The 72,089-nt window shown below is 39.3% G+C and overlaps 2 protein-coding genes across 2 annotated transcripts; both read left to right on the forward strand.

Moving 5' to 3' along the window:
* The first annotated feature begins 3,960 nt into the window (after positions 1 to 3,960).
* LOC110788513 (CAAX prenyl protease 2) lies at positions 3,961 to 34,596 on the forward strand. The gene is made up of 8 exons (XM_021993154.2): positions 3,961 to 4,533; positions 10,907 to 10,966; positions 11,135 to 11,341; positions 22,983 to 23,094; positions 23,688 to 23,759; positions 32,912 to 32,974; positions 34,145 to 34,222; positions 34,366 to 34,596. The coding sequence occupies exons 1-8, from the start codon at positions 4,297 to 4,299 to the stop codon at positions 34,500 to 34,502; spliced, it is 966 nt and encodes a 321-aa protein (XP_021848846.1). The 5' UTR covers positions 3,961 to 4,296; the 3' UTR covers positions 34,503 to 34,596.
* Positions 34,597 to 55,522: 20,926 nt separating this feature from the next.
* On the forward strand, positions 55,523 to 57,392 carry LOC110788507 (uncharacterized). Its single transcript, XM_056842010.1, has 2 exons — positions 55,523 to 57,031; positions 57,225 to 57,392. The coding sequence occupies exons 1-2, from the start codon at positions 55,523 to 55,525 to the stop codon at positions 57,390 to 57,392; spliced, it is 1,677 nt and encodes a 558-aa protein (XP_056697988.1).
* The last annotated feature ends 14,697 nt before the right edge of the window (positions 57,393 to 72,089 follow it).

A 72,089-nucleotide genomic window follows, 5' to 3' on the forward strand; every position in this document is an offset into this window, starting at 1 on the left:
AACGTTCGGGCGTACGATGGGGGCTAGGGGTTCGATCATGCCTCCTGTCTCTTCTTCTTTCTCGGCTACTGACCTCGGGTCGTTCGCCAGATCTGCTCGACTCACCTACCCCGAGTCTCGTGTGGATCGAAGGTCTTAACCTTGAGTGGACCGAGGGCCTCAACCTGCTGAGCACCGAGCTTCGGATCCGAGTGTTACGAGTAGTTGATTCGCTTTGGAGAGCTGTTGGAGTAGGCGATGGTCTCGCAAACCAATCTGGTTGCTGTTGTGCCCTTTTTTGGGTGTCCCACGTGCTTTCCGTCCACCTCGACGTCAAGTGTGTTCCTGTCAAGGGAAGGAGTTCTCGTTCGGGTCTGGACACTTCCGCACTGGGTGGCTCGTTCAGCCTTCGCCTGGTCCTCCTCTCTTCTCTGCGGTCGTTTGCCAGTCCTTGCTGCTTCTCATTGAAGAGGAAGTTTTGCATGATGGTCATGGCCGCAGTGAGCTCTTCCCTAGTTGGAATCGGAGGTCCTGCATTTGTGGCGGTCGTAGCTCTGCTTGGCTGTGACCTCGCCATCGATTGAGGGTGCCCCTCTTGGTCAGATTCTGAATCTGACCGCACCATCATATCGTCGTCATTGTTGACAACATCATTCACCATTTTCGCGGAAAGAGGTGGTTGATGTCTTTCAAAGGCTTTGAAGTGTTCTTCCCCACAGACGGCGCCAAATTGTTCCGGTGTTGTAAAGATGGAAACAATGGGCTTCGAATGAAGGCCCTTTTGTATGTGTTGAAGATCTTGCTTGTTTGAATGAGTGGAGTCCGAATTCACCTGCACAAGAGCAAAGTCACTAGCCTCGGGGGTGTTTCCGAGGAAAGCCCCTCCGATGCCTAAGTAAGAATGATGCTCGGATTCTAGAGAGAAGTTCTCTAGAAGAGTAGTCTTAAGGCGATAAATTGGACGTACCTTGAGGTGTGAGCCTTGGCGGCCTATTTATAGTGTTTGCATAATAAATGCCCATAGGTCACTTATTGTTATTGGGCCTTGGGCCTTAATGGATGGCTGAATAGCCATTGGTAGGTTTGATGTTGTTGTTTAGAGCCATTGGGCTTTGGACTTAGTGGCCCAATTGAGAATCAATTGGGAGCCCAAACATATATTATGGGAATGATAGATTAAATATATATTTGAGTACTTTTGTTATTTCTCTCAAGAGATTGTGGTAATACATAGACTGATGCAACACTTAATTCGGGAACCTGTGCCACTAGTAAGAAGTAAGGAGTATGTTACTTAACCCTAGATGGGTATTAGATCATATTGACCAGATCATGAGAAAAACTTGAGAATTGTCATTATATTATTGGTTTGAGGCTCAACGTGATAGATCTTAGTCCTTGGCATGTTGGTAAGTAGATGATAACCATTAGTAGAGAAGCAAGATACAATCTTTATTTTTCTTAATCTCCCCCAAAGTGGGATTTGGTCCAAAAGTGGCCTTGACTCAGAGAGTCTTTCTAGTAGCTATCGAGAGTTTCAAGTTTTTATACTTGTTGGTTTATTTATTCGAATTACCCATATCCAAGGCTAGGTTTAGAACAAAGAGCAAACATGGCACCTATTAGTTTTTGAAATTTAGTAGAGGAAAAAAATTAATTATATCAATATTATTGATGTTCAGTTGAAAGGAAGATCTAGAGTATCTATAGACTATGGAGCTAAGTATGTTTTTGGGATTATACTTGAAATTTAGTTTCGTACTACATTGTTTACATGAGCATTTATTATTCTATATTGGTGTGTTTTTATTACAGGTGATTACTCAGCTTTTTGCTGACGTGTGTTTATTTGCTATGTGTGTTTGCGCCCATGTCTTTTCTTATGGTGGCCCTGCGACGATCCTTTTGGAATTTGTCCTCTATGGTGAGCAGTCAAGATTATTGGAGCAGATTGATCGTGAAGGACTATCTTTAGAAGTTAAAGGAGCTCAAGTGTTACCGTTTAGTCTTTTATGACAGTTGTACGGTTGTGAATAGATCACCTAGTAATTGAGTTGTAATAGTTTGAGTTTTGTAAGCCTTAGCACTTGACAATGTGGTCAAGTGTGGCGGTGATACCTCCGATTTAGTTATAAGCTATTATAAAGTCTTTTATATTCTTATTTATTTAAAGTGAGTAAATCGGGGGTGTTACAGTCATGATCCATGAAGTTAGCCGCAGTACTCCAACAACCCATTCTATAGTACATCTCCTGGTCATCTGTATGAAAGGCGACCCACCTCTTTCTCCATTTATGCCACTTGGAGAGCTTACCCACCACCGTCTGGTAAGTGCCTCGGCTGCTCAAGGTGAACCAACCCTCGGCGACATTGGGAGATCGGGAAATGGAGACCAGGTGAAGGAACGCATTGAAAGACGGTCGAACCTTCTTCAGTGCGCACTTGGCAATATAGCCAAAAACATCAGCATAGGAATTCGGGGTCAATTGGGCCACTCCAATGTTGAACCCGTCAAGGACCTCCACGACAAAGGGGGTGCGGAGGAAACCTCATATCCAGTTTAATAGCAGCGGCGTAGACATGAAATTCTCCGTCGGCTAAGAGACTCACAATGGAGTCCATATCCGCAGGCACTCTCATTTCATAGCCCTCGCCTACACAAAGCTCGTCTCTAAAGTTAACCCCATTTTTGTCCAACCACTTCATCCATCCCTGATCTGGATGAATCTCCGAAGGAAAAATATGAGCCTCTTCTCGGCCACCCGACGTAGCCGGCACCTGAGCCACAACCGGCGTTTCGTCGTGATTCGCCCGGCCAACCACAATTGCCTCGTCCACCCTCGTGCGTTCGGAAGAACTAGTCGTTCCCTCTTCCTCATGATCGGCATATTCGTCGATCTCTTGAAAGAGATCGACATAGTCATCATCAAGCGCCGGCTCCGTGGAGGAGTTTCTCTCGGGAGGAGGCATCGCGACCTCGTCTCGCAAACGTAAGCGGGGTAGGATATGCCGTTTGCTTAGTTCTCGCCATGCCATCTGGATAGTTTAACAGAATACGACTTATAGGGAGGATCGGGAATGACGAAAAAGGACGAACGAGTATGCGCCAACAAAAAATCGACGGCACAACGCTATATAAACCTAACCTATGCACGTCTATCACTAGACTGCTGCCCACTAATTATGCGCAAATCATAGATACAAAAATGTTAAGGCAAGGAAAACAAGTAAAAGGAACCAAAGCACTAACCTCAAAGATCTGGCAACCAAAAAGATTGAATGCGGTGAAGAGCAGGTTAAGTTTTAGTGAAGTACATGTTGAGTTTGCGCTGGCCGGAAATCGCCTGCTGGTGTTTCTCTCTCGCCGGAAATCGCCTACTCCCAGGGCTCAGTAAATTCAAGAAAGTGAAAGTAAAAAATGAGTGAGTTACCCCCATATTTATAGAGGGGCAGAAATGGGATGTGTGACACTTGTGACCATCTGTAGAAACTACTCAAACTACATCAGGAATACTAAGGGTCAAGAAGGGATATCTGAAAGATCGTTTCCATAAATACCCTCCTTGAGGGGCAAATGTAGTGGGTAAAATTTCCTTTCCACCTGTCCCAATTGGTGATTGGCACGTGGTCTGAGTTATGCTCATTAAGCTGTCGTACATATCAGCTAGGTGGCGTGGCACACCTTGCGTGCCAGAAATGATGACACGTGTCTCTAAATCTGATAAATAAGTCTAACTTGAGTGGAATCAATCATTGTCAACATTTGAAAAAAAGCCTGTACATCTTCCTATCATGAACAAAGGCCCAAAAACCCATTTATGTCACCTATCAGGATAGCTGCACAATGCAGGGGACGCATGTCCACCCCTCAAAGCTCAGCCAATGATATTGAACAGATTCTAGGTCATTCCTTCTTTAAACTAGTACTATAAAAGGATCTAAGTTCCATGAACAATGACATTCAATTACACAACAACCACAAAATATTTCATGCTCTACCTTCGCCCTTCTTTCTCTCTCTAAATAAATCTACTTACTTACTGCTAGAGAAATATTCTTATTCTGCATGTCGGAACCGAGATCGTGCCGTGTCAAATCGTTATGGCGGTTCGGAAAAAAAAAACCCACAACACCATAAAATAAACTCTGTTGCCATTGACTCAATTTTGCGGCACTCAAAATTTCTTCTGCTCTCCCCAAATCGAAGATTCCTGAGCTCAAGTGGAACCAAATGTTCATAATCTTCAACTAGTCGATCAATTAATTCAATTCAATTATTAAATCAATTCAATTCATCTTTTTGTTATCGTCTCAGCAATGGAGGCAGGAGAAGAATTATCATCAGCATCATCAATGGCCAGCATATCAAAATCAATGGCCGTGATAGCTTGCGTCGCCATGACTTTGCTTTACGTGGCAGTCCTCTACGCTCCGACGCTTATCTTCCGCCGTCCTCCACCTACTTCGTATAAGCAATTCATGATTCGACGCTTTGTTTGCGCCGCCTCTTCTTCCATTCTCTGTGTCTTCATTTCCTCTTTTCTTCTACTTCCTGTGAGCTCTCTTTTTCTCCCCCCCCCCCCGTTCTCTTTTATATTTATTTGTTTATTGTATTGAGATCTTACAATGATGTGCACCTTTCTCTATTTCAGTTGAAGATATTTTGTGTTTATTTTGTCATAATTCTGCTCAAAATCAAGTTATCATGTGTTGATTAAGGCCTTAATCTGTCAACTTATTTTTTACTAAACTGAAATTATTGATTTTTATTTTAAAAAAAAATGAAACTTTATATTGGCTAAAACTGATTTATTTTAGTTTGATTTTGAAATTGTCATTGGTTTGTTGTATTGTGATTTTGCAATGGTTGAACTCCTTTCTCTGTTTAAGTTGATATGATTTTGTTTATGTTGTGTTCATAAATGCTTAAATTCTGCGGAGTAGCTTTTATGTGTTGATTCAGTAATGGTTTCTGGTTTCGGGGTGATTTAAATATTAAAATATGCTGCTGGAAGTTTGATTTCGGAAATAATGGGAAAGCAGAAGGAAAGTACTGAGTTTAGTAGACAGTATACCATAGGAAATAATAATTTCAATTTTACACATAGTAATAGATAGGTAAGAAGTGCTAGGAAATTTCTGAGCATGGTTTTATTTGGGGTTCTTTGAGTTAAGCGTAGAAGGATTTTAGGATTGTTGGAGAATAGGGGTTAAGTCATTTGAGTGACCCACACTTTCATCTCATGTTGTAAGTATGCATGTTTTAGTCTTGATGTTGACAGACTACATGGTGTTCGCCTACTCAGATAGTATACATAGCATGCAAAGATGCTTTAAGTCAGGAAGAGTCATAGATGACGAAGGGACACTCTTGTGTTCCTGTCAGACAATAAGACTCCTAAGGGCAACTGTTTTTTTCTGTTTTTGGGGGGCTTTTGTTGTTTTGTGGTGCCTTTAGAGGATTGCTTTATGGGGTTAAAGAGAAAGCTGTGTGCCTAACCTGTTTTTGTTGTTCTGCATAGGGCAGAGTTTATATAGATATCTTCAATTGGGAAGTTTATTGTTAAGGATTTTTTCACTGCAAAAAATAATGATTTAAAAGAAATAAACAGTGGATGTTGAGTTTAGCTATCAGCCTATCATCAATTGATACTACAATAATCTATTTTATAGTGTATATTTGAATTTGGACTTTGGAGGAGCATAATCTCATGTCTTAGAACAATTTTAGCATCGACTCCTAAAAACATTTAGGTTCTATGTTGCATAAACTCTCTAATGGACATGGTGATCTGTTTCTTTTGCAAAGCATAATCTGTTCTTTGTCCTGATGGCATCTTTGAAAAAGGAGGAATCCAAGATCTAAAAATTGTAAAATATGAATTCTTGAAACATCAGAGATTAATTAGTCACACCATTTATGAAGTCATTGCTTTTGGTTGGACAGTAAGAATCGTATGTCACTAAAGTGTTTCTTGTGATCTGATTAGAAAGTTAGACGGTGGTGTTATGCCTGCGTTCTGTAATGAACCCAACTAATGAGGCCCAAGAAAAGCAGCCCAACAACAATAGCAACACAACAACAAACAAGGACAATAGAGCAGTCAGTAGAGAATGTTAGTATAAATAGAATTAGAGGAAGAGAGAAGTTTAGGAAATGGATAGTGAATTGTGAGACTTGTGACCTAAAGTCACTCTTTTGGAGATTTGTAGCCTCAAGCTACTGCCTATTTGTATCCGTACTGTTTGGTGCTAATCAAAATCTTCTTCTTTTCTATATTTTTGTGCGAGTGTGGGACTGAGTGAAGAAAGAATTTGTTGGTTCTTTACACTTGGTATCAGAGCGGACAGATCCAGGGAAGAAGAAGCAACCATGGTACTCTCAAATACACAGAGATTCGAAGCCTTGGAGAATGGACTTGCTGAAGTAAGCCAGAGAACGAATGGGTTTGAAGAAACGGTGCAGCAGCTGGTAGCAGAAGGCATGGCTGCCTTTCAGAAAATATTGGCCAAACATTTTGTGGCCAAAAGTGTAGAAGATGCACAGAAGACAACCACCACATGTTTGGAAGGCAAAATTGATAGGTTCAAGGAAGAGCAAGGCATACACATGGCGATAAGGAAACAGGATCAAGAGAGATTCCAGGAGAAGAGGAAAGCCACAACCCAGAAAAATCCCACTATACCACAGCAGCCTTTAAGCGAGGATGAACTCGACCACTTGAACAACAGAAGGTTCGATGAAGATGATGAAAGCAGAGTGTTTGAGAGGGGGCGAAGAAACGGTGATCGTTTTTTATCAGATGAATTTGGAGGAGGTGGTTCAAATGGTGGAAGGTCCAAAGATAATTTCGGAGTTCTAGAGGGCTATTACGCCGGCGAAGGTCGAGAAGATTTTTTTGACAGAAAATCTGGTTCGGGTGTCAATCTCAACATCTTCAAGTGTGGGGGGGGCAGAAGAAGAGCCACCACCAGGAGACGGATTTCATCGCGGTGGAGCTGGTTCTTGCGGTGGTGCTGGTTCTGGCGGTGGCCCACGCTTCACCGGAGGTAAGAATAGTTGTAGATCTGATTCTTTGTTAACAAAAGGATTTGGAGGTGGCGACTGACGCGGTGGTGCTTCCAAAATTGGGGGTTATGTTCATGAAAATGGTGGTGGCGGTTTCGGCGGAGGATGTCAACCAGGTGGTTACATCGACAACCACCGTGGTGGAGGAGATTTTGAGGAAGGTGGAGTCAGAGGAGGTGGTGGCCAAGGCTTTTTGGAGGTGGAATGTAGTTTGGTGGTGGTGCCGCCCTTATGGTGGCCGGAACCTGGACAAGGAAAGGAGCAAATTTGTGGAGTGGATCAGATGCTAGTGGTTCCGGTGGTGGGCCAGGCAGATTTTCCGGTGGGAATTGTGGTGGTGGAGCACATAACTTACGGGAGATGTTTCAAGAGTTGTATGGAAGAAGCTTCAATGAGTCACATGTTGGCTTGAAGAAGGAGGAATATTCTAGTAAGGGCAATAGGGTAAATGGTGAAATGGCTGAAGTTAGGTAGGAAACATGTGACCTTTCAAGTTTGAATATAATTATTGAAAGAGGAGTCAATGTGGACTATTCTTTAGTCACTGAGGTCCTGACTGATTTTGGGCCTACAAACTCAAAGTCCAATGCTGAAATTACTAGTTGTCATCCCATTTCTCAAGCCCATTCTTTTAAAGCCAGTAGCTCCATCAACTTTTTAGAACCTCGTTTGTCTAACTTTGATCCCACTTATACCTCCTGTTTATTTTCGTACAATACCAATCCAAACAACATTTGCTTCAACCTGTACACTTATCCACCCTATTCGAACAACATCAATTCTTCCCACCACTCCATAGTATCTTGTGAATGGTTGGTGAAGATCCCTTCCATGGCGCCGAAACGTATTAATCATTGTTGCCGAGGCCGAGAATTGATTGCCGACTACTATCCACCTTGAGGACAAGGTGAAAGTTTAGGGGGTCGGTATTGTAATGAACCCAACTAATGAGGCCCAAGAAAAGCAGCCCAACAACAATAGCAACACAACATCAAACAAGGACAATAGAGCAGTCAGTAGAGAATGTTAGTATAAATAGAATTAGAGGAAGAGAGAAGTTTAGGAAATGGGTAGTGAATTGTGAGACTTGTGACCTAAAGTCACTCTTTTGGAGATTTGTAGCCTCAAGCTACTGCCTATTTGTATCCGTACTGTTTGGTGCTAATCAAAATCTTCTTCTTTTCTATATTTTTGTGCGAGTGTGGGACTGAGTGAAGAAAGAATTTGTTGGTTCTTTACACGTTCTAGAGGCATGTGTAAACTCTATTTGATTTAGATGTCACCACCTGATGTAGATCAATAACTTCTAAACATGTAAAACAAAATGAAAAATGAAAAACTCTTCAGTTTTTTCTTAATTTCATCCCTCAGACCTTATAGGAGTCTAGCATATACTGAGGTTCGCGACCTTTACCATGGGAGAAACATTTTGTAATATGCGGTAATCGGAAGATCATCACTTTGGTGATGTGAAAGACAATCAAGCAAGGGGATCAATTTAGGATTCTGTTATGGACATCCTGCTTGGGGGCTAGGGTTATCGAACTAGACAATAGGCTAGAATATGTTGTGGTTTGGTAGAAAAAATTAGTTAATGATACTGGTTTAACTGTTGTAACTGAAAGGAAAATTGCTGATGCTCATGATTTTCTGAAATTTCCATTTGCACAATTTAGAGGAATTCCATTCATTATCGAGTAAGATTGATGTGCATTCCCCAATGAAGACTTTTTTCCCATTGTTATATTTCCTCTCTTCAAAGTTTTTTTTCCTTTACTCCCAAAGTTATTTTTTGATCAGTTCATTGTCTTGAAATCCTTTTTCTTTCACTTTACAGGTATTTCTAGCTTGAAACTTAACTACTGTAACTATCTAAGGCTGAAGCTGAGTTTCTAAATTATGTCGACCATACTAAAGTTGCTTATCCTCTAGACTGTGAAAAGGCATAAAAAAAACGATTGCGCAAAAAGTTGTGAAGAAGTATCTCTATCTTTGTTGCATTTTTTCTTAGCTAATTGGGTCCAACCAATGGAGAACTAGTATTTACTAACCAAAATTATCTACATTAATTATCTAGTCATGTCTTTGTGATTTCAAGAATTTATTTTATAGTTGTATCGGACGTTTAGTATTTTTATTTACAAGGTCAGGAGATATTAGCGTAGTTTACTATGTTTAATTAAGCTTGAAACTAAAATGTCTTTTGCATTCTTTTGGCTGTTTCACACTTCGACACTGGCAAATTATTCAAAATCATACAGCTATGAAGGTGAGCGGTAAGCCATATGGTTCTTTGTAGAAAAACCCTCAAGTGGTTCTTACATATATAACTCCAAGTAGGTTGGAGTTTCCAAAGAATCCTGCGTAAATGATTGGTCTTCTGCTAAAAATAAAACCAGAGAACCTACGGATCATAAAAGGTGGTTGTATCACCCAAACTTTTTGTTCAATTATAGGACTATCAAGTGATGATTAAAACATAATGCTTAAATAACTGCAATTTCACCACATTTTTTCCACTTGAAATATCAAATATCAATTCTGGTAGTTTTTTCAACTGAATGGCATAACATCTAACCAATGACAATTTCACCTAATTTCTTCAAGAGATAATATAGAAAGAGCACTTTGATGTTATTTTGATTAACTTGTACACACTTTGGTGCTTCATAAAAGCCAAACTCTAGTGTTTTTCAAATGTATACGATGCCCACATTGATGGATAAATCTACTTTAGTGGTTTAAGACATGAAAGGCTTTTGCATTAACTTTCTCTTTGAAACGTTCATCTTAGTATTTCAGATTTATTTTTTAATGTATTTCCTTGTGTTCTTTTAGCATAGTAATATAAAAGGTTTACTGTGATTAAAAAAGTGGTGAATTTTGTTATACTAGCCTAGTTTCTTTGGTTGCAAGCTGCTGTTTTGTTGCTCATAAAGTAATAACCCCATTTATGCTATTTTGGTTTAGAATCTTGGGATTGATTATGTTTTGATTGGAGAGGTTGTCCATCTTGATTTTCTAGAAAGCTGAGTTTCGTGGCTTGTGCAAACTTTTTATCCACCCCTTTTTGCTAGGATACTTTCTTCTTTTAGGTTTTCAAAGTAAACATGCTATTTGAAATTTGGTAGAGTTGGTTAATTGAATCAAATTCATTTAACCATATGTGGGTTATGAGAGATTTGAATATTTGTTTCACTTTTGATTTGGTTTCGGTTATGTAAGTTCCAGTCACATTCTAGTTTTCTGCCAGTTTGCTTATAAGAAAGTTAAATCAATGTTAGTTATATTAACTATCAGATTAGTTCGATTCGGATGAGGGCAAATGTGTCTTTGAGTCATAATTTCTCTCTTGTTTTTGGCCAATTGAGGCTGGTTTAGATAATTTGTAGTAGCAACGAGTAAGCTTTGCAATCTCTAAATTTTGGTGCTTTTTCAAGTGATGTGCAAATGGAATGGGTGGTCTTTGGCTCTCAGTTGTTTAAATTTTCGTTGCATCATGACGTAGAAGTATATAACATTTTTGCTGGCTAAAACCCGAAAGTAATTACTTTGCCCTCACAATCGCTAACCATGATTTTAGAAGGAATTGTAGGGTGGTAAAGTGTAATTAAGGCAATTTGTATGGCCCCTATGGCATTATATAATGGAGTGCACAAGGAATGCCTATTTAGATTTATTGGTGGACAAAAGTCACCTCCTTGGCTGAAGGGTCCTCTTTGTAAAAGTTTGCCTTATTTTGTTTTCCTTGTTTGCCACAGTTTTTATTTTTATTTTTTACTTGTGTTAAGTTGTATTTGCCCTTTTCCTATTATTGTATTGACAGTCTGATATTGATCTATTCTGTTTTTTTTGCAGGTTCAGAGCTGGAAAATAACGTATCTATTAAACCTTTATGGTATCCAAACTGACCATGTTGTAAGTATCTTTTGCTGGCTGGTAACTACCCTTATCTTTAGTTGGGATACATTTTTTGGACTGGGTTCTGGCATATGCAGTTATCATATTCAAATTTGACGCTCTGCAGATAAGGAAACGGTGACTGATAATTTTGCCTGCTCAATTGCAATTTTATGTATGAAACAGTGGCACGCTGTGGTCTTTCCATTTTCCTTGACTTCTATTGTATATGCGGGATCCATGGTCCTTAAGTGTCTTTTATTGTTGGATTCATGGATTGAAGATGGGAGTCAAGGCATTCCATTCAACTGTGTACATAATGTGTTTCGCAAGATATATTGCGGATCGATATCAGTTGCTTCCAACATTGGAGCTTGGCGTAATCTTGTTGTGGTCAGTTTCTCCGTGCTCTTTTCTATATGTTATACATGCTCGTCTCGATCTTCTTTCTCATGTCTCATTTTGGTTTAACGTTAGTAGCCTTCATTAGACTCTATTCTGTTAAACTTACTGGCTTATTTCAGACAAATAAGTTCGATAAGTTAAGGTAAGGGCACATATGTTCAAATAATTTCATACAAAATATGTTCACACACACTCACATTCTACTTGCAACAGTGAAAATGAATAATGATACTACATCCGTTCCACAATACATGCAACATGTCTTCTTCCATGTATTCTAACACGCTTTCTAGGATATTAATATCTCTAAATGCGTATAAGTAAAATCATAAAAGTTGATATTTGAAATCCTTGTATTGATACGAATTTTACAAGATCTCAATTGACTATGTTTTTTCTTACATAATGGTGAAATAAAGATTGTCAAAGTTGATTGATGAATAGTGCCCAAATGAGAAATGATGCATGTATTGTGAAATGGAGTTAGTATGAGTTTAGACAAAACAAGAATAGAACATGGCCTCACTCTATCTCTGTATTAATTGGTTTCAAATAAACAAGTTCAGACACACTCACATTTTGCAGATAAGTTTAATAAGTTCAAATGATGTGAGCTTAGACAAAATAAGAATAGAACATAGCCTCACTCTCTCTCTATATACATTGGTGATTTGATGGCCTAATAAAATGCAGTTTTCTATGTATTGGAAATAGTGTTGGTTGAAAGTGCTTCAATATAAAGCTGCAAATTTATAGGAGAAAAAAGATTACCTTGCGTAACATATTATAGATGAAGGAGATACTTAGGGGGTGTTTGGTTTTGGGTATTCATCTAAGGGAAAGGGAAACAACTGACTTGATTACTTTTGGTGTTGTTTGTTAGACCTAATTTCTCCTTCCCTTTACCCTCATTTCTTTTTCAATTCACCCTAAAGTCTTCTAGATTGATTCCCCACCCCCCTTTAGGTATTTCCATTCTCTTTCCCTTCACACCTTGACCACCATTGTAATCAAGTAACCAACCTTGACTAACCTTATAACACCAAACCTTCACCTAGCTCCATCACACAAGCCTCCAGAACCATCGCCCCACTTACCCCACCTCCTCAGAACCACCGCAATATTGTCCCCACCATCCCAAAACCACCGGCCCACTGAATCAACTGCCCCAGAACCACCATGCTGATGACCTCACCACCATGCCTCATCTGGTCTTACCCTTAAACCACCACCCACCACCCTAACCTACCCCGAAATCACTACCTGCCACCCCGAAACCACCCTGAAATCACCCTTCCCCAACCCAAAATAACCCTTTTCACCCTGAAATCACCCCTGCTCTACTCAAAACCACCCCCATATACTCAAAACCACCTTCCGCCTTGAAAACCCACCCCTACCACCCAAGAAACACCAACGACGGCAATGAGAATGTGATGGCGTAGCTGCGGGGGCAGGAGGGGGGGGGGGGGGCGGAGGGGCAAGGTCAGTGGCGGTGGTGGAAACCTGGAGGAGCGGCGACACACCATGTGAGCTAGGGAGAATGGAGTAATATATGGTGAGAGATTTAAAACAGTTTGAGCGACCAAATATGGCCCAAACAACCCCTCCGTCAAGTATCCATCCACCATTTGACCCATCCATCACTCGTTATTCTCTCAATCCACATCCGATCCATCCATCATTCGCGGGTGAATCGGGAATCGGGTGCTTAACGGGTGTAACTGTTATTAGCTTATTACCTAAATTTTCATGATAAAATAATGGGCTTCTTTCCTTTCCCTAATTCAGTACAAACATTAATTTATAAATAACATAAGAATACAATGTTCTCAAACTTTAAGAGAAATTATAATTACAAACTTGTGTAAATATTATACCATAACAATTTAAAATTAGAACTACATCAAAATTGAATATATGTATACAAATCATTTCGGTTTAGAGCATAGAAAAGGTAGTCTTCAACTTGGGTACCAGAAGTTATAAATTCAATAACAAATATTATTTCCAGCTCTGAAAATCTATTGTTTGACTTTATATTATAGATTTAATGTAGGAACCAATCAATTATAAAAGGCTGATGAAACAAGTATAAAATGGAAAGTAATCTACACTAAGATGAAGAAATTGGAGCTCCGCAAGAAACAACCTAATAGTTTTAAGAATAAGATAACTCGAAAGAAGATTCTCTAATTTTTTAGGAGGAGTAAGGTTTAAAGAGTGAGCAATTTAATAGAGAAGCGGAAGGGAAGGAAAGAAACCCAATTTTCTGAGTTGTGACGGCAAACATTAGAAAAATGGGTTGTTTAGGGTTTCATCATTGTTAGTATATTATACATAATATTTATCGGGTGGATGGATGAGTCGGATGATGGATTGGGTGGCGGGTTGGATGCATGTCCACCCGAATGCGACCTGATCCACCGGTTATCCATTTAACATCTGTGTTTTATCGGGTTTTCATCGATATATTTCGATTCAGGTGGATGGATAACCATCGGATTCAGATGAAATTGCCGGCCCTAGGGTATTGCTTTCCATTCCTCGTCTTTCCCTTTGTTGATTTCATTCCTTTGCCCGTGCGAACCAAACATCCCTTTAAAGAGATGTGAAATATTTTTTGTTTGATAATGGTGTATGGTTCATATAAGTCATTTAAAAGTTGCAAGTTACTCATATGTTCGAAGTTTTGTTACAAAACTGTTATGTGTATACTACTTCCGTTTCTAAACATTTTCATCATTTTGATTTTTGGTACTATTCACTTAACTTACTTTGACCATAAATTTTTACTCATAAATAAAAACAAATATTATTATGCAAAATGTTTTTGGGTTTGTTTCAATGTATATTTTAAATATATCAATTATTTTATAACTTTTACTAATACATACTCCCTCCGTATATAATGAATGGTGCACTTTGACCGGCATGGAGTTTAAGGAAGGTGAGTTGATTTAAGAAGTGGGGTAAGTGTGGATTGAACTATAGAAATAAATGATAGTGGAAGTATAAGATAGTGGAGTAAGTGTGGATTAAACAATTGACATAAAAGATAGCGGGGTCGTTGGGGTAAGAAGGAAATTATAAAATAAGGGGGAAATTTTTTATTTGGAAAGTGCAACAATTATTAAAATACGGCCAATTTTGGAAAGTGCACCAATTAATTATATATAGAGGGTGTAATTGTTGTCAAAGTTATGCGTTGGTAAACGTGAAAGTCAAAACGATGCAATTATTTTGAAACGGATGAAGTATATAATATGGAGTACCATGTTATCACTACCCTCTTTCTAAGATTGCAATTATTTTCTTTGTTGAATCACTTTCTCAGAATTACCCAACTTAATCATCTTGTCTAGAATTTTTTTCTTTTGGAATATGGTAGTGAAGGTCTAGCTCTTGAGTGGATCGGAAAAAGTTATATTCTTCTAAGACTTGATAGTTGATATATCTTAGGGTGATGATTGTTTTAGTAATTTAGTTATGTGTTTATAATTTGAACACGTTCATTTGCTTGAGCTTCAAAAACTCTGAAGCTACGGGAAATTTAGAATGTTCTGAATCTTTTGGCCATTATGAAACTCACTTTTCAAACGTTTTCCTGTGATTTTCATCAGTGTATCAGATTTTCTTTTCTTTTTATGACACAGAAGCAAGGGAATGCTGTGAATTTTACAATGTGCTAGATTACTCTGGATTTTTTTACCTTTGGGGCGAACTTAAGTCTTTCTAGAAACCAGTATTTCTCCTGTTGTTAACGAGCCTTCCGGTCACCATAACAAAGTTGACTATCTGTTGATATATGCCTCCATTCTTTGCCTTATCCTTCCCATTATGTTATGTTTAACTATTGGAAAAAAATTATGCAGTGACACAAATAAAAATATAATGTTGATTTCACCTAATGTTGTTGTATACATACTTTTTAGTAAGATGAAGTGATTATATTGAAGGCTGAAAAAAAACGTACAAAAATGATAAGTTATAGTCCAACAGAAATCTAAATTTCAAATTAATCCAATTTCTGTGAATTATTTAAGTTGAATAAACCTTGAAAGCCCTAGCTGCCGTGTCTCATTACGACGTTATATAATTACTATATCCCATAGCAAATTGCAAGCTAAGGAAGCTCATGAAACGACAAAAGAGTTATGTTCCAACCACACACCACACAATCTCCATAAAAATGTTGCGCACTTGTGCAACAGTAGCTTCTCTTTTTCCCTTCCCTGTCACAGAAAGAAAATATGCAGCCAAACCAATACATATTATGACAAATGCAAGACTCTGTATGTATATTAAAGTAGACACCCGCAAATGTATCTTGTCACCTCACAGTGAAGAAGAACATGTGAACAAGACCCACATTTAACTTGTTAAAACATACATATAGAAGGAGAAGTAGCCTATGATGCCTTCCCTTTGGGAGAATCTCATTAGAATCTATCCTAGGCAAAGCAAGATCCACAAAAAGCTCTCGCTTTTAGAGGAACCACTGCCATCAAAATGGAGTTTGCTGCCGTGAAATCTGGATGCAGAAGGGGGTGGGGGGTGGAAGGGGTCCTGCCAAGCAATAAAGAATTGGTTTACAGGGTAAAGATCCCGAAGTATTCACTGTGCCTACGCGGGTATCCTCCACTGCAGCTAATGATAAAGATAGGACCTCAATCAAAGAAGAAAGTACCACTAACTCCCTGATTAATATTGTATTGGTTCAGGGAGAGTATAGTGAGTATACTCACGATAGTGGGGTAAGTGCTATTGATAACTGATGGCTCCAATTGTGGTAATCAGTGTCATTGTCTAGGTTACACTAGAATTAGGATTGGAAATGTTTCTTAGATGTTGTACACAAGTTATAGGGTCATGATTTTCCTCTTTTATATAAATATGGATGACAAATTCACAATAATGGCATTCACTTATTTCAATGAACTGAAGAAGAAGAAGATGAGAAAAAAATTTGAGACTGTTTTATGAAAAGAATTGATATTTTGGGCAGAAAAATATTTGGCATGAATATGTTTAATTTGATTGAAAGATGAAGAACACAAAACTGAGATACAAAAGTAGTGACTTGAGGCCACCAATCTCCAAGGGTTAGTGACTTGAGGTCACCACTCTCCAAAGCCTAAGCTTTACTAATTTTTTTCCACCCCCTTCTAAACCTAGTGTTCCCTTATTTATAGCCTCTCTACTCTAACCACCTAATTTGTCTTCTAGCATTAATACTTCTTGCACTACCCATTATAACCTTTACTATTTAGTTCATTACAATACCGACCCCCTAAACTTCCACCTTGTCTTCAAGGTGGGTAGTAATTAGTAGAGAATTCACGGCCTCGATAGCAATGGTCAATGCCATTCAGTTTTCTGAAATTGACGCTCGGTTTCCATTGACGCTCAAGCTCTTCTTTGTTAAGTGTTGCAAGAAAAATGACCAGGTTGTCATGGGGGAGTAAAAAGTTGTCATGTGGTGAAGTCCAGGCGAGAGTGGAAGTGTTCATGTCTCTCATGTGCTGAAATGAGTTTTGATTGTTTTGGGTTGGGGTAACCTGAAAAGCAATTGGTTTTAAAAGTAAAGGGCTGGGTAAGTTTGATGAAAATTGGCTGGGTTGATTAGATAAATAAAGAGTAGAGAAAGTAGGTTTAGAGTTTTGGGCCTCAAAGCTGGGCTCTGTCTCATCAATCAAAAAGAGATTAATTTGAGAAGTAGGGGTTGCCAGCACGTGAAGACAAGAATTGTCTTCTGCTTGGTTGATTACAGAATTGCCCTTAGTAAAAGATTCTGTAATTTTCCCAACTCTTTCACCCATAACAGTGACAACACGTATCTTCACCAACCTTACATGATTCTTCCTTATGTCACCTTGATTGCAATTTACCCATTTGCCCTTACTAACCCTATCTTCTACAATTGACTTCCCCTCCCAGCCAACCATTAACCCAACAAAGATTCTTCCACACAGCTTTTCTGGAAACCTTCTTTTTGCAAGTTTGCAAGTCCCACCGCGACGGCAGCTGTGCTCCTCCACCGGAATTCTCACCAGTAAATAAACATCTATCACTGCCGGCACACTTACCACAAAAATATCCGGGTCCACCACCAGATCTGCTCGCCCAAGATCCACCACTTGCAAAACAAAATCTCTACCTTTCACAAATTCACCACCAGATTTTCCAGCGAAACCCTCGCGACCACCACCAGTAAACCCATTTGCAAAGTCACCGGCCCTCCTAGCAGATTTTCCATCACCAACACCTCCTCGGCCGTCCCTGCTGTAGCCACCAGTTGCAACCTCGACAAAAGCGCCCATGACTAGGCCGGGCCCACCATCGGACCCACTACCGCCAGCACCACCTCTCTCAAACAACCCTCTCTTGCATTCACCTATTAAAGCGCATCAGACCAACCACCTGTGAACCATCTTGGTCCTTGATCTCTGGTGGTGGTGGTGTCAGTCACCACATTTTTGCCAGATTCATTTCTCTTCATATCTGATTCTTCTGCATCGACCACCACTTGGTTGTATTCCTCTACAACCTCCTCTTGATGTTTGTTCAAGCTCTTCTCCAGCTTGGTTTCTTTCTCACATGAAGGTTGGGAGCCATGGGTGATTGTTTGGACCTCGATCATTTTCTCTTTGAATTTTTGTGGAGAAGGTGGTGGTGATGACCCAAAACGTCGCAATATATAGTCCTTCAATTCTTTCCAACCATGGAAAGGCAGGAACTTGTTTTCCGCTTCGAACCACAGCAACACTTCACCTTCGAGTCCGATAATGGCAGCCTTTAACTTGTCATTTTCATTCAACTGGAAAAAATCAAAAAAATCATCCAGTCGAAGAATGAACCTCTTCCACCGAACACATGAATTTGAAGCTCTTGTTGGATGCGCTCCTCCTCCTTGCAATCTGAAATTCCTTGGTTTCTTTTGCGTGTGATGTAGGCAAACTCATCTCGAATCCACCTTTGCATCAATTGTGCTGACTGTTTTCCAGCAACCTCCATCTCTGATTTTTTTTTTTTCTCTTTTTTTTTCCCTCCAAAAATCAGATCAGTTATCCCTCCCACAACTGTTCCGCTCTGATACCAAGTGAAAAGAACTGATATTTTAGGCAGAAAAATAATGGCATGAATATGTTTAATTTGATTGAAAGATGAAGAACACAAAACTGAGATACAAAAGTAGTGTCTTGAGGCCCCCAATCTCCAAGGGTTAGTGACTTTGAGGTCACCACTCTCCAAAGCCTAAGCTTTACTAATTTTTTTCCACCCTCTTCTAAACCTAGTGTTCCCTTATTTATAGCCTCTCTACTCTAACCACCTAATTTGTCTTCTAGCATTAATACTTCTTGCACTACCCATTATAACCTTTACTATTTAGTTAATTACATTTTATGCCACAGGTGCTTGAACATGTCTTTGTATTGTTTGTTCACCGTTTCTTATATTTCGTGTTGTTTTTATCTCGGGCCTTTGTTCAAATAATGGACTTGTCTCTACCTTGATTCAACATATAACTATTTTTAGGACCCAGGTTATTACATGCACAACAATTGTGATTTTATACGTAAAATTCATGATTGAATCGATTTACGTAATACGAAGTATATTAATTTTCCATTCTTATATTGTTATTTTTTATATTTTGTTTTGAAAGAAAAGCTTGTTATATAACATAGCTTAGTGGATGTCTTTAGTTATCAAACTTAAGGTTGCAGGTTCAAACCTCGTATCAACCATGATTGCATTTTGATTATGTGTGTGGGACGACCTAGAATGATACCATTTGAATGAAAGAGAGGGGGCCATACTGCCGTGTGGGGAATTGAACATTATTGTAATATTTAATAGTAAATGAAAGATCTCAGGGGGCGTTTGGTTAGGGGTCATTAGGAAAGGGAAAGAGAATCAATACCTATCATTCCCTTTGTTGTTGTTTGTTTGTCCATTTCAATCATTCTCTTTACCCCTATTATTCCCCCAATTCCCTTTACTGTGATTTCCCACACCCCCCGGAATCAAGCTTACCCTTAAGCTCCTCTACACTCATCTTCCTTGACCAATCCTTTGACCGACTTATTACACCATAGCACCACCTGACACCACCACTCCACCTACCAAGATCACCATACTTCCAGAATCCATCACTGGGAAAACCAACATACCACCCAAAAAGTTATCCAACCGCCACAAAACCCATCCACCACCACGGAAAACTACCAACACGAGGAGGTAGCCCTTAGTGTTCACGTATACGGCGTCTTTGAGCACAATATAGGAGTATGGTGAGGTGCGATCTACTTTATATGTTCCGTAGGGGTCGTTTTCGACCCAGGAGGAAGGAAGAGGAGAGAGGAATTGGAGGTCGAGCGAGGAGCGGTGGAGGCGGAAGGAGGCGAGAAAAGGTTTAGATTCGGAATTGACGGAGGCAAGGAGGCGTCGATTGCGGTGGTTGACGCCTTGACGGAGGTGGAGGAGGTGTGAGGATGGAATACGGTGGTTCTGGTTGTTGTATGAATGAGGAAGATGGATTGCTATTTTTGTTTGATTCTCTTTCTGCCTAATATAATGGGTAAAAAACAACATGTGAAATTTTGGTCTTTCTCATTCCTTTCCCCCTCTTTCCCTTTCTTGATTTCATTCCGTTTACCCTATGCGAACCAAACACCCCCTTAGAGTTCTTCATATAAGAAAAGAAACCTTTCATAAGAGTTAATTGCGTGCCATGAGAACTCTTAAGTCGTATAAGATATAAATGCTCCTTAACATCGCTATTTTTGGTTATTTTCAGTCGAGGGAAAATGTTAAGTGATTAAAATTCCTTGATTGTTTTTTGTTTCCAAAAGGTTAATAGTCTTTTTGCACGTAAAATAATGAACTATGCCTTTTCTTAGTATTTATGCAAGGGAAATCGAGCTTCGTATATATGTGAACAAAATCTGTAAATGACCCCCTGTCCGTCTTGAAGACATATGTTTTCCGAAGGATCTACCATTGTACCAGACTGCAGTAATTGTATTAAATATCATATACAGTATGATCTTGTAATAGCATTTCATTTTAAACATGAAGGGGAATTAGATTACATAATATACTTAAGGAATATACCGTTATCTAATAAGCAATTCTCATATTATGAGTGAGTCACAGTATACCTTAACAAACTAATACTACCTCCATTTTGCAATGTTCTACTTGTTTTTGCGGTAGACTTATTTCTAGGAAAGTTTTCGAAAAGTGAGTGGGTGTAGGAAAAAGCTGGAAAAAGTAAGATAGAGTGATAGTGTAAAAAGGTAGGTGAATGTAAAAAAATGTCTATAAAGTAAGAGATAATGAGTTGAATGGTGTAATATTGTGAGGAAATGGGGTAAGATGGTAAAAGGTGTTTGGTCCAAAAGTATGAGTGAGTAGAAGTTTATGGAACACCCCAAAACGGAAAATGAGTAGAACATTACGAAACAGAGGGAGTAGTTAATGTTACAAAATAGTAAGATTTAGCCTCCAAAAATTTGTTTCAGTGGGTGTGTTGGTCGTTTGAGGTGCTTAGAAGCAAGGGGATTCTGATTTTGTATTCGAGCTGTTGCCTATAAGTGACATCCATGAGGAAGTCCTTCTCTGTTTGCACTCTAGGTTTGATGCCCTCTTGTATATCCCTAAAAGAGAATAGATGAAATATATATACTATGAGAGTCCCCTTAACCCTAACCACCTCCAAAGTACATTCTTTGGTATTCAGTCATGGGACATTTCCAGGTCCTAAAGGCAAAATTATCTTTAATTGCATTGAAAGATTCTTTGAAATACCAGACAAAGTTCAGACAGCCTCTTTTTCTGATCTCCTTAAATTTATGTCGATGTTGCTAAAATTCATTTGTTGAGACCTATGTTACTCCGACACTTCGTCGGACGGTGGGTGTCGGTGTCGACACGACCAGACCCGCGACACGACGCTCGACACGTGTCCGGGAAGGTGTCGACACCGGTGTCGGAAAAGGGTCGGAAAAGAAGTGTCGAAATCGGGATTTCAAAACCCTAACTCTAACAATTGAAGGCCGAGGAAGGAGAGAGAAGAAAATTATTATTAGGGCTTTTATTGTAGAAGAAAAAACTAGTGGAATGGACTATTCAATTTTGATTTTCGTTGAAATTTACTCCGAATCAGCCATAGCCATGGCTTCCGGCGTTCCTTCTTCCTTCTCCCGTCATTTATGGAACTTACACCTTTTACTTTTCTTTTTTTTTACCTTTTTTTTTTTTATTAAATTAGGGGGTGGAAAGTGGGACAAACCCACGTGCTTTTCTAGGTATCTAGGAACTTTACACTTTTTTATTTATTGTTTTAACTTTTTATTATTAAATTAGTGGTGGGAAGTGGGACAAATCCACCTGCCTTTTTCTAGGATTCTAGGAAATTTACTGTTTGCACCTTTTCTTTTCTTTTTTACGTTTTTAATAAATGCCTGATACATTTCCCTCTAAACTCCAAAAGTCATTTAATTTTCTTTTCTGTTTTTTTATTTGTTACTTTTTCCAATACTGGATTCTTTGTATTTTTTTCTGTTTTTAATTTATTACCTTACTTTTATTAATATTTTAATCTTTATTTTTTTATTTACTAAATATGAAAAAAAATTTATTTTATAAAGTGTCTTTTTTTTTTCCGACACTTTATTTTGGAGCCGTGTCTAAAAAATAAGTCAAGACACTCCTTTGACCGTGTCGGAGTGTCTGTAAATATTTGGATCGAAGTGTCGGACACTCCGACACCGTGTCAGACACGACACCGACACTCGTGTCTGAGTAACATAGGTTGAGACCCTTCTTATACCTGCTACAACCAAAATAATTAGAAATGGCATTACTAGCTTATCCGAACCTGTCTAGTTTTTGCAGTATATTTATGTCAGCAGAGATTCTGTGGTACAAAATCTTGAATCCAGATTGATGCTTCACAGTTCATGCTTTTACTTGGCAATTTGGCATCACTACCGACGTATTTTATGATTTCCTCTAGCATTTCATGAAACAGAGTATTACTCAAAATACTGATTTTAGCTTGTCATGTTTATCATTAGTTCTGCTACATTTCTCATTTTTAAGTAAAAGTACTTTGGTATGTGTACTTCGTATATTGAAACTAGATTTAATCCCGTGCAATGCACGGGTTAATTTATATTGTGTTGTATTATTTAATTTTACTTTTTAGCTTCTTTTTGTTAAAACTATGTCAAATTTATAAAATTATTTTCTAGATTGGATTCAGATAATAAATAAATACAAATATATAAATCAGTATTTGAACATATTAAACTTATCACTATTTTGACTTTTGTATTTTTAAATTTTATCTTCTAATTTTATCTTTTGAATAAATGATAAAAATGTACATCTATTTGTCAAATCTTATTTTCTAAAAAACTCACTTTTCCTTATCTTACATGTATTTATTTTATTTTATAATTCCTAAATCATAATATTTATTTATAATTAGTGACTGGACAATCCTACGTGGACGCTCCCAATGCTCACCAAAAAACTATATATGAGATTGTTACTGATTATGAGATTGTTACTGATTATGAGTCTCACATATACAGTTTCTGATGTTACTTGATAGGCGCCAATTACTGAAGAATTGGTGTTCAGGGCTTGCATGATACCTTTGCTTCTGTGTGGAGGATTTAAGGTGCAAGCTGTGATTTTTCTCTGCTCTGCCTTCTTCAGCTTGGGTAAGTAGAGTCAGTTTAGTTATAATAAAAACTTGGCTTGTTTATGCTATGATTCTACTGGTAGTTGTCAGGCTTATCCTATGATAGTACTGATAGTAGGTATTACAGTGTTTGTCAACATGTCTTAGTCAAAACAATAGACAATTGACAGTTATATAGGCCACTATTTGATAATAAGTTGCATCAACATGGTCAATTTTTTTTAATGCTTTTGCATTTTTTGTCATTAAACTTATGGGTTTGCATAGCTATTCATTCTAGCAGATTTTTCATGAATCATATCTTCTAGGCTTCTAGCAATCATGCTTGAATATTATGAAGAGTTTGCTTGCTGAAGCTATGGCAGATTCTTGAATTCTCTCTGCCTTTATCTCCATCTCTTCCCACTCCTTCTCTTTCATTTTCGCATCTATGGTTAGTTCATTATCTGAAAGAGGCAGATATTTTTCTGAAGTACTCCATTTTGATGCGTGTACTTGTTTTTCTAGAGATTCTTATGTTGTGTCTTTTCTCATCTTGGTTGCTGTTACTACTGAACAAAAAGATATCTTCTCTATCTTTCTGGGTCTAATACTGTAATCTTGTTTTTTCAGCACACTTAAACCATCTCTTGGAGTTCTATTTCCGGAAGAATAATAGCCTTCTGAAAACCTCCATTGCTCTCGGTAAATACTTTATACTTCTGTTAATTTGATTGATGTTAAGGGAATTGATAGGCTGTCGTACACCCGTCAAAATAAAATCCTAACGGATCCTCCTAACAATATAGTAGGGTAAGCAGGGTCGAGAGTGACTATTTAAATATAGCTTTCAAAGTATGGCGAAACTAACAATGTCGCAAAATTTAGGATTAAAGGTTTAAACTAACATAAATAGGAAAACAAATGAAAAGATCTAGGGCAATGGTTCACCATGTTTATAGTTCAAAATCAATCAAAACATCATCAACAATTGAAGTAGTCAAAGTATATAGAGCACGAGTTATTCCTACGGTGAGGTCTCAACAATCTCAATTCAACATATGCAATACGATCGCTAACATAATCAGAATTGCTAGTTGTAGGTAAGCCTCTAAAAGTCGATCTTTCATGTTACCCGGAACAAGGAACAATGCCCTGCTTCGCGACCCGGAGTCGATCGTTCCTGGTCGCCGCTGTTCGACGATCCGGTTCGGTGATTGCTGTTCGCTGGAAGGATGAACAACATCTACGAAGATGGAAGGTCTTTTGGTTGCTGATGAAAAGTGCATTAATGGAGAGACTCGAGAGAGAAGGAGGAGGAGGAGAGAGAAAACATAGGAAAAAGAGATGTCTCATGGTTTCTTTACTTTTTTCAACTTTTCAAACCACTTTTTTCAACTTGTTTAGGGTGTTGGACGGACTGTTGGAGTGTTGGGCAGTTTAATAAAAAAAAAGTACGGTCTTTCTAGAAGCCATGTGATGTTTCTTTTAGTTTTTGTTTTTAAAATTAATATTAAACTAGTTCTTTCTCCTCCCTCTTCAATTATTGAACTATACTATACATTTTTATTAGATTTATTAAACTACCAAACCCTTCTGTATTTAGTAGTACAGTAGTACATCAACAAATAAAATCATCCAAAAAATAAAATAAAATCATCCCAAAAAATAAAAAAAGGAACTCATCGTTCCGGGAACTCTAAGCCAACGTTCCGTGTTCCTCGTTCCTCGTTCCCTCCGTCCCACGTTCCGTGTAACATTGTTCTAGACCCTATTAGCTTGATTTAATCAAACAATTGATCATATTGCAAAGGATTAACAATATAAACCTTATTAACTAGAAATAACAATCAACAATCAAACCATCAACCATAATAATAATAAAGATACATAATATAAACATGGATTCCCAAACCCTAGAAAACAAACTACTCAATCCTGAAATGAATTATGAAATTTAATTCTAAGAAAGAAAACATAATTAAAAGCAATAAATAAAATAAAGAGATAAATCAATAACGCCTCAAAGAATTACATTAATGGAGTATGATGGAAATTAGAGTTCATGAAAGGGAAAGAGAGAAAAGGAAAACTAAGCGTAATTTTAATTCTAGGAAATAAAAGCATGTCAGGGAAATTATTTTATATCTAACATTTATACTCCCTAATTCTAAAGTAAATAAAATAAAGGAAATAGAGAAAATAGAATAATAAATCCTAAGATAGAATTCTATTGGCTAAGAAGCGATGACGGAGCACGGAGACGATGACTACTGAGCAAACCCGAATATCACCTAATGTATACGTGGCTGCACATGCATAGGCAACATGCACACACACTTGCTAGGCTTCGAATCCCGCTGGTGCAGGTTGGGGTGCGAGAATTCCCGTTGGCAGACAGAAGCAACGACCAAACTGCAGAGAGAAAACCTGCATGTGCGGGCTGGGCGCGGGATGGGGCGCAGGTTGTGCTCGACTAATTCCGCGGGTGCGGGAAGCAGGTGCGACCTTGGGCGCGGGCAGCAAGCGCAACTTTGGGCACGAAGTGAGACGATGCTTGCTTGATGATGCAACACGATCACCCAACTTCGACTCGATCAGCACTATATATAATCAACGCAAATTCATTTTATTTCCGACCAAGGTCTTCGTTTTCGACACGAACAATCCGATAGTTGTTGTAACAACTCTAATACTCCGGAAGCATTCAAATGGCATTGAAATCACTTAAAATATTAAGAAAAACCCAAACGGAGCATAATAAAGCATAATAACTACAACCTATGCAATATGATCCTAAATGCAACTAAAATGAGACGAATGCTTTGAAATGCAACCTATATACGTCTAAAATACCCTATACAAATATGATTCATGAAATTTCTCCTAAGTTAGATTGTTGCTTGTCCCCAAGCAACACTAAAACTCTCGAGCAAACAATCAAACAGAGTTTTTCAGACAAAAATTTAGCTCGGATACAAATAGAACCACAAAGCATCATGATCCACGATTGAAACAGCAGAGCTTAGCCACAAACCGTTCTCAATCAAGCTAGTCGTCGCCGTATACCTTGTATAATTTAAATATATGATGCAACATGGGGTATGATGCCAATAGCAAGAAACAATTTTCACTGAATCACAAAACAAACATGCCGATCAAGAGGTCTTTATAATAAGCTTGTAATGGGTTAGCTAAAAAGAAAGGATAGGATATAATTTGGGAAAAAGTGAGAGTGTGGTCCAACTTGGGGAGCAAAGATTAACTATATGTGTCGGCATGATAATGCAAAAAATGCAACTCTATCAAATCATGAAACCCGAATAATCGACCAAGTTATAACCAAGGGGAAGAACATAATATATTGTCGATGATCTTTCTTCAATCTGTAACAAGTCCACCATCCCACCAGTGACTCGTACCATAACAGAAGGTGATGGACCCAACGGACAGAAGGAGCCACGTGGCATGCTCACATACAACAGGCGCAAAAAGACAAATTAGGCAGAATATCTTCTTGGGGATCAATGTATAAAGGGAGGGGGAATGTTGTGGGAAGGGTATGTCATTGTATCCTGAGTAGTTATTGCACCTTATGTGAGATTGTGAGCTCTCGAATTCTCAATTAGCTATTGTTACTATTTTCATGAAATAAATAAACCTTCCTTTGAGTGAGCAAACACCATTGTTACTCTGCTTTGCTTTGCTGTGACTGTGATTTTGTGCAGGTGTGTGTGTTGGTTTAACAGTTGAAGGGTTGAAGGATTACCAGATTGTTCCACGTGCCAACAACGCAACCTGGAGCCGTGGATGAGGAGAGAGATCGAGAGTTGTAGATCACCTTAGAGAGCATCGTCTCCAATGCAGTTAGGGAGGCGATGATCACCCTGCAACGATCTCTTTCCGACCACCTCAAGGCTGCCGCAGAAGAGGAGGCGAGAAAGGCTCAAGAAAGAGCTGAGCAACCTGAGGGCAGAGTCAATCGCTTTCCTGATGAGATTAGGACGTTGATAGCGGATAACGGGAGAGTGGGGGAGAACCGGAATAACAGACACCGTGAGAGGAAGGATGAGGGGGACCGAACTCCCAGAGGAGGTGGCAACTGTGGTAGAAATTGGCGGTTCCGTAAGCTTGACATGCCGGTTTATGAGGGCGACGACCCGGATGGTTGGATCTTAAGGGTGGAGAGGTATTTCAATTTTCACAAGCTAGATGCGGAGGAGCAGATGGATTCGGCCGTGGTGGCAATGGAGGGCAATGGTCTCCATTTATTTCAATGGGAGAACCGTCGTCGGCAGATAGAGGGGTGGCGAGGCTTGAAGGAGATAATGTTGAAAAGAGCTTAGGTCGGCGAAGGTTGGAACGCTACACCAACAATGGTTGGCCACCACCCAAGCCACCACGGTGGAAGAGTACCATCGTAAGTTTATAGAGAGGGCGACGCCGTTGGAGGATGTACCAGAAACTCTCCTGATGGGTCACTTCATGAATGGGCTGAAGGACGAAATGAGGAAGGAGATCCAAGTTTTGCAACCTTATAATCTCAAGCAGGCCATGGATCTTGCAGTACGAGTTGAAGATAAGGATTGGGTCGAAGAGAAAACTGGATTTGCAAGTTGGGCTAGCAAATTCGGGACTAACATGACCGCTTCTGGTGGACCGATTTCGACAACTGAGTCAAATATTCAACAAGCCAAATCCACTGTCTCTGGGGTAGGCTCGACACAATCGTCGGTGGCATCACTATACACCAACTCTTTCAGATCGGGAGTTGGGAGGTTAACATAGAGCAGTGTTTTAAAAAGCGCAAAGCGCACTAATGCGATATGAGTCCTAGAGCTTAAGCGTAAAGCGCAAGCGCAATGCGCGAGCTTCATCGAAGTAAAGCGCACTTTTTAAGAATTCAAGTTTTCTTTACCATTATGGATATATATCTTACTAAAGTAACCACAAAAACACATAAACAACATATTTTCTTCCCTATTTGCTCCTTGTTTTAGCAAAATAAAGTATATAACATAGTGTTTATCATGTAATATCCAATAGAAAACAAATATACTATGCTATTTTCAAAAGGATATGTCATCTTCTTTTTTGCTTCTTTTTTCTTTTCTTTTGGACTCTTGGCCCACTTTCTGTTGTTAATGATTAATAGGACGTGGTCCAATAGACAATAACAACATATAAAAAAAGCTTTTAACGTGAATTTTTTTTAAAGAAGAATTTCAATGAAGCTCAAAAAAGCGCGCTTCATACGCTTTTTGCGCTTCATGCGCTTAAGTGCGCTTCGGTGCGCTTTTTCACAAACGCTTCACTCAGACCTAATTAAGCCCTTTGCCCTAGAGCTTCGAGCTTCAGCGCTTAAGCGAGCTTTAAGCGCGCTTTTTTAAACACTGACATAGAGTGAGCTTCAAGAGAAAAGAGCGAAGGAACTATGTTTCCAGTGTGACGGGAAGTGGGAAGCTAACCATGTGCGTAAACGGAAGGAGCTGAGTGTTCTCTTAGTTGACAGCGGCGCCGGCGAGAGCGAAGAGAAAGATGAAACGCCAGAAGGTCGGGAAAATGGGTAAGGGTTGGCGGCGACACCCGAGGTGTCGCTTTACTCGGTCGTCGACCTTACCCACTTGAAAACGATGAGGCTGGCTGAAAAAAATTAACCAGAGCGAAGTCACCGTGATGATAGATTCGGGGGCGACTCATAATTTTATCTCGTTGAGGGTGGTGGAGCGTCTAGGAATTCCGGTGGCGGGTATATAGTAGGGTCGAGAGTGACTATTTAAATCTAGCTTTCAAAGTATGGTGAAACTAAAAATGTCACGAAATTAAGGATTAAAGATTTAAACTAAAATAAATAGGAAAACAAATGAAAAGATCTAGGGCAATGGTTTACCATGTTTATAGTTAATCAATCAAAACTTCATCAACAATTCAAGTAGTCAAAGTATATAGTGCACGAGTTATTCCTACGGTCGGATCTTAACACTCTCAATTCAACATATGCAGTACAATCGCTAACATAAACATAATTGCTAGTTGTAGGTAAGCCTCTAAAGGTCGATCTTTCGATTGTAGTCCCTATTAGCATGATTTAATCAAACAATTGATCAGAATGCAAAGATTAACAATATAGACCTTATTAACTAGAAATATAGATGAATAATCAAACCATCAACAATAATAATAATAATAATAATAATAATAATAATAATAATTAAAAGAAATAAATAAAGAGAGAAACCAATAATACCTCAAAAAATTACATTAATGGAGCATGAAGAAAATTAGGGTTCATGAAAGGGGAAGAGAGAAAAGGAAAACTAAGCGTAATTTTAATTCTAGGAAATAAAAGCACCACTAGGAAATTATTTTATATCTAATATTTAAGCTCCCTAATTCTAAAGTAAATAGAGAAAAATAGAATAATAAATCCCAACTTAGAATCCTATTGGTTAAGAAACGATGGCGGAGCATGGACACGATGACTACCAAGCAAACCTGAACATCACATAATGTATATGTGGGTGCACATGCATAGGAAACATACAAACACACTTGCTAGGCGGAAAATCCCGCGGGTGTGGGCCGCGGGTGCTTTGTGGGGCGCGGAAAATCCTACGGGAAGACAGAAGCAATGACCAAACAGAAGAGCAAAAACCCGCAGGCTTATAAATTGAAAACTCGGTCGCGGAAACGGTAACGGTAGTGATGCGTTGGTCGCGGGCAGGGTTGCGGTTGTCGCGGTAGGAATTTGATTTATGATTTTTGTAGGTAATAATTAGTTGTTACACTTTCTTTTTTCGTCTGTCCCAGATTAGTTGTTACACTTCTAAATTAGGAATGACCCCACAATTATTATCTCTTCCTAGCAATTTTTTTTTGTCCCCACACCCTCTCATTCAATTAAAAAAATACCTCCATTAAGTTCTATCACATCTACTTTTTCAATAAAATAACAATTGATAATCAAACAACCACTTATCACCTAAAACTTTGTGTAAAGGTAAGTGTAACAACTAATCTGGGACGGAGGGAGTATTAATAAAGAAATATTATATTAAATAATATTTGTACTTGAAATTCATAATCTTTTCTTCCACAACATAAAATTTAATTCTGGATAAGTGATTTTCTTCAACAAACATAAAATTTAAATGGTTAAAAGGTTATACGGCATGCTTGCAAGTTTTTTTTTTTCTTTTCTTTTCTGACAGCATAGAAAAATAATCAATTAAACAAAGCTATTCCCTTTTTCTAACTTTTTGGTTAGATTATGGGCTATAGCAATGATCATACAACATTGAAAAATAAATAACAAACAGTTACTAACTTGAGCAATACATGCTCTTACAAGCTGCTTGATTAGAAGGCAGCTAACAATTGCAATAAGGATCATTTTGGAGAGGCCTTGGTAAATGGACGAACTCATTGTTGCAACTTGAACTTGCAACCTATAAAACGAAACTTCACATGTCCTTTGCTTTTGCTTCTTCACGAGGTTGGTAATGGAACATCGGGACAAGATTATCACAGACAAACGGGACCAATCTGATGATGGAAAGTGTGGAAGGAGATAATTGGTAAACAAGTCACTTAACTTGCTTATGGAGCAATCCCAGTGACCTATAGTCACAAACACATGGGATTCTTGGCTCAAGATCAAACCAAGAGTCACTTTTCTTAGTGACTCGGTACCCTCAAGATTGGGTACACACGGAAGCTCCTCACATTGAGAGCAAGCGACCAAGATTGGAGAGCTATGAACCCCCAACCCTTTCGGTTGGGGAGCCTCCTTCGGATATGATGCTTGCAAGTTGCAGCCAAACAATTGAGTTTTGACTCACTGCCGGCTGTAAAGAGTTAAGATGCATGCAAGCTAATGTCATATGTTGTCCAGAGTTAAAAATTAAATATATACTCCTTGGCCCACCATTCCACCAATTCTTTTTAATTAAAAAAAATCTACTTTTGAATTTTGACTAGTCATTTACTCAATAAGATTATTTATATCACCACTAGGCAGTAGGTACGCCCATTACCAACGTTTTCTCTCTCCTCCCCCACCAATTCTTCTAGATCGAGTGTCCTTCTTCAGTTGTTCATCTTCAACCTTCGACATTGAAATGCTCTGTTTTCCAGCAACCTTTGATATTCCTCCGACCACTAAGTCACTAACAAGTAACAACCATCGAAAATGGAAGAAAAATATCATCATCGCAACCTTTGCTATTCCTCCGACCATTAACTCGGGCGATTTTAGAACGAGAACGGTTGACTCGGGCGATTTTTGTATGGAAGGCGAATCGGGCGAAATCTCGCCTTATTTGAACAAGGCGAGATAACTCGCTAAGTATCGGATCGCCAAACTCAAAAACCGAGTTAACTTGGGCTCGGCCGAGTTTTTATTCCATGGTCGTGCTCCACTAATTCCACGGGTGCGGAATGCAGGCGCGGCCTTGGGCGCAGAGTGAGACGATGCTTGCTTGATGATGCAACACACGATCACCAAACTTGGACTTGATCACCGCTATATATAATCAACGCAAATTCATTTTGTTTCGAACCTAGGTCTCCGTTTTCGACACGAACAGTCCGATAGTTGTTGGAACAACTCTAATACCCGGAAGCATTCAAATGACTATGAAATCACCTAAAATATTAAGAAAAACAAACGAAGCGTAATAGAGCATAATAACTACAACCTATGCAAATCTGATCCTAAATGCAATTAAAATGAGACGAATGCTTAGAAATGCAACCTAAATACGCCTAAAATACCCTATGCAAATATGATTCTCATGAATCTACCCTGAGCTTTTTAAATAAGCTTCCAAAAGTTGACAGAAGGGTGAAGGCTGACAACATCCTTAACAAAATTAAGTTATTATACGTTTGAGTCACTTCTTGATGATACCAAAATAAGCCTTTTACTGAACAGGGTCATCACTATTTCAAATCGTATGTGCTTTTATCATACAAAATCCTACTGTCTCAACATGATATACTTATTGCGAGAAGAACACTCCTCCAAATGTCTTATCTTTTCACATGTTTCTAGGGATTTTATTTTTTTAAGACTAGATAGAGATACTTTTGGCTGTATTGACATTTCATTATGAATCTGTGATCAGGCATGTAACTTTTTCTTTTATCATTCTACTTTTTATTTGGTTTTACTTTGTGATTTTTTACGGGTCTGTCTACGATGACGTGTCGTGTGATTAGAACAGTGTTTTCTATCCATTGATGTTCTCTGGAAGACCTAGGAGGGTTAGGACCCCTTGTCCTCTACTGTACTGATATACTGTATAATTTGTTTGTTGTTTTAAATGATTTTTTTCTATTTTATTTAATTAGATTCCGTTGACCTGTGTTGTATATGGCTCTGTGAATTACACTATGTTAGTCAGGAATTGTTCTTTAGTGAAGTAGTTAATGCCATAATCTTCTACTTCCTACGTTCTTTTTTGGATGACACAATTTTTTAGGCACGTTTGCCAATGCACGATTTCAAACTTTAATATTTTTAATTATGGATAAGAAAAAATAATAAAAGTTTGATATTGAAAAGAAACTCATTAATACGAATCTGATAAGACCCCACATGACTCTGTTTTTTCTTAAATATAAATCACAAAAAGAAGTCAGATGAGCTTGTATGAATAGTATCAAAAATCTCATTGTGTCATCTTATAAGAAACGGAGGAAGTATTTATACTAAGAATCTTAGTATGTAATCACTATTGACTGGCTTGGAACCATACAACAGTGTTGTCTTAGTCTTTGTCTATTTTGCATTTGGTAACTTGCTACCTATGTGTACTTGAATTAACTTTTGTCTGTTTGTTACTGGATTTCAGGTACCCAGCTTGCATATACAATGATTTTTGGCTCTTATGCTTCATTTCTCTTCATTAGAACAGGTATGTCATGGCTGGTTCGTGTTTTCATGAAGAAATCTAGTGTGCCTTTCAGTTGCCTTACTTTTTGTTAAGTCACTGTTTTTAACCAAAAGTTATGAGAAATCTTTCTTATGACAGAGGTAGAGAGATATGATAGTTACATGTATACTTCTTGCTTCTCTTTTAATTGCAACATTTGGACTTTCACGCTTGCCAATGCACATCTTTAAGGACTTTAATATAAAAAGTTGATATTGTGAAAATACAAATCGAGATGAATCTAACAAGATCCTACATAACCATGTTTTAGTTTATGTATAAATCACATATGCCGGTCATAGGAGAGTGTATGAATAGTGATAAAGTCAAAACGTTGCAATTAAAAGAGAATGGAGGAAATATGGGTGTATACATATATAGCTAATCTAGGGGAGGGAACCGGTGAAAACACCTCTCTATGTGAGGACATTACTTATATAATACTCCGTAATGAATTAGGCCATTGAATTAGGAGGGATCTGCTCACTAGATTAGTTGCGTTCATTGATGCAAAGTTGTATATAAACAGATATTTCTTATACAAGTTAGAACATGTTATAGGTGTTTTAGAACAATGTTGTATGTTTATCAGAACATGTTGTATGTTTTTTCAGAACATGAAAGAAACCATACATAAACTTCAACTCCGCTTCCTCTTCACTCTCAAAGTCTCCCCTATTTTCTCTCTCCAAATTTCTTACATTTCTTCAAATTAAGTTCATCTACTATCTTCATATTTTTCCAAAGTTTGTTATAATACTTGCATATAATCTTAGCTTTTCCTTAGTACTTTTTTCTGTTGGATAGCTAGGCTCCACTTTACGAGAGGAAAGAATTTGAATGTCTATTTGATTTTCTACAATGTCCATGTCCATTTCTTCTTCCGGTAATGTGACCCTGTATTGTGAAATCAGTATCTAATGACTAATGCTATATCGAACAGAAAGTCATGACGTACCTATATACAGTTGCTATTCTTGCCTAGGTAGGTATCTTGAAATACTATGTTGAAGTGCCTTTGGTTTCTTCACGGTTTTGCATATTTAAATGTGTGTTTTCTGAAAGCTGGGGTAATTATATACACATGGTTATTTTTTACCAAAGTTGATGTTTCCTTGATGGTGTTTAACTTTCCTTGGCTCTTTTTGGCAGGGCATCTTGTTGCTCCATTAGTTGCACATATAGTCTGCAATTACATGGGATTGCCTGCTTTATATAATAGAAGAAAAGGTACACACATTCTGAATTATTTTCACTCGAGTGGATAGTTGTATGATTGATCATAGGATATGCTTCAATAACATATTACAAGAGTTTGTCAAAGCTTCTATCTCAAATAGAACCTAACTGGATGTATTTCTTGATTTCTTCAGGGGTAGTAGTAAGTTTGGCTTTCATTGCCGGTTCTATAGCTTTTGTTAGTTTCCTTTTACCTTTGACTAGTCCAGCTCTGTACAATAATAGGATAGATAATTGCCATTGTTGGCAAGGATATTGCAGTTATAGCTAGAACTTTGGAATTTTGTAGTCAATTTTTTTTGCTTCATAAGTTTCGTACCTGTGTTGTAAACAAATTTTAAAAGAGAGATTATTTTTATTCTTCATTTTCTCCCCCCCCCCCCCCCCCAGCCTCGTCTAATTTTCCACTTTTTTATTTTCCTGGAATTCTTCTAGTTGCCACTATGGTACTGGATGATGTTTCCTATCTCAAGTGCGTAGAGCCTTCATTTTTCTTCTCTGTTCAAATCATGTTGTAACGTTGCTAGTTTAAATTACACTATTCATTCCCTTCCAAAGAAAAATATTATAGATAGAGTATAACATTCGCGACGGAATACCCACACAATCTAGCAGCTATTAAGCTCGATATGTCAAAAGTGTATGATAAAGTGAACTGGACTTTCCTTCTTAAGGTCCTTGTTGATGCTTATGGTTTCTCTTGTCACTAGATTTGCTTGATCTTGCAATGTATTTCAACGTTGTCTTATAAGGCTTTGGTGAACAATTATGTAGACGTTTAAACTAAAGTGTGGTTTAAGACAAGGTGACCCGCTCTCTCCATACCTTTTTTTTTGTTTTGTATGGATATTTTGTCGCGAATGTTGTCTTTGGGGGAGCATATAAGACAATTTTAAGGGATTAGGGTTACGAGGAGATCTCCTTGGATTAACCATCCGTTTTTACCGAATGATGCTATGTTATTTTTAAGGCGACGCCCGAAGCTTGCACCAATATAATGAATATCACTCCTGGGTTAGAGAAAGTTATGTGACAACAATTGAATATTGGGAAGTCATGTGTAAGATTCACGCTCTCCATGAATTTTGATTTAATAGCAACTTTGAAAGTTATCTTGTCTATGAATGAATTAATTATGTTCCTCAGCTTGGTATACAATTAGGCGTGTCCCGATTGATTTACAAAAAACGCAAGTGTAGACACCTACATTTGACCCCTGGACACAAGCGGTAAGTTCAATGATAAAACCAGAAACTACTTGTCAATGCTTTCCCATGTAAGCGAAGAGCATCCTACGACTGACTGAAGCGATTCTTGAATTCGTATTTTAGTTATAGTAACTGCTATTTATAGTAATTGTAATTCCAAACAACTACTCCCTCCGTCCCATAATTATCTTCCTGTTTGACCAAAAACACGAATTTTAAGAAAAGTGAAATATAATACATGAAAAAGTGGAATAAAGTACAAATGCCGATTGAGTTATATGGAAAAGTGGAATAAAGTACATGTAAAAGAGAATATAGTACATGGGAAAAGTGGAATATAATACATGGGTGGGGTTTTCAATTCAATTTTAATTAATATAGTACATGAGAAAGTGGGGACCTCAGTAACCAAAATTAGAAACAGGAAGATAATTTTGGGACGCTCGTTTAGGAAAGCAGGAAGATAATTTTGGGACGGAGGGAGTACCAAATATAGTAAACGTATAAGATAGATATTTAAGAGATCATATTGCACTACAGTTAGTCATTTAGAAAAGATAAGAGTTGCATTGCAACTAATCTTTTAGAAGAGATAAAATCGTAGAAAAGAGATAGAGTCTGGAATAAACCGGAAGAATCTAGAAAAACAAGTGGATAGAATTACCAGCTCTAGAAATTTCTAGCGCGTGGCACCCATGCGCCACTTATTTCTAGCGCTGCACCCCATCGCCACTCTTTTCTGGCGTTGCATTTCGGTTCACACCCAATCACAATAAATGACAAGGTCCCAGAATATTCTATTATCGACGCGGATTCCAACGCAACTGGCGTTGCCGGACTAGCACTATTCACGCTAGAAATTTCTAGCGTGGGCATCTCAGTTTCTGTGGACTTCTAACTCTTTAAACGTCTATCTTTACCCGACCAGTTTCACTATAAATACAAGCCTAGAATTTCCAGAAATTGGTACCAATTTCCAATCAATTCCTAACCTTAAGCTTGAGTATTGACCGAAGCTTTAAACACGTCCCGACGTTTGTAATAGCCTCGCCCGAATCAATTCCTGGTATCGAACCTATGTCCGTATAAACACCTGAATTGCCCATTCGTAGCACAAGTTATAGCCAATTTCCTAGCCTAAACTAAGGGAGTCTAAGGGGAAATTCTGGAGGAATCACACAAAGATCCAGATCGTTCACTCAATTGTTGGAAAGTTCTAAGCATAAAAGGAAATCAAGCAAAGACAAGTGGTAAGTGTTCCCGAAAACCGCAATATAACCAAAACTATATTGTAACGTGCATTCTATTTTATTGCTTTCATCACCATATAAATTGTTCATATAATCTGTTATTGAATCAGTAGTAGAAAAAAACTTCATTTGCAACACATCAACTCAACTAATGAATAGACGTTGCAAAATGTCTTTGGTCAACGCGGGTCAGACATTAATGAGTTATTATTAGCGTTTTTATACCAGAGAACGCTGCAAAAAAGAGAAAAATAGAATAAAAAACTTATTCGCAACTTGCACTATGTCTCTACACGTTGCGAAATGCCACTTAGTTGCAACTCATGCACTTCGTGTGTTGCAATCCCTATTCAGATCTAAAATGACAAGCCGTCTTCTCAAACAACCTATCGAACTCTCCGTCTATTTCACAATTCTCTCTCAAACCCTAGGTGGCATTCTTCTTCCTCCCTCCCTGAATCTCTCGTTTACATCTTCCTCCAAATCTTTAATGGATTCATCTTCTTCGATTCTGTGTCAAGTCTTTCCACCCCGGTCATAGAGAGAAACAGAGGGAGGAAGAGAGAAGAAGACAACGACCTTTTGATATGCTCAATTGTAACATCCCGACAATTCTCCCTTTTCTAGAATAACCTTTTTAATAAATATAACTATAGAGAATTATCAAAGTATTATCGCCCGTGTGAAAACGTAACGGCTTATTCAGTATTTTGCAGCGGAAAGCTTAAAAATAACTTTAGGTTTATAAATAATCAACTTCAGAGTTAATCCCAAACCAATTAACCAAAATAAAATCAATGTAGCTAGTTCAACACGTTTAAAGTCCAATTAAACAAACCCAAGTCAACTTAGGAAATCAAAACTAAATACAAGCTCTCTAATCCCGTTCCTAATGATGCATCATCTTCAAACCTGCAGATGGACAATGCTTATTGATCCTTAGAGACTGCTCACCAAAATGGGTCATCACAGGATCAATAAGGCATAGCCATGATCAACACACACAAACAAAGCACGTAATCAGCAAAGCTGAATACTACATACTAAATCAATAATAATCCTAACATGAGTCTATTAAACAAACAATCATAACATGATTCTATTAAAGGAACAATCCTAACATGATACTAATAAAACATAAGAAAGGTTGACCCAAACATAATAACTTGAAAACCACATTTGACTAGACTAGACCTTTATATCATTAATATTATTGTAGTTGAAATAGTCAATGGACCGAGTTGTCCAACCAGAAGTCTTTACTAAGGAAGACGAGGTACGGGCGCGACTCCGTAACCTCGACCTGCGATATCGAGGAACTTTTGAATAAAATAGGACACGGTGATCAATCCAGTCCCAGAAAAGGCCATGGGCTACCACCATGAACCCCAACTCCTATTTATCCGTCACTTCAGACGTGCACAGTCTAAAGCTATTGCTATCCAGTTTCACTTTACATGATTTACCAATTAATACTCCGTTATGACTCATCAATCACATAAATCACGAAATCAACAAGTATTCACAATTGTTTTTATCTTGGAATTAAGTAAGCAATCAAAAAATTATCAATCAAGAACTCATTCCAATTAATTCAACCTTTCCTTTAACAATGATTAACCCCTTTTTATGGGTATAAAGTTTCAACTTACTAAACAAGGTCCTCGGCCCTCATAAAGTAGTGAAATGCAAAAAAGGAACAACGATCAATCGATCTAAACCAATGTATATAAAATAATATAATGTTCCCAACCGACATAGTTGCATCAAACATCCATGCTAACATGTTATAGTTCTCCTAAAAAAACCATGTTCAACATGTTTGTCCAACAACATTAAACATATAAATTTCAACATAACCAAGTTCATAGACACGTTCAACATGGTTTCCATAATAGCACACACCTTCAAGCACACAGGTATGTACGTACCTTGTGTAAACAAACTGATAGGCCACTTTAATTATAGGTTATGATACATATGACATTACATAGATCATGCGGAAACAACCATTAACCCAGGACAACATATTATTTACACATAATCATATAGCATAATTTAGATGCATACTCTTTGTTGCGTGCCCTCCCTAGCTGCGCCCGAACCGAACAAGAACAAGTCTTTAGGACTCCAAGTGTCGTCCCTCCGTAGATAGTCCACAGCACGTCCGGATCCGCCTTAAGATTGACCAACTAGAATCGCCCTTAAGGTACTAGAAAATTTCGGCACTTTTATGAGCAAGATGTGTGTTTTAGTTTTCTCTCAAAAACTCACTCTTTGAATACTTTGAAACTTATTATAAATTGTGAGCCCTAGCCTCATATTTATAGGGGTATGGAAAGGGAATCGAAATCCTATTCAGATACAAATTAATTAAACCTAGAATCCTACAAGAACTCTAATTTAATTAATTTATCAAATAGAATTAGGAATTTAATCATTAACCGAACTCTGCATGTTTTAGGAAACGTGCACGAACACAAACACTTGCACACACACGCACGGCAGCCACGATGGGCCCCCATGCGTGCGCGCGAGCAGCAGCCCACGCAGCGCCCGCGCGCGCTGCGCGCTGCGCGCTGCGCGCTGCGCGTGCTGTGCGCGATGTGCGCGCTGCGCAGCCTGCTGGGCCTGGCCTTGCGCTGGGCCTGGCGTGGCTGTTTGTGCGGCGCGCTTGGCTTGCTGGGCGATGGCCTGGCTTCGTGCTGGGCCTCGTCCGGCAGGCCTCGTCCGATGCTTATTCGTACGATGCGCTTCCGATTAAATTTTCCGATTCCGGAATTCATTTCCGATACGAACAATATTTAATATTTCCGATTCCGGAATTAATTTCCGTTTCGAACAAATATTTAATATTTCCGTTTCCGGAATTATTTTCCGATTCCGGTAATATTTCCGATTCTGACAATATTTCCGTTTCCGGCAATATTTCCGATTCTGGCAATATTTCCATTTCCGATAATATTTTCCGATACGTACCATGTTTCCGTTTCCGGCAACATCTACGACTTGGATAATATTTATATTTCCGATACGATCCATATTTCCGTTTCCGGCAATATCATCGTTTCCGGAGTATTCATTTCTTGCCTGTGACGATCTCAGCTCCCACTGAAACCAAGATCCGTCGATTCCGAATATTCATAGATGGAGTATTTAATGCCATTAAATACTTGATCCGTTTACGTACTATTTGTGTGACCCTACGGGTTCAGTCAAGAGTAAGCTGTGGATTAATATCATTAATTCCACTTGAACTGAAGCGGCCTCTAGTTAGGCATTCAGCTCACTTGATCTCACTGAATTATTAACTTGTTAATTAATACTGAACCGCATTTATTAGACTTAACATAGAATGCATACTTGGACCAAGGGCATTATTTCCTTCAGTCTCCCACTTGTCCTTAGGGACAAGTGTGCATTTCCTAATTCCTTTGTCGCTCGATGCTTGCTCTTGAACATAAGGTAAGAGTTGTCATCCTTATTATGTCCAGAGGTGTTCCTCGGTTTCAGAGTTCAACTGATCAAATAAACAGATAATCATAGCCTATGATTCATCCGAGCACGGCCATGCATTTCACAGTTTCTAGCTCTCCGAGTGGCCTTGTACAACTTTTAAGCATCTCATCCCGATTTATGGGAGGACAATCCCAATCTTGCGATCTTGAGATTAGACTTCGTTTGATAGGTGATTACCTGAGCGTTGCCTTTATAGCCTCCTTTTACGGTGCGACGGTTGGTCAACGTCAAAGCAACCAGTTCTCAAACAAGTAATCTCAAATCACTCAGGTATTGAGGATTTAGTGTCTAATAATTTAATGAAATTTACTTATGACAGACTTTCATCTCTTACAGTAAAGTTTCATAGGTCTTGTCCGATACTAGTCTTCCCAAAGTAAGTATCTATGCAAATGATTATGACATTGCCATGTCCACATAGTTCAAGAAACAGAACTACTAGTCATCTTGCATTCTAATCGTCTAACGTTTTCTATGCGTCCAATTTTATAGAAAACTCCGATTAGGGACCATTTTCAACCTTTGACATTCAAGTTCACTTGATAGACATTTCTTAGTCACAGGACTGGTCCTGACAGTCTATCTTGAATATATCGTCAAATTGAAGGGACTCATCATTTAATAAACCACAAATTAAATGGAAAAATGAATTCATTTCATTTATTGTGAATGATTAACCAATAATGTTTTACAAAGATTTAAACTCTAAAACTTTAAAACATTAAACAGAGACATCAAAGCCATTCTCCAATATGCTTGATTCCCATAGCTGTAGTGTGCGAGTTGTGCTTCGCCTGCGGCAGAGGTTTAGTTAATGGATCTGATATGTTGTCATCAGTTCCAATTTTGCTTATCTCGACTTCTTTTCTTTCAACGAACTCTCGTAGAAGGTGAAATCTACGAAGTACATGCTTGACTCTCTGGTGGTGTCTAGGCTCTTTTGCCTGTGCAATACCTCCGTTATTATCACAATACAGGGCTATTGGTCCTTTAATGGAGGGGACTACACCAAGTTCACCTATGAACTTCCTTAGCCATATAGCTTCTTTTGCTGCTTCATGTGCAGCAATGTACTCCGCTTCAGTTGTAGAATCCGCAATGGTGCTTTGCTTAGCACTTTTCCAGCTTACTGCTCCTCCGTTGAGGCAGAAGACAAACCCAGACTGTGATCTAAAATCATCTTTGTCGGTTTGGAAACTTGCGTCCGTATAGCCTTTAACAATTAATTCATCATCTCCACCATAGACCAGGAAGTCATCTTTGTGCCTTTTCAGGTACTTCAGAATATTCTTGGCAGCAGTCCAATGCGCCTTTCCTGGGTCTGACTGGTATCTGCTCGTAGCACTGAGTGCGTACGCAACATCCGGGCGTGTACATATCATAGCATACATTATTGAACCAATCAATGATGCATATGGAATCCCATTCATTCGTCTACGCTCATCAAGTGTTTTTGGGCACTGAGTCTTGCTTAGAGTCATTCCATGAGACATGGGTAGGTAGCCTCGCTTGGAGTCCGCCATCTTGAACCTATCAAGCACCTTATTGATATAAGTGCTTTGACTAAGTCCAATCATCTTTTTAGATCTATCTCTGTAAATCTTGATGCCCAATATGTACTGTGCTTCTCCTAGATCCTTCATCGAAAAACATTTCCCAAGCCAAATCTTGACAGAGTTCAACATAGGAATGTCATTTCCGATAAGTAATATGTCGTCGACATATAATACTAGGAAAGCAATTTTGCTCCCACTGACCTTCTTGTATACACAAGATTCGTCAGCGTTCTTGATGAAACCAAAGTCACTGACTGCTTCATCAAAACGTATATTCCAGCTCCTGGATGCCTGCTTCAATCCGTAGATTGACTTCTTTAGCTTGCATACCTTTTTAGCATTCTTTGGATCCTCAAAACCTTCAGGCTGTGTCATCAACACAGTTTCTGTTAAAACGCCGTTTAAGAAAGCAGTTTTGACATCCATCTGCCATATTTCGTAATCGTAATATGCAGCGATTGCTAACATTATCCGAATAGACTTTAGCATTGCAACTGGTGAAAAGGTTTCTTCGTAATCCACACCGTGGACTTGCCTGTAACCTTTTGCAACCAATCTAGCTTTGAAAACTTCAAGTTTCCCATCCTTGTCCTTTTTCAGTTTGAAAACCCATTTGCTTCCAATGGCTTGGCAGCCATCTGGCAAATCGACCAAATCCCATACTTGGTTTTCAGACATGGAGTCTAATTCAGATTGCATGGCTTCTTGCCATTGCTTGGAGCTAGGGCTTGTCATAGCTTGTTTGTAAGTCGCAGGTTCATCACTTTCAAGTAATAGAACGTCATAGCTCTCGTTCGTCAAAATACCTAAGTACCTTTCCGGTTGAGATCTATATCTTTGCGATCTACGCGGGGTAACATTTCTAGATTGACCATGATTCTCACCAGATTCTTCTAAAGATCTCTGAGTTTCATCCTGAATATCATCTTGAGCATTCTCTAGAGTTTGTTGTTCGACTCGAATTTCTTCGAGGTCTACTTTTCTCCCACTTGTCATTTTGGAAATGTGATCCTTCTCCAAAAAGACACCATCTCGAGCAACAAACACCTTGTTCTCAGATGTATTGTAGAAGTAATACCCCTTTGTTTCCTTTGGATAGCCCACAAGGATACATTTGTCAGATTTTGGATGAAGTTTGTCTGAAATTAATCGTTTGACGTATACTTCACATCCCCAAATCTTAAGAAAAGACACATTTGGAGGCTTTCCAAACCATAATTCGTATGGAGTCTTTTCGACAGCTTTAGACGGAGCTCTGTTTATAGTGAGTGCAGCTGTATTTAGTGCATGTCCCCAAAATTCTAATGGAAGTTCGGCCTGACCCATCATTGACCTGACCATGTCTAGCAAGGTTCTGTTCCTTCGTTCTGACACACCGTTCCATTGTGGTGTTCCAGGAGGAGTCAATTCTGATAGAATTCCACATTCTTTCAGATGGTCATCAAATTCATAGCTCAGATATTCACCGCCTCTATCAGACCGCAGTGCCTTAATCTTCTTGCCTAATTGATTCTCTACTTCACTCTGAAATTCCTTGAATTTGTCAAAGGATTCAGACTTATGCTTCATTAGGTAGACATAACCATACCTACTGAAGTCATCAGTGAAAGTGATAAAGTAGCTGAAACCACCTCTAGCATTTGTACTCATTGGTCCACATACATCTGTATGGATTAAACCCAATAGTTCATTTGCTCTTTCTCCAACTTTAGAGAAAGGCTGCTTTGTCATTTTGCCAAGTAAACATGATTCGCATTTACCATAATCCTCTAAGTCAAATGGTTCTAGAATTCCTTCCCTTTGAAGTCTTTCTAAGCATTTCAAGTTTATATGGCCTAATCGACAATGCCACAGATAGGTGAGATCTGAATCATCCTTTTTGGCCTTTTTGGTATTTATGTTATATACTTGTTTGTCGTGATCTAATAAATAAAGTCCATTGACTAATCTAGCAGATCCATAAAACATCTCTTTAAAATAAAACGAACAACTATTGTCTTTTATTAAAAAGGAAAATCCCTTAGCATCTAAGCAAGAAACTGAAATGATGTTTTTAGTAAGACTTGGAACATGGAAACATTCTTCCAGTTCCAAAACTAGCCCGGAGGGCAACGACAAATAGTAAGTTCCTATGGCTAATGCAGCAATCCGTGCTCCATTTCCCACTCGTAGGTCGACTTCACCCTTGCTTAACTTTCTACTTCTTCTTAGTCCCTGTGGATTGGAACATAAGTGTGAGCCACAACCTGTATCTAATACCCAAGAAGTTGAATTAGCAAGTATACAGTCTATAACGAAAATACCTGAAGATGGAACGACTGTTCCGTTCTTCTGATCTTCCTTTAGCTTCAAGCAATCTCTCTTCCAATGCCCCTTCTTCTTGCAGTAGAAGCATTCGGATTCAGAAGTGGGTTGACTGACCTTCCTCTTTGCAGATTTGGCGCCAGTTTGCTTAGTTGGGCTGGCCTTGTTGCCACCTTTCTTAGCATTCCTCTTCTTTCCAGATTTCTTGAACTTGCCCCCACGCACCATAAGCACATCCTGCTTATCACTTTTGAGCGTCTTTTCAGCGGTCTTCAGCATACCGTGAAGCTCAGTGAGCGTTTTGTCCAGACTATTCATACTGTAGTTCAGTTTGAACTGATCATACCCGCTATGAAGAGAATGGAGGATGGTGTCTATAGCCATTTCCTGAGAAAATTGCTGATCCAGCCGACTCATATTCTCAATGAGTCCAATCATTTTTAGAACATGTGGACTTACGGGCTCGCCTTTCTTAAGCTTGGTCTCAAGAATTTGCCTATGAGTCTCGAATCTTTCGACTCGAGCCAGATCTTGGAACATGTTCTTCAACTCACTGATGATTGTGAAAGCATCTGAGTTGATGAACGTTTTCTGCAGATCCGCACTCATGGTGGCGAGCATTAGACATTTCACATCCTTGTTGGCATCAATCCAACGATTGAGGGCTGCCTGAGTGACCCCGTCGCCTGCAGCTTCGGGCATCGCCTCATCTAGGACATACTCCTTTTCTTCCTGCATAAGAACTATTTGCAAGTTCCTTTGCCAGTCAAGGAAGTTTTTCCCGTTCAACTTCTCCTTTTCGAGAATTGATCGAATGTTGAATGAATTGTTGTTTGCCATATTAAAAACTACAATTGAAAAGAATAAACAAATAAATAACCATTCACAGTTTCTCTTAATAAACTTAAATTCTAGCATACATGCATAATTCAATGTTTATTAAGCATTTTATTCAAATTATGTGTTCCGGCAGGTGTGAATAAAATGATTCCAAGATCCTAAAATCATTGAAGAACTAAGCACAGTTTGTCGACTTAATCCTAGAACATCTTAGGTAAGCAAAAGCCTTTTGCTAATAGTCTAGAAACTATTCTTGGTTGATAGGTACGTCTAAGAACTTATTAGGTAAACCTATCGAATTTGCCACGACATAAAAGGACTCCTTACTTATATCGTTGAGTTTCACCAAAACTAACATGTACTCACAATTATTTGTGTACCTTGCCCCTTTAGGACCAATAAGTAACACCTCGCTGAGCGAAAACTATTACTAGATTGATGTAAAGGATATCCAAGCAAGTGTATATTTTGGCATGGCACCTTTTAACTCAATTTTTAAGTTTGGAACTTAAGGCTCTTACTATGTTGGTTAGATTTTAAGTGAACTAAAATCCTTAATCATGCAACATAATCAAGCTTTTGATCTCATGCATTTTAAGACATATTTAAAACAATAAATAACTTAAAACATGCATAAGATAAATGTGATCTAGTATGGCCCGACTTCATCTTGAAGCTTTGACTTCAAAGTCCGTCTTGAAATCTCCGTGGGAGGCACCATTTTCTTCAAATAGGATAAGTTATAACTAATTACAACTATTTGATGGTACGCAGACCATATTTGAATTGAAAAATAACTTTGGTACTTTAGACCAATTACATTCAAATTAATGGTACGCAGACCATATTTTCTATCCTATTTGGGCCATACTAGTCACTTCATAACCTGCAAAACAGTACATATACAATATATACCATTCACCCATTCATTATCATGAATGGCCCACATAGCTGGTTAGTAAAACACATTATGCATCACGTAAACATTTGCAGCAATTAATCAAGGGCACCAATAATCTACCAATTATTCAGTCCTTATTAATTCTAATCAAGTTGTTTTAACCTCAAGGATTTGTAGACCTAATCAAGAGTTTATGACTAAAAAGCGCTCCCACTTAAACCAATAAATTTATATGCTTTACTAATTTTAAACATAAAAATGTATTTCTAGTCCAACCGGAAACATACAAATTTAATTTAAAGCTCATATAAATTTACAATTGAATCCAAAAAGTTTAATTTAATTTCAGTCGTATTTAAATTAATTCATGATTTTAATTTTAGTAAAATAATTAGAATAAATAACATTTATTATAATTACAATATTCAAAATTAAAATCCAAGAAATTAATTTAAATTATTAATTTTAAAATTAATTAAAATTACGTGAACTGAAATTTTCAAATTAAACATTCAAAACGATCTAATCGTAACGCAAACACCCTACGCGTTGCACGCCCATGGGCCGCACGCACACAGCCATTGCTGGCCATGTGCGCGCAGCCCATGCGCTCGTCGCATAGCTGCTGCATCCCCATCGCAAGCCTCCGCACGCATTGGTGCTCGCTGCGCGCGCCAGCGCTCATCGCACGCGAGCTATCGCTCGCAGTGCGCGCGCGACATCGCTCGCTGGGCGCGCGAGCCATCGCTCGCTGGGCGCGCGAGCCATCGCTCGCTGGGCGCGCGACATCGCTCGCTGGGCGGGCGACATCGCTCGCTGTGCGCGCGAGCAATGCTGGGCGCAGCGCTCGTGGCACGCGAGCTTGCGCTCGCTGCGCGCGAGGCTGCGCGCTCTTGTGCGAGGCAGCGCGCGTTGTGGCGCAGCTCGCTTGCTGCCCACACGCGACTGCCTTGGCTCGCCCTTCGCCCATGCCCATTCGTCCATTGCTCGTGGCACACGACACAAGGCAGGGCTGCTGCCTTGTGCTCGTGCACTACGCCCTTGCTCATTGCATTCGTGCCGCACGGGCGACGAGCTCCCTTGCTCGTCGTCGCATGCCCGCATTATACAACACCCCTTAAGGGTAACACGAAGCGTCCATTGCTTCGTGCGTGCAAGTTTTATGAACGAATCGCATAAAAATTTAAAATTTATATTTAAAATTAATGACAAATTAATAAATAATATTAATTTCATAATTTTAGGGCGAAAAAATCGAAAATTTATTATCCAATTGATTTCCGATTGTTATGGATTCAAGTCTAGGTCATAAAAATTTAAAATTTATCATAAATTTACAATTTTTATGGTGGTTTTTAATCATAGGTTTCTAATTAAATTACAATTAATTATGAAAATCAAATTAATTCTAAATTATTCTAATTTTCAACAAATTAATCATAATTACAAATTAGATTGCATAATTAACAAGACTAGGCATTCAAACTTGTTTAAACATATGCAGTAGGTCAATCAAAAATTCAAGATTTATCAACAAGAATCGCAAATATTTAATTTAACATCTTAAATTTACGAAATTTTGCATTCGAAAAACTAAAACCTTCGAAAAGTCATAGTTAGGCTTCGAATTTGAGAATTCTGGGTTCGGCAGGAAAACACTATTTTTGTCAAAATTTTAGAATGCCTTTTACATGCGGAATTGACACAAAAATCACTCAATTCGGATGAGTAACGAAGAAACTGCCGAAAAACTGCGTACGTATAATTAAATAAACGCAATTTGCAATTAATTAACAATTACGAAAATTAATCACCCCTTTTAATTCTTGCAAATTTGTAATATTTAACCATGTTCATGCAATTTAGATTATGAAAATAATAAGGGGCTCGTGATACCACTTATAGGTTATGATACATATGACATTACATAGATCATGCGGAAACAACCATTAACCCAGGACAACATATTATTTACACATAATCATATAGCATAATTTAGATGCATACTCTTTGTTGCGTGCCCTCCCTAGCTGCGCCCGAACCGAACAAGAACAAGTCTTTAGGACTCCAAGTGTCGTCCCTCCGTAGATAGTCCACAGCACGTCCGGATCCGCCTTAAGATTGACCAACTAGAATCGCCCTTAAGGTACTAGAAAATTTCGGCACTTTTATGAGCAAGATGTGTGTTTTAGTTTTCTCTCAAAAACTCACTTTTTGAATACTTTGAAACTTATTATAAATTGTGAGCCCTAGCCTCATATTTATAGGGGTATGGAAAGGGAATCGAAATCCTATTCAGATACAAATTAATTAAACCTAGAATCCTACAAGAACTCTAATTTAATTAATTTATCAAATAGAATTAGGAATTTAATCATTAACCGAACTCTGCATGTTTTAGGAAACGTGCACGAACACAAACACTTGCACACACACGCACGGCAGCCACGATGGGCCCCCATGCGTGCGCGCGAGCAGCAGCCCACGCAGCGCCCGCGCGCGCTGCGCGCTGCGCGTGCTGTGCGCGCTGTGCGCGCTTCGCAGCCTGCTGGGCCTGGCCTTGCGCTGGGACTGGCGTGGCTGTTTGTGCGGCGCGCTTGGCTTGCTGGGCGATGGCCTGGCTTCGTGCTGGGCCTCGTCCGGCAGGCCTCGTCCGATGCTTATTCGTACGATGCGCTTCCGATTAAATTTTCCGATTCCGGAATTCATTTCCGATACGAACAATATTTAATATTTCCGATTCCGGAATTAATTTCCGTTTCGAACAAATATTTAATATTTCCGTTTCCGGAATTATTTTCCGATTCCGGTAATATTTCCGATTCTGACAATATTTCCGTTTCCGGCAATATTTCCGATTCTGGCAATATTTCCATTTCCGATAATATTTTCCGATACGTACCATGTTTCCGTTTCCGGCAACATCTACGACTTGGATAATATTTATATTTCCGATACGATCCATATTTCCGTTTCCGGCAATATCATCGTTTCCGGAGTATTCATTTCTTGCCTGTGACAATCTCAGCTCCCACTGAAACCAAGATCCGTCGATTCCGAATATTCATAGATGGAGTATTTAATGCCATTAAATACTTGATCCGTTTACGTACTATTTGTGTGACCCTACGGGTTCAGTCAAGAGTAAGCTGTGGATTAATATCATTAATTCCACTTGAACTGAAGCGGCCTCTAGTTAGGCATTCAGCTCACTTGATCTCACTGAATTATTAACTTGTTAATTAATACTGAACCGCATTTATTAGACTTAACATAGAATGCATACTTGGACCAAGGGCATTATTTCCTTCATTTAACACTTTCAAAAGTCGCCTACGGAGAATTCTCCGCCTAAAACAACCAACAAGGATTCCCAATCAACTTCTAATCATTCACAACAATAATAAAGCATTCTAAATACATCCTAAACATATTTAGAACTTTCCCCAATATCAAAACTTGAATATTTGATTTCCTAGCTTCATAATTATTGAATTAATGATTGAAATTTGTTGAAAACTCTTCAAAAACATCATACTTTAAATTTTCAGCAATATAAGGTGATTTAAAACTACTCCAAAATATATTCAACGTGCTTAAAATCATAAAAATCAAAACTTTAATAATTTATAATTATCCTACCATGATTTAAAACCATTAAACTTAAATTCATGCTTTAAATAATTCAAATTCTCGTTTCAATCAAATTATGTAATCTGATATTTAATAATTCAATTATGTAAAATATATAAATCTGAAATTCATAATTGAATAATAAAAACTAAATATTTAATTCAATAAAACATAAATTACATAAGTAAAACATAATTTAAAACATTTAATTAACTTAGGGTTTAAGAAATCAACCAAATAAAGGTTTAAGGAGATGATGGCCGGAGGCAAGGGAGGCGCGGCAGCGAGTGGTGGTTCCGGTGGTTGTTGCGACGTGGCTGGGTCGTGCGGTGGCTGTGCGACAGTAGGAAATCAATTGAGGAGGAAAGCAAGAAATAACAACCGATAAAGGAGAACAAAAAAGAAAAAGGAGGGAGGAGAAGTTATCGAGCAGGCCGGCGGTCAGGCGACGGAGAGGAACTCACGGCGGCTGTGCTGGTGGCGAGCACGGTGGTCTTGTTGCGCGAAAACAGAAACAACCAAGAGGAGAAGGGTAAGAAACGAAGGAGAAGAAAGAAAAACGAAGCAAAAGAGGGAGAAGTTACCGGCGGCGCAAGCTGCGGTGACGGACAACGGTGGTCGCCGGCGAGGGTATAGGTGGGTGGCGGCTGAACAGTAGTAAACAAGGAGGCTTCAGAGGGTTTTGCTGGTTCACGTGAATATTGAAGGAGAAGGGTTTTGGTTTATGTTTTTTCTTTTACGTGAAGTTGAAGTTGAAGGAGAGGAGGGGAGAGTTATGGGTTTATCTAATTGGGCTTCACCAAATTGGGCTAGGATTAGGATTTAGTTTTAGTATTTGAATTCAAAACCGGTTAGGATTGTTTTCCAATTTCAAACGCGTTTTCGTAATCCAAATTCTTTTCAACATAGAATTCTAAAATTATTTTAGATTGAATAAATCGTTAAAAATATTCAAAATATAATAACAATCTACCTCTCTTAAAAGAAGTTTCGTCCCGAAACTTGACTCGAAAATCCACCCATTTTTCAAAAGTTTTCAACTTATTCTTATTGGAGAAGTACTTGTGCCACTCATGTGCACTCTTTTGCCAACTTAAAGTTGCTTGTGCCACTCATGTGCACTCTTTTACCAACTTAAAGTTGCTTGTGTTACTCATGAACACATTTTTCTTATGCGGAGAATCTATTTAGTTGCATCAACATGCATAAGTTGCTAAAAAATGAGCATAAAGTGCATAAAATTGCCATAAAATAGGTAAAAAGCGCGAATGTCAATCACATTCTACCCCTCTTAAAGAAAACGAGTTATGCCCTCGTAACTCATCTCAGGGAATAACTCTGGGTATTTTCGTTCAATGAATTCCGCCCCCCATATTATATTTTCACTCAAACATTCCAGCAAGTGGAAATTCTACACTACGTACTTTCCCATACAATGCCTCAACATGTGACATCTTACTGCTCGCATGGTAACTATTGTTGCACGAAAATTCAATCAAATATAGATGGTGTTCCCAACTGTCCTTTATAGTCAATAGTACAGGCTCTCAACATATTTCCATGGTTTAGTTAGTCCTCCAAGGCTGACTATCGGTTGCAGGGTTGAAGGCAGTACTCACTTTCAATGTTGTCCCCAAGATTCAGACTTCTATGGTCGGTAAGGATCTTACATGTTTCCCCATAAAGGAAATGTCTCCAAATCTTCAAAGAGAACACAATAACAACTAGCTTTAGGTCATGGGTAGGATAATTAGCCTCATAAGGTTTCAACTGACGCGACAACAGGTGCGCAGGTCAAACGCTCTTTTAAAATATGGAAAGCTTCCTTACATTTCTCGCTCCACTCGAATTTTGATTCCTTTTTCATCAGGTTGGTCATTGGTCTTACTATCTTCGAAAAGTCTCTCACAAACTTGCTAGAAAAGTTAGTTGGGCCAAGGAAACTTCGAATATCGGACACGTTCTTGGAATGGGTCACTCACTCACATCTTGGATCTCACGTATTGACCCCAAAATCCTATTTTCTTCAACCGAAACTCACTCTTAGAGAACTTGGCATACCATTGATTCTTTATAAGTGTCTCCAATATAATCCTTAAGTTTTCAATGCTCTTTTCATTATTTGAATAAATCGGGATATCATCAATAACAACAACAACGAACTTATTTATGAATTCATAGAAACATCAAATCCATAATTATGGCAGGTGCATTGGTTATCCCAAAAGGCATTACTGTAAACCCAGAATAAAATAACGAGTCTTACTGATGTCTTAGGTATATTCTTATCAGATATCCTCAATTGGTGATACTTCGAACACAAATCAATCTTCGAGAACACACTCTCGCCATTCAATTGGTCAAATCGGTCATCTATCCTAGGTAAAGGATACTTGTTCTTGATGGTGACATTGTTTAGCTCCCTAAAATCGATGCACAATTCCATACTCTTATCTTTCTCCTTAACAGACAACACAGGAGCTCCCCACGGTGATGCACTAGGCCTAATATACCCCTTAACGAAACAACTCTTGCAACTGTGTCTTAATTCGCTCATTTCGGGAGGTGCCATTCTATAAGGTGCTTTAGATATAGGTGTCGTTTCAGGATTTAACTCTACAGTGAACTCAAAGGCTCTAGCAGGTGACATATTCGTAATTTCACTCGGAAACACATCAATGAATCCATTCACAATGGGAACATCCTCGATTTTCACTCCAATAACTTCTTTACTCACCTCTAACACACTACAGAAAAATAGTTCACACTCCCTATTCATCAATTTCCTCACTTGCATCGTGGAAATAACCCCAAGGTACTTGGACTTTTCAAAACGTCTATATGAGGTCAACTTCCCAATAGGGATCCTTGAACTTACTTTCTGAATTTCACAGTCTATCTTGGCCTTGTACAAACCTAGTCAATCCATTCCCAGAATTGCATCTAGGTCTACCCCAGATTAAACTCTATCAAATTAGAAGGAAAAATGTTTTCTTTTATCTTCAAAGACAAGTTCTTAAACAACTTGGTACACCTTATGGTTACACCAGTATGTATACTAACAGGTAAATCAATCACCTCAAAATCTACTAAATTTAGACTCTTAACAACAGATGCTGAAACAAAAGAATGAATTACCCTGAATCAAACGACGTTTTAACTACGAGTTAATAGAAAAAGTACCATGAACTACGTCTGCAGAATGTTCAGCTTCATTCCTACTCATCAAGAACAGTTTACCCGAAGCCTTATTATGGTTGTTGTTCTCATTGGAAGGCTTATTGTGGTTCCCCTGGTTGTTTTGCGATCCTACAGGCTTCGAACTCTGATTTCCGGATTGGTTATACCCTGACTTCCCTTGGTTACCACTCCCATTGTTATTTTGTTCCTTTTTTTGCTTAGTGAAGCACTCATACTCCCTATGTCCCTTTTTCTGACAGTAGTTACAGGTCACTAATTTTCCCTTACAGTTTCTACCAGGGTGATTATTACTGCATATCTTACAGTGACACACTCTCACAGATTGGTACCTACCGTTGTGCCCCTGATTGTTCCTTCCTTGAAAACTTCCATTTCCATTCCCATTCCTATTTTCATTCATATTCCTCTTGAAATTCCCTTGGTTTTCCCCAGCATTCAACTCTTTTCTTTTCTCCCCAACCACAACATTTTTCTAGTCCCTTCTGGACTGCAAACCATAAATATGGGCAGCTCTCCCATACACAATATCTAAAGATGTAATGGTTTCTCCACCTAATCCTCACTGGATCTCATTGGTCAACCCTTGCTTAAACCTCTGAGCCTTTAGCTCCTCTGTGGATACAACCTCAGGTGCAAACCTCGACAACGCTATAAATTTGCTATAGTATTCAGCGATGGTCATACTCCCCATGCCAAGGTTTATGAATTCCTGTGCTTTTTTTTTTCTTATAGAAGGAGGATAAAACTTTTCCCTCAATGCAACAACAAATGAGTCCCAATTAAATCCTTCAACAACACTTAGCCTAGTTCCATTCTCTCTCCACCACAGATCGGCCTCATCTTTTAGGTAAAGTATAGCTTAACCTACTTTCATATTTTCAGGACAGCTTACAGCCCCAAATAGTTTTTCGAACTTCCTAATCTAGTTTTCTAGGAAGGTCGGATCTGCTTGCCCCTTGAAGTATGGTGGCTTAACTTTCGCAAGCCTTTCAAACATGTGCCCTGCAGAATCGGGGCGCTCAGTTCTTTCCAGGGTTAGCTTTTCCGCCAAGAGGCAAAAAGCAGCAGCTAGGTCATTATTGTTGGTCATCCTAGAGTGCGACCTGAAATTAATATACTCTACTTTAATAGTATCCTAGCAACGTAATATCACCTAAACGGCCATAATTCACGCAAAAATAAACAATCATCTACGTATGTGCAACAATTATTTACAAAGGTAATCCCCTCGATCATTTATGAATTATATTCACATAAAGGACATTCAATTGAGGAACAAGGAACAAAATTCAATCATCACGAATAATAAGGTAGAATAAAAGAAGAAAACATTCCCCTTCGCGTCCCAAATTAAACTCTTGATCCTTTGGGTAATCAATAATCTAACTTTTATTCCTCAAAAGAGTGTACAATTTCTAAACCATAATAACGCACTTGTCCTCAAAATAAAATAAAGGTTCTATGATATAAACATAAACTATTGTTAAACGAATTATGGAATTCTCAAATTGGAAACGAATACTTTAACTTTTATTGTTAACTCTATAAAGGTTTATTACATCATTGAAAAGAATAAAGAATAACTCAAACTCCTATTGCTTTAACTTTAAACTGTTGTAGCTTTGCTACTTATTGATGTGGCCTAAAACAAACGCCACCTGGCTGTACCATGAAAGCCCAGAAAGAAGGCCTAAAAGGCCCATCAGCAGACATACTTCGAACTGATCTGCACGCACACGCAGGGCCAAGACCCATCAGTAGGTCATGAGATCCACCTGCTCAGGAGGAGCCCATTTCTGTTACTTCCAAGAAGCCCAAACGCTTAAAAGTCCCATCAAGTCTAAATTAAGTCCCCAGTACTTAGCAGGACACGTGTCCTGATCTTGCGCAAACATCCAATCAATGCATGACCGGTTTCCAAGAAACCCTAGCACTATAAATAATGCAGATCCCTAGGTAAAAGGGACGATCAATTCATTCCCACCAACTTAGCATTATCTTTGCTCTGCCTTCTCTCTAAACATTACTTCTCTCTCTAGCTTATACTTACTTAAGCATCGGAGGGAATATTCCTACGGGAATATTCTTGTTTTGCAGGTTGTCAGAAGTTCGTGCCAGCTCATACTTGATACCTCCGAGGAACGCGTGACACGTCATCACCGTAAAAGATCCCACAACATTTGGCGCCGTCTGTGGGGAGGTATAGTATCATGGCCGAACCGCACTCTGATAGAGAGTATACTGGTGAGGAAGAAGGGAGACGGCCTCTCGAGAGGAGTCAACGTCACATAGAAGAAGCCAATCGAATCGCAAATGCAGGAAGCACACCACGTCGGGTGCAGGAAGCTGAGCTGGTCGTAGAGGAAGAACCAATTGTGGAACCGTCTCCGCCGGGTGTCCACCTAAGCCCCAGCGTCCGAGACGCCGTACTGGATGAGAATTTGGACTTGCCAGTCTCGGTGGGGTTGCTGCGCGAGATCTTAGCAGGATTCCAATAGCAAATGAATCAAACCTTTCGACAGCAGATGAGCACCACGTTGCAAGACGAAATACGGAAAAACATGTTAATCTATAGCACTGAGAGGACGGCTCCACAGAGACCCCTCAGCTTGGGCGTCAATCGAATAAACAGAATGCCACTCAGATCCAATGTATGGAGAGCTGGAGAGAGCTCCCGTCCGCAGGCTAGCCGTGGAGTCAGCCCGGTGCCTAAGCGCTCGGGGATCGACCGCGGTCTCCCGACTTCTCTACCTCGAAGGGGCCAAGTCACACGACCACCATCTAGGGGAAACCCACCAGCCGTCTTACGGCCCGCCTAGAGGCGTCAAGAATATTATGAAGCTGAGTCTGAACTATCAGACACTGGGTGCACCCCTGTAATGGAAGATCCACCGTTTTACGCCTCTACTCGAGGACAGACCCAGATGACGCCCAACAGGGTAAGCTTGCATCCCCGCCTGCTCTCCAGCCGCCGTGAACCAACTTACCACATTCCGCAAGGGTTTAATAATCTGACGCTAAGGCACATGAGTACTCCCTTCTCTGAGGATATCATGAACGCCCCGAAAGAGCCCAAGGTAAAAACTCCTACCATTGAAGCCTATGACGGTACCACAGATCCCGATATGCACTTAGTTGCATACCGTCATCATATGTATGTTCAAGGAACCAATGAGGCCACTTGGTGCAAATATTTCCCGGCCACTCTCAAAGGAGTAGCGTTTAAATGGTTTGAGCGATTGCCCCCAGGGTCAATTGCCTCTTTCAACGAACTGCAGACTCTGTTCTCCACTAGGTTCATGGCACACAAGGAAGAAAGGAAAACAAGTATGCACTTGGGACGAATTCAACAGGGGAAGGATGAGTCACTAAGAAGCTATGTGAAACGTTTCAACCTAGAGGCCGGAAAAATCCCAGATTTGCCAGACGACGTCTCCTTCGATAATTTTATCAGGGGACTTAAGAAGGGATCCTTTAAGTTTGACCTAGTCAAGAAAAGTGTGCGGAATATGGCCGAAGTTTTGGACGAGGCCGAAGCATTTATCCATGCAACAGAAATATGCAGCGCGTCAAAAGATGGAAGGATTGGAGAAGCAACAGATTCCTCAGGGAAGAACGACAAGATAGACAGAAAGGCCCCACGAGTAAATGGTACTTGGGCACTCTCAAAAGAGCATGATAACAATTCTCCTGGACACAAGAGAGAACGTCCACAAGAAAGGGAATACTTCGATTATAACACAGATCTCCTCACCATACTGAAAGACGTCGGAACCAGGTATGACCTTGAGCGACCTTTCCCCATGAAATCTCCCGCTGAGAGTCGAGACCCTAAGTTATATTGCCAGTTCCATGAAGACATAGGGCATGAAACCAAGAACTGCAGAAGCTTGAAGAGAGCTTTAGACGGCCTAGCCTCTAAAGGACACCTCAAGAACTACTTACAGAGGAATGCTCACGGCTCTGGGAAAAACCAGTACAAAAAGAACAAGTCACCTGTCTCACCTACGGAGGGAAATCACAGTGAAGGGGGGTTTGTAGCCGTCATATCTGGGGGACCGGCCGCTGGGGGACCCACCATGAGGGGACAGAAAGATTATGCTTGCCGCCTGGGGCAGGTAATTCTGTCAGGAAAGTCACCTCTGGACCCATTCCCACGGATCGAGATATGTGAGTCAGATGGTGGACGAATAGCCACTTCGCATGACGATCCCCTTGTGGTCGAGTTCAAAATATCCAATATGAGGGTGAAGCGCATCCTAATAGACACGGGGAGCTCATCTGATATAATGAGCGTGGAATTCCTCAACCGCCTAGCACATGACCCCAAAACCATGGATAGCATACACTATCCCATCATTGGTTTTGGAGGAAGCATTATACATCCTGTAGGCGTCATCACTTTGCCGGTTCGGATTGGGGATAGAAAAAACGGACGGAAGATGGAAGTGAACTTCCTAATTGTTAAGGACTTGACAACATACAACGTCATCTTGGGACGACCCACCCTGAACAAGATTAAAGTAGTAGTCGTCACCCATCTGATGCTTTTGAAGTTTGTATGTGATGATGGGGCAATAGGAACCATACATGGAGACCAACAACAAGCAAGAGACTGTTACCTCACCACCCTCAACCCGTCAGCATGGAAGAAAGATTCGGCCGAAGCCAGAAGCAAAAGAAAGCATGAAGAAGCACCGCCATCCGCCAATGAGAGTAAGCCGGCCAAAGCAGAACCAGTCAAGATAGAGGAAAGTGACTGAAACTGGAATGTCATTAGGATAACTCATGTAACTTGAGCCTACAAAATGGCCTAACTATCGTACTAGAGCCTACAAAACGGCCTGTAAATGTCCGCCAACGAAGCGGTAAATTTAGTTTCGCTACTTAGTAAATTAACAAATGTTTTCTTATCTGACGAATGCAAGGCTCAATAAAAGCCCCTTAAGACGCGGATAAACCCCCAAAAAATAAACGGTGGCGTCACTATTTACCAAATAACTGACGGCCCTAAAAGTACCATGTACTAACAAAAACGCAAGACTCAACAAGAGCACACTCAATATGGCGCCTCCTCCTTGGAAGGCGTCTCAAAAAGACTAATCGGTTGACGGCCTGAGAAGTGGCCTAGATTAGCGCCCCAAATTAGGCTGATCACCTAAAACACTGGGGTACCCGTCCATCAAATGGACCAAAAAGGAAGTTCCTAAGAAATCAGTAATAAACTAAAATGGAATAAAAAACAAGTGCACAGGAGGCACAAAATATTCATACATACGCACAAGGCGCAAACAAACCAAAACAAATAAATGCCAAAAGGCACCAAAGTTATTACAAGCGCCCACGACGCCGTCCAAACTGATTAAACAAAGGCCGCCTAGGGATGAGGGGCAGTGGAGCTCCGGTCTTGAACGTCTTGGCCTTCGGAGGAATTCACTTCTTCCTCCTCCACGTCCTCATCTTCCCCCTCGCTGAAGAACTCAAGGGGATCCAGACCAAGGCGTCTAGCTGTCGAGACGGCCATCTGGTAAGAAATACGACGTTTGAACCAAGAGAAGTCCTTCCCGTCCATAGACTGATCCCACGCCCGCTGAGCAATCTCTAAAATGGACTCTTCGCCAGACTTGAAAGAGCTAGCGGCCTCTCTGCGCACGGCCTCAATCTCGTCTTGGGTAGCCTTAAGCTTACCCTCCAAGGCGTCCACCTTGGAAGAGAAGTTGGTCACCCGCTCCGAGACGGAGGAATACTCCTTTCTCAGCATGGCCAACCTCTCCTCATGCTCCAGCAGTTTCCTTTCATAGTTCTGGGCGTCCTCCTCGGCCTTCTTCAGAGCGTCTGTCTCAGACTTAATCTTTTTGTCCGCATCCATATTGATCAATTTGGCCGTCCTCTCAGCATACTTCACATGATTATCAATCTGGTCCTTATGCTTGAGCATCTCTTTATGCATATCGAAGCGGTAGTGCCTACTCTCGGCACAACGGATGAAGAGCTGCCGAGACCAAAATAGACTTAGTAAAATATATATATATATATATATATATATGATAATAATAAATAAATAAGGTATCTCACATCAAGTACGAGGGACTGAATAGACCCAAAGAACCCCAGGTCAATCCCGGGAAGCGACTTCACATATTCCTCAAGGATGGCGGCATAGACGTCCGAAAGGATCTTATCCTTTTCCTCTGAGCTAAAGCCTCCTGACGGGGGGATATTCGCCACGTCGCATCCGTTTAAACATATCAGCTGAATCAATGTCAAAACGTCAAAAACCATACAACAATACCAAGTTGTCATGACAACCTAAAGGTACAGAAACACTAACCACTTGACGGAGCCGGAGGAGGCATGGGAGCGTCACCAGCAGGAGAATCTTCGGCCTCCTTGACCTTACCCTTACTCTCCCTAGACGAAGTAGCAGCTCTAGTAGCATCAGCCTGGTCGGCCGCCACCTCGTCAACGGTCGCCCTGGCCACGGCATCACCTTCGGTGCCCACCTGGGGAGAGGATTCCCTGTGTTCAGGAAGAGGAGTAGACGCCTGAGAAAGGGGAACTTCTCCCCCAGCCGGAGGAGCATACGGCTTCACCAGCGACGGCTTCGTTGCAGCGTCGGTGGTACTCAACTTCTTGAAAAAGGGCCGTTTTTGTTTGGGAGCCACCATCGAAGATGCAGGGCGCTTCTTCGTAGCTGACGAAGTGGGCTCCTGAACAAGACAACAAATAAACAACTAAGTCTAGACCTTGGAAGAAAACAGAAGCCTATTAAAAGTAAACAAGGGCATACCTTGGCAACATCACCAGAGGTACCCTCGTCGGACTTTTTGGAGGAGTCCTTCTTCTTGGCCTCCACGACCTTGAGAATGTCCTCAGTGTACACCTCGGACAACCAAGTGGGAACATCCACCAAACCCTTGTCTTCGGGGGATAAACGGTCCATGGCAGAATCTACATAAAACCGAGAGAGTTAGTAGAAGAAAAAGAACAAGGCTTTGATGAAAGTCTATAAGAAACTACCTCTACTCAAATAGGGGCAAAGACCGACGGCCGCGAGGAAAACTATGTTGGTGAACTGACCCACATGGGGAAGCCAAGCATTAGGCACCCATATATGCATGACTCTTTGAAGACAGCCGATACATCTCGGCCTCAAATAAGGGCTTTATGAGCCTCCAGTCTCTTGACAAAAGGCGGGGGAAGGCGTCACCCCTAGACAAATAGCGGGGACGCTGGTTCCACCTAGAAAGACGCCTTGAAAGGGAGAGGTCCTCCATTCGGATAACGGACCACTTCTTCCTCCACCAAACCCAGCTAGAGGTCTTACCAACAACCGTCTTATATCCCCGACGGCTATAGAGGGTGAACCATCCCTGAGGAGAGCGAGAGGAAGGGGAAATATCTACGAGTCTTAGGAAAGCAGGAAAAGAAGGAGTAATGCCGCTCAAATCACACTTGGCAATAAACCCAAAGACGTTTGCCCAAGAGTTAGGGGTCAGCTGAGCAAGGCTAATATCATACCCCTCCAAGACATCCATCACAAAGGGATGCAAAGGAAATCTAAGACCCAATCTAAAAGCAGCCATGTAGACAGCGACTTCTCCCAGAGAGAGTTGGTCTACAGAATTATGGGGTCGAGGGCTCCTAAAACTAAAGCCTTGGGGCAGGAGTAAAAAACGTTCAAAGTCGCGTCCTTGCTCCCTCAGATACCTCAGCCATTTCATGCTGGGAAAGATGTCAGAAGGAAGCAAATCGACATCTTCTCTCCCCCGAACCATAGGAGGAAGGTTTCTCGCGAACTCCTCGTCAGAAGAACTAGAGGAGTCATCCTCAAAATCCTCACGTAGAACGCGAGGATGGCAAGCCACGCTTTTTCTTCTCCTTGAAGAATGTGCCGCCCTTACAGCCCCGTCTCCTGAATGACGAGAGGAGCTGGCTCCACCCCTATTTCCTTGGGACGGGCTCGAAAAGGGAACCCTGTTGTCCCTCTCTCGTGGCGCTGCCCATGCACCCACATTGGCTGTTTGCCTAATTCGAGCCATGTCGTCCTGCATAGGGAACATGACGTCTGACTTTAGCAAAAAGAAAGAAAGAGCGTCGCAACTAACAAGACGCCTCCCCAAGATACTATAACGACAAGAAAAGAAAATCTATAAGCATGCAGAAAACAAGAGTTTGATAAAGAACTTACCAAAAAATGATCGAACTGATGAGAAGTCTAGGCAAATCGTCTAAAGCCTCAAGAACACTGAACAAAAATCCAAGAACACCTAACGCAAGCACAGATAGACCTTTGGCAAACAGAATTCGCTTTCTCTCTCTAGGAAAATTGCTCTGAGGTAACAAAAAGAAAATGAGAGAGTTTATGAAGGTTTTAAAGCAGAGACCAAGCTCTAAAAGGCCACCACACGTGGCACTCTCTCAGATCAAGCAGCCTACCCCACATGGGCGAAGGGCATCCTCCTTGAGGGGCAAATGATGTGGCCTAAAACAAAAGCCACCTGGCTGTACCATGAAAGCCCAGAAAGAAGGCCTAAAAGGCCCATCAGTAGACATACTTCGAACTGACCTGCATGCACACGCGGGGCCAAGACCCATCAGTAGGTCATGAGACCCACCTGCTCAGGAGGAGCCCATTTCTGTTACTTCCAAGAAGCCCAAACGCTTAAAAGGCCCATCAAGTCTAAATTAAGTCCCCAATACTTAGCAGGACACGTGTCCTGATCTTGCGCAGACATCCAATCAATGCAAGACCGGTTCCCAAGAAACCCTAGCACTATAAATAGTGTAGATCCCTAGGTAAAAGGGACGATCAATTCATTCCCACCAACTTAGCATTATCTTTGCTCTACCTTCTCTCTAAACATTACTTCTCTCTCTAGCTTATACTTACTTAAGCATCGGAGGGAATATTCCTACGGGAATATTCTTATTTTGCAGGTTGTCAGAAGTTCGTGCCAACTCATACTTGATACCTCTGAGGAACGCGTGACACGTCATCACCGTAAAAGATCCTACAACACTTATTCTCCAAAAGATAAAAGAACTAACTAACTATTACAACTTCAAATGTTTAAGGCATCTTGCCTATCTGTTCTTTCCTTGGAGACTTGATCTTCAGTATTCATCGAACTCTTCCTCCAGGTCTGAGTCTTCTTTCATGTATTCATCTTGATGAGGCTCATTTGCCACCTCACCCTCACCTCCAGGCTCCACATCAGAATCACTAGAGATCTCAATGGTAGGCTAATGAGCCCCTGGGTTATGGTTTTCTGCCTCAACCCCTACATTCTCATCCTCAACGGCTACATCATTTTCCTCTAGATCATTATTTACACCAACTCCCATAGGTTCCTCTAAAATTGTATCCCAAGCATGACTCCCTATGTATTTAGCCTCCTTGAAACCACTTTCTACTGCCTCAATAATGGTGGTCATAATTTCCGAGTCATATCTCCACCTACCATTCTTAGTCCCATACTTGGCCAAATTCGGTGTTCCATCCTCAAAATGCATGTCTTTAAACCTATCTTTGAGCTCTAGGTATGGCATTTTGTTAGGTAAGCAATGAACAATAGTGTATGCTATGGTGTCTTATCTCATTAAGATGGGTTGATTTTTTATCTTAGCAAAATACTCACATCCAAACACAACTTTCTTCACAAAAAGACGTGCGGTTTCTTCGTTGATCTTCTCAAGGGATCCTATGTTGGTGTACTTGGAAAGAAACATTTTATTCCTGAAAGAGACAACTTAAGGTCTCACGAACGATAAACAAACCATAATCAATGTTCAATAAAACATTAAGTTTGGTGGAATCAAACAATTTCTTTTATGCACATTTAAATGCAACACTCAAACATTTAACACATGCACATAGAAATTAACTTCTTATGCTAGAATTAACTAGCTACTAATGCACATATAATTCTATCCTATAAGCTCTTTCCTATACTACCTATCTCTCGTAATAATTAGAATAAACTAAATCATTGAAGTAATTTGAATAATAAATAAAACGAGAATAATAGAAAAAGAAGAAATAAAATTAAATAAAAGTTTAATAATAATTTTTTTTTGTTACTTTTCAAATAAGAATTAAAATAAGTTTGAACAGGAAGATTAATTCAAACAAAAGAATTTTTTCCTTAAAAAAAATTTTGTACCCTTAATTCAAAAATAAAAGAAAATCGAATAAATTTAAATTAATTTCGAATACATTTAAATTAAATTTCAAACAAATTTAAATTAAATTTCAAACAAAAGCACTTAATTCACATAAACGAATAAATTTCGAATCATAGAATTTGAACTTCCCTTTTTTATTTTAAAAAAATGATAATAAATTCGGACCTTTTTAAATAGGAAAGAAAATATCTCAATCTATTTAATTTAATGTTTGGAGCTTAGTTCAACAAAATTCATTTTAAGTAACTAATTAGTTAGTTAGGCGCCTAAAACTTAAAAATAGACACGAAAAGTCAATAAAAACCTATAGCTCTGATACCACTTTGTAACACCCCGACAATTCTTACTTTTCTAGAATAAGCTTTTTAATAAATATAACTATAGAGAATTATTAAAGTATTATCGCCCGTGTGAAAATGTAAAGGCTTATTCAGAATTTTGCAGCGGAAAACTTAAAAATAACTTTAGGTTTATAAATAATCAACTATAGAGTTAATCCCAAACCAATCAACGAAAATAAAATCAATGTGGCTAGTTCAACACGTTTAAAGTCCAATTAAAGAAACCCAAGTCAACTTAGAAAATCAAAACTAAATACAAGCACTATAATCCCGATCCCGATGATGCATCATCTTTAAACCTGCAGATGGACAATGCTTATTGATCCTTAGAGACTGCTCACCAAAATGGGTCATCACAGGATCAATAAGGCATAGCCATGATCAACACACACAAAGAAAGCACGTAATCAACAAAGCTGAGTACTACATACTAAATAAATAATAATCCTAAAATGAGTCTATTAAATGAACAATCCTAACATGATTCTATTAAACGAACAATCCTAACATGATACTAATAAAACATAAGTAAGGAAGACCCAAACACAATAACTTGAAAACCACATCTGACTAGACTAGACCCTTATATAATTAATATTATTTTAATTGAAATAGTCAATGGATCGAGTTGTCCAACCAGAAGTCTTCACTAAGGAAGACGAGTTACAGGCGCGACTCTGTAACCTCAGTGACCTGCGATATCGAGAAACTTTTGAATAAAATAGGACACGGTGATCAATCCGGTCCCAGAAAAGGCCATGGGCTACCACCACGAACCCCAACTCCTATTTATCCGTCACTTCAGACGTGCACAGTCTAAAGCTATTGCTATTCAGTTTCACTTTACATGATTTACCAATTAATACTCTGTTATGACTCATCAATCACATAAATCACGAAATCAACAAGTATTCACAATTGTTTTTATCTTGAAATTAAGTAAGCGATCACAAAATTATCAATCAAGAGCTCATTCCAATTAATTCAACCTTTCCTTTAACAATGATTAACCCCTTTTATGGGTATAAAGTTTCAACTTACTAAACAAGGTCCTCGGCCCTCATAAATTAGTGAAATGCAAAAAAAAGGAACAACGATCAATAGATCTAAACCAATATATATAAAATAATATAATGTTCCCAACCGACATGCTTGCATCAAACATCCATGCTAACATGTTATAGTTATCCTAATAAAATCTATGTTCAACATGTTCGTCCAACAACATTAAACATATAAATTTCAACATAACCAAGTTCATAGAGACGTTCAACATGGTTTCCATAATAGCACACATCTTCAAGCACACAGGTATGTCTGTACCTTGTGTAAACAAACTGATAGGTCACTTTAACACTTTCTAAAGTCGCCTACAGAAAATTCTCTGCCAAAAAAACCCAACAAGGATTCCCAATCAACTTCTAATCATTCACAACAATAATAAAACATTCTAAATACATTCTAAACATATTTAGAACTTTCCCCAATATCAAAACTTGGATATTTGGTTTCCTAGCATCATAATTATTGAATTAATGATTAAAATTTGTTGAAAACTCTTCAAAAACATCATACTTTAAATTTTCAGCAATATAAGGTGATTTAAAACTACTCCAAAATATATTCAACGTGCTTAAAATCATAAAAATCATAACTTTAATAATTTATAATCATCCTACCATGATTTAAAACCATTAAACTTAAAATGCATGCTTTAAATAATTCAAATTCTTGTATCAATCAAATTATGTAATTTGAAATAAATAATTCAATTATGTAAAATATATAAATCTGAAATTCATTATTGAATAATAAAAACTAAACATTTAATTCAATAAAACATAAATTACATAATTAAAACATAATTTAAAACATAATTAATTACATTTGAATTAATTCGGTAATATTATTGGAAATTTGAAATATATATCATTTTTGAGAATGTCAAGCTGATGTTTGATGAAACGGTATTCTATAAATTATAATGCAGAATTTTATATTGCAAAATCAGAAATTATATTGCAGAATATTAGGAATTATATTGCAGATTTTTTTTAAAAAAAAAAAAAAACTCAAAAGTTGCCCTTGTTTTCAACAAGAGCAACTTATGTGCAGCTTATAAGGTGCCCTTGTTTGCAACAAGGGCAACTTATGTGAAGCTTATAAACAAGGGCACCTTATAAGATTATAAGTTGCCCTTGTTAAGGGCAACTTTTGATAATTTTACAAAAGTGACCCCCCATTGGTGGCACTTATGAAGGGTAACTTATAAGCCACTTTTAAGGGCAACTTATCAAGTTTTTTCCTCTAGTGAAGAGGCGATGCCTGAAGCCGCAGGTGACGGGGTCACTCAGGCAGCCCTCAATCGTTGAATTGATGCCAACAAGGATGTAAAATGTCTAATGCTTGCAACCATGAGTGCAGATCTACAGAAAACATTCATCAACTCAGATGCTTTCACGATCATCAGTGAGTTAAAGAACATGTTCCAAGATCTGGCTCGAGTCGAAAGATTCGAGACTCATAGGCAAATTCTTGAGACTAAGCTTAAGAAAGGCGAGCCCGTAAGTCCACATGTTCTTAAAATGATTGGACTCATTGAGATATGAGTCGGATGGATCAACAATTCTCTCAGGAAATGGTTGTAGACACCATCCTCCATTCTCTTCATAGCGGGTATGATCAGTTCAAGCTGAACTACAGTATGAATAGTCTAGAAAAAACGCTCACTGAGCTTCACGGTATGCTGAAGACCGCTGAAAAGACGCTAAGTGATAAGCAAGATGTGCTTATGATGCGTCGGGGCAAGTTCAAGAAATCTGGCAAGAAGAGGAATGCTAAGAAAGGTGGCAAGAAGGCCAGCCCGACTAAGCAAACTGGCGGCACCAAGTCTGAAAAGAAGAAGGTGAGCCAACCCACTTCTGAATCTTAATGCTTCTACTGCAAGAAGAAGGGGCATTGGAAGAGAGATTGCTTGAAGCTCAAGGAAGATCAGAAGAACGGAACAGTCATTCCATCTTCAGGTATTTTTGTTATAGACTGTATACTTGCTAATTCAACTTCTTGGGTATTAGATACAGGTTGTGGCTCACACTTATGTTCCAATTCGGAGGGACTAAGAAGAAGTAGAAGGTTAAGCAAGGGTGAAGTCGACCTACGAGTGGGAAATGGAGGATTGCTGCATAGCTGTAGGAACTTATTATTTGTCGTTGCCCTCTGGGCTAGTTCTGGAACTGGAAGAGTGTTTCCATGTTCCAAGTCTTACTAAAAACATCATTTCTGTTTCTTGCTTAGATGCTAAGGGATTTTCCTTTTTAATAAAAGACAATAGTTGCTCGTTTTATTTTAAAGAGATGTTTTATGGATCTGCTAGATTATTCAATGGACTTTATTTATTAGATCACGACAAACAAGTTTATAACATAAATACCAAAAAGGCCAAAAAGAATGATTCAGATCTCACCTATCTGTGACATTGTCGATTAGGCCATATTAACAAGAAGGGCATAAAAAGACTTCAAAAGGAAGGAATTCTAGAACCATTTGACTTAGAGGATTATGGTAAGTGCGAATCATGTTTACTTGGAAAAATGACAAAGCAGCCGTTCTCTAAAGTTGGAGACAGAGCAACTGAACTATTGGGTTTAATCCATACAGATGTATGTGGACCAATGAGTACAAATGCTAGAGGTGGTTTCAGCTACTTTATCACTTTCACTGATGACTTCAATAGATATGGTTATGTCTACCTAATGAAGCATAAGTCTGAATTCCTTTGACAAATTCAAGGAATTTCATAGTGAAGTAGAGAATCAATTAGGCAAGAAGATTAAAGCACTGCGGTCTGATAGAGGCGGTGAGTATCTGAGCTATGAATTTAATGACCATCTGAAAGAATGTGGAATTATATCAGAATTGACTCCTCCCGGAACACCTCAATGGAACGGTGTGTCAGAACGGAGGAATAGAACCTTGCTAGAAATGGTTAGATCAATGATGGGTCAGGCCGAACTTCCAATAGAATTTTGGAGACATGCACTAAACACAGCTGCACTCACTATAAATAGAGCTCCGTCTAAAGCTGTCGAAAAGACTCCATATGAGTTATGGTTTGGAAATCCTCCAAATGTGTCTTTTCTTAAGATTTGGGGTTGTGAAGTATACGTCAAACGATTAATTTCAAACAAACTTCAACCAAAATCTGACAAATGTATCCTTGTGGGCTATCCAAAGGAAACAAAGGGGTATTGCTTCTACAATACATCTGAGAACAAGGTGTTTGTTGCTCGAGATGGTATCTTTTTGGAAAGAGATCACATTTCCAAATTGACAAGTGGGAGAAAAGTAGACCTCGAAGAAATTCGAGTCGAACAACAAACTCTAGAGAATGTTCAAGATGACATTCAGGATGAAACTCAAAGATCTTTAGAAGTATCTGGTGAGAATCAAGGACCATCTAGAAATGTAACCCCGCGTAGATCGCAGAGATATAGGTCTCAACCGGAAAGGTACTTAGGTATTTTAACGAATGAGAGTCATGAAGTTCTATTACTTGAAAGTGATAAACCTGCGACTTACAAACAAGCTATGACGAGCCCTAGCTCCAAGCAATGGAAAGAAGCCATGCAATCTGAATTAGACTCCATGTCTGAAAACCAAGTTTGGGATTTGGTCGATTTGCCAGATGGCTACCAAGCCATAGGAAGCAAATTGGTTTTCAAACTCAAAAAGGACAAGGACGGGAAATTAGAAGTTTTCAAAGCTAGTTTGGTTGCAAAAGGTTACAGGCAAGTCCATGGTGTGGATTATGATGAAACCTTTTCACCAGTTGCAGTGCTAAAGTCTATTCGGATAATGTTAGCAATCGCTGCATATTAAGATTACGAAATATGGCAGATGGATGTCAAAACCGCTTACTTAAACAGCGTTTTAACAGAAACTGTGTTTATGACACAGCCTAAGGGTTTTGAGGATCCAAAGAATGCTAAAAAGGTATGCAAGCTTAAGAAATCAATCTACGGATTGAAGCAAGCATCAAGTAGCTGGAGTATACGTTTTGATGAAGCAGTCAGTGAGTTTGGTTTCATCAAGAACGAGGACGAATCTTGTGTATACAAGAAGGTCAGTGGGAGCAAAATTTCTTTTCTAGTATTATATGTCGACGACATATTACTTATCGGAAATGACATTCCTATGTTGAACTCTGTCAAGATTTGGCTTGGGAAATGTTTTTGGATGAAGGATCTAGGAGAAGCACAGTACATACTGGGCATCAAGATTTACAGAGATAGATCTAAAAAGATGATTGGACTCAGTCAAAGCACTTATATCAATAAGGTGCTTGAAAGGTTTAATATGGCAGACTCCAAGCGAGGCTACCTACCCATGACTCATGGAATGACTCTAAGAAAGACTCAGTGCCCAAAAACACTAGATGAGCGTAGACGAATGAGTGGGATTCCATATGCATCATTGATTGGTTCAATAATGTATGCTATGATATGTACACGCCCGGATGTTGGGTACGCACCCAGTGCTACGAGCAGATACGAGTCAGACCCAGGCTCTGCACATTGGACTGCTGCCAAGAATATTCTAAAGTACCGGAAAGGCACAAAGATGATTTCCTGGTCTATGGTGGAGATGATGAATTAATTTTTAAAGGCTGTACGGACGCAAGTTTCCAAACCAACAAGGATGATTTAAGATCACAATCTGGGTTTGTCTTCTGCCTCAACGGAGGTGCAGTAAGCTGGAAAAGTGTTAAGCAAAGCACCATTGCGGATTCTACACCTGAAGCGGAGTACATTGCTACACATGAAGCAGCTGTTAGGTTATGATACATATGAATAAACATAAATCATGCGGAAAAACCATAAAGCCAGGAAACATATTATTTACACATAATCATTTAGCATAATTCAGATGCATACACTTTGTAGCGTGCCATCCCTAGCTGCGCCCGAACCGAACAAGAACAAGTCTTTAGGACTCCAAGTGTCGTCCCTCCGTAGATAGTCCACAGCACGTCCAGATCCGCCTTAAGATTGACCAACTAGAATCGCCCTTAAGGTACTATATATTTTCGGCTAATAGGGCAAGAATATGGTTGATTATTCTACTTAGAAATCTTTGCTTTTTATTGTTTGAATACTTGAAATTATCTGTATAAATTATGAGCCCTTAACTCATATTTATAGGCCATGAAATAAGTAATCGAATCCTACTAGGATACGAATTAATTAAATTAGAATCCTAGTAGAATTCTTATTTAATTAATTTATCTTTTAGGATTAAGAATTTAATCATTAAACAAATCCTATACACTTTAGGTTTCGTATGTGAACACAAACTCTACACGAGCATGTCCCGCAAGCGTGCAGGCCATGCCCGCGCACAGCCCACACGGCCGCTCGGCCCACGCGAGCTACAAGCCCACGCGAGCAGCAGCATGCCTCGCAGCTAGGCGCGCAGCCACGGCCTGCTGGGCCTGGCCTGGCGGTGGGCCTGGCGTGGCCTTGACTGTTCGTGTGGCGCGCTGGCTTGCTGGACGTGGGCCTTGCTTCATGCTGGGCCTTCGTCTAGCAAGCTCGTCCGATGCTAATTCGTACGATGCGCTTCCGATTAATTTCCCGATTCCAGAATTCATTTCCGATACGAACAATATTTAATATTTTCGATTCCGGAATTAATTTCCGTTTCGAACAAATATTTAATATTTTCGTTTCCGGAATTATTTTCCGATTCCGATAATATTTCCTATTCTGACAATATTTTCGTTTCCGGCAATATTTCCGATTCCGACAATATTTCAATTTCTGATAATATTTTCCGATACGTACCATGTTTCCGTTTCCGGCAACATCTACGACTTGGATAATATTTATATTTCCGATACGATCCATATTTCCGTTTCCGGCAATATCATCGTTTCCGGAGTATTCATTTCTTGCCTTTGACGATCTCAGCTCCCACTGGAACCAAGATCCGTCGATTCCGAATATCCATAGATGGAGTATTTAATGCCATTAAATACTTGATCAGTTTACGTACTATTTGTGTGACCCTACGAGTTCAGTCAAGAGTAAGTTGTGGATTAATATAATTAATTCCACTTGAACTGAAGCGGCCTCTAGCTAGGCATTCAGCTCACTTGATCTCACTGAATTATTAACTTGTTAATTAATACTGAACCGCATTTATTAGACTTAATATTATATGCATACTTGGACCAAGGGAATTATTTCCTTCAGTCTCCCACTTGTCCTTAGGGACAAGTGTGCATTTCCTAATTCCTTTGTCGCTCGATGCTTGCTCTTGAAAATAAGGTAAGAGTTGTCATCCTTATTATGTCTAGAGGTGTTTCTCGATTTCAGATTTCAACTGATCAAATAAACAGATAATCATAACCTATGATTCATCCGAGCACGGCCATGCATTTTACAGTTTCTAGCTCTCCGAGTGGCCTTGTACAACGTTTAAGAATCTCATCCCGATTTATGGGAGGACAATCCCAATCTTGCGATCTTGAGATTAGACTTCGTTTGATAGGTGATTACCCGAGCGTTGCCTTTACAGCCTCCTTTTACGGTGCGACGGTTGGTCAACGTCAAAGTAACTAGTTCTCAAACAAGTAATCTCAAATCACTCAGGTACTGAGGATTTAGTGTATAATAATTTTAATGAAATTTACTTATGACAGATTTTCATCTCTTACAGTAAAGTTTCATAGGTCTGTCCGATACTAGTCTTCCCAAAGTAAGTATCTATGAAAATGATTACAATATTGCCATGTCCACATAGTTCAAGAAACAGAACTACTAGTCATCTTGCATTCTAGTCGTCTAACGTTTTCTATGCGTCCATCTTTATAGAAAACTCCAACCAAGGACCATTTTCAACTTTTGAAATTCAAGTTCACTTGATAGACATTTCTTAGTCACAGGACTGGTCCTGACATTCTATCTTGAATATATTGTCAAATTGAAGGGACTCATCATTTATTGTGAATGGAAAAATGAATTCTATTCATTTATTGTGAATGATTAACAAATAATGTTTTACAAAGTATTAAACTCCTAAACTTTAAAACATTAAACAAGGACATCAAAGCCATTCTCCAATATGCTTGATTCCCATAGCTGCAGTGTGCGAGTTGTGGTTCGCATGCGGCAGAGGTTTAGTCAATGGATCTGATATGTTATCATCAGTTCCAATCTTGCTTATCTCGACTTCTTTTCTTTCAACGAACTCTCGTAGAAGGTGAAATCTACGAAGTACATGCTTGACTCTTTGGTGGTGTCTAGGCTCCTTTGCCTGTGCAATAGCTCCGTTATTATCACAATACAGGGCTATTGGTCCTTTAAAGGAGGGGACTACACCAAGTTCACCTATGAACTTCCTTAGCCATATAGCTTCCTTTGCTGCTTCATGTGCAGCAATGTACTCCGCTTCAGTTGTAGAATCCGCAATGGTGCTTTACTTAGCACTTTTCCAGCTTACTGTACCTCCGTTGAGGCAGAAGACAAACCCAGACTGTGATCTGAAATCATCTTTGTCGGGTTGGAAACTTGCGTCCGTATAGCCTTTAACAATTAATTAATCATCTCCACCATAGACCAGGAAGTCATCTTTGTGCCTTTTCAGGTACTTCAAAATATTCTTGGCAGCAGTCCAATGTGCCTCTCCTGGGTCTGACTGGTATCTACTCGTAGCACTGAGTGCGCACGCAACATCCGGGCGTTTACATATCATAGCATACATTATTGAACCAATCAATGATGCATATGGAATCCCATTCATTCGTCTACGCTCATCAAGTGTTTTTGGGCACTGAGTCTTGCTTAGAGTCATTCCATGAGACATGGGTAGTTAGCCTCGCTTGGAGTCTGCCATCTTGAACCTATCAAGCACCTTA

Source organism: Spinacia oleracea, chromosome 4 (assembly GCF_020520425.1).
Source record: "Spinacia oleracea cultivar Varoflay chromosome 4, BTI_SOV_V1, whole genome shotgun sequence".
NCBI classification, from domain to species: domain Eukaryota; kingdom Viridiplantae; phylum Streptophyta; class Magnoliopsida; order Caryophyllales; family Amaranthaceae; genus Spinacia; species Spinacia oleracea.

Bases quoted from the DNA above. Each gene is read 5' to 3' on its own strand.
- LOC110788513 (XM_021993154.2), top strand. From the start codon at position 4,297: ATGGAGGCAGGAGAAGAATTATCATCAGCATCATCAATGGCCAGCATA. The intron at 4,534-10,906 runs GTGAGCTCTCTT...TTTTTTTTGCAG, and splicing joins CCTCTTTTCTTCTACTTCCT to GTTCAGAGCTGGAAAATAAC. The intron at 34,223-34,365 runs GTACACACATTC...TGATTTCTTCAG, and splicing joins TTTATATAATAGAAGAAAAG to GGGTAGTAGTAAGTTTGGCT.
- LOC110788507 (XM_056842010.1), top strand. From the start codon at position 55,523: ATGGAAGATCCACCGTTTTACGCCTCTACTCGAGGACAGACCCAGATG. The intron at 57,032-57,224 runs GTAGGCGTCATC...ATGGGGCAATAG, and splicing joins GAGGAAGCATTATACATCCT to GAACCATACATGGAGACCAA.